Source organism: Castor canadensis, chromosome 1 (assembly GCF_047511655.1).
Source record: "Castor canadensis chromosome 1, mCasCan1.hap1v2, whole genome shotgun sequence".
NCBI classification, from domain to species: domain Eukaryota; kingdom Metazoa; phylum Chordata; class Mammalia; order Rodentia; family Castoridae; genus Castor; species Castor canadensis.
This window is the reverse complement of record NC_133386.1, coordinates 105554927-105627015: the sequence shown is the minus strand read 5'-3', so window position 1 is coordinate 105627015 and position 72089 is coordinate 105554927. Positions and strand designations below refer to the sequence as shown.

Genomic DNA, 72089 nt, shown 5'->3' with positions numbered 1-72089 from the left:
CTTTGCTTAGCCAATAACTGAGAACTCTTGCAGTGTCATTAGTAATAATTTCAACAACAGCCTCTAAATTGATGACATGGTTCAACATACAGATGGGAGTATGGTATCCCAAGATCCATCTTGTGCCCAAGCAGCTAGGCTATAATAATGGATTATACGCTCAGGGGGCCATTCATCATCCTTCCAGTTGTCAATTTCTAAGGCACACTATTTTCTTTGGGCTTCCTAACTTTCATATACTGGAACTCCTAAGAGATCCCCCCTGGCAAGTGGGACCAGGAAGAAAAACAGACAGATTGACCAACACACAGGATCCTGACAAGTTTAGTGGAAGTACAGCATAAGCTGTTTTCCCACATATCCAGTAAGGTCCACATGGGGCTCGCCACTTGATGTCTGTGTTGACATCTTTCCAGGCCAGTTGGAAATGAGAGAAATTGGACAAAGAATGGGGGTTTGGTTCAATATGACTGGGAGATCCCCACCATTTGGTTTTCTGGGTGGTTATATTAAGAGTCTTTGGTCCAGGCACGTCAGGCTTCTGAAGGAAGTGTTAAATTGTCCTCCCCATCAGGTAAGACAGTTCTTTTTAACTGAGGTTTTGAGAAACCAAACTGCAGTGACTGGCTCGGGTATCTTGTCTCATTATAGGGCTTGTGGGGATCCAATACTCTAGCCTCCCAGGGCCATTTATCCCCCAAATTATTTCCCCCACATACATAGCAGGAATTGATTTTTAAAAATTGAGCTATAGCTTCTGCTAGCTATAGAAACAGATTTCTTGTAGTAGTGGATATGGGGGACATTGTTCTTTCCATTTCTTCATAGAAGGAGTGAAAAACCTGGTGGGACAAGACTTTATGGCAGAATATAAGTCTTTTAAAGAACAATGTAGTTCCAGGGTCATTGCCCCACTCGTAGATAGATATACATAGCAATCTGCCGATAATTTTTCCACCTAAGGTTTCCTGGATAAAGGATGGTAACATTAACTGTATTAGAGGCCCCTAAGTGATACCCTGAGGTAGTGACACACTTTTGAAGGAGCACTATCTTATGTTTACTTTGCCAGGTGGATGGAGACACATTTCCAGCTGGGGCAGGGAAAAGCACATTGATAAGTCTTGGTTATCTCATACATATACTTATCATTGAATCTGTACTCCTGTTCCTAAGATAGGCCTCCACATGGACTGCGATAGCTGGTCCCTATTATTGATCTCTTACTTACTGCATGCAGGTGAGGTGACTCATCTTGTTCTAGGGCCCCACACACATCAAATTGTATTTCCACTGGCTGTTTTGGATTGGTGATCTGGATCCTTTGAATTATGCAACATTTCTTGTCACGGCTCCTGACTTCTAGCCATCTGTCATTCGGGGAACACTGTGGGTTGAAATAAGTATATTGGCCCTCTTGCAATAGAATAGGTGCTTTTGTTATGCCTGCAGGTCCCTGAGACTGTTCCTTGGAAGGAGAAATGAGTGTGATAAAGCAGGGTCCAAGTAGCCCCTTGATCTGATCAAACTATGAGAATACATGGGTCACAGGATGAGGGTTCTGGGACCACAAAGGGAAACCACATCAGTAACAATAAACGATAATTATGCATCTTGCCCAAAAGAGGTAGAAGAGAGCTAATAAAAACTTTTCACCATGAGTCCAGTCAATGGGGGAGATTTCCACCAAACCCATGGTGAAGATTAGGGTGAGAATAACGGCAATGGATTCAGACAAGGGTGACAATGCATTACAGTAAAATAACTGACATAGAAAACAGTTTGTCTATCCTGTTAGACAGCTGATTACTCACACTTCTGCCAGGCATAGACTAGTCAGTTTCCGGAGTGACTAGCTGTACCACCTCTGCCACAAATGCAGGCCCATTATCCAACCCAATAAACACAGGTATTCCAAACTAAGGAATAATTTCCTTTAACAGACTTCTGGCCACCTCCCAGGCCTTTTCAGTCCATTTAGGGAAGGTTTCCACCCATCCTGAGAAGATACAAACAAACACCAACAGATATTTGCATCCTTGAGCTTGTGGCATTTCAGTGAAGTCCACAATCAAGTTGTCAAGAGGAGTTGTACCAACACTGTGCATCTGGGGAGGTGTCCTTAGCCCTTAGGGTTATTTTTGGCACATAAGATAGGCTACACCTCTCACATACTGCCTTATTTATGCTGGAGAGCTTGGGGACATAAAAATGCCGAGACAGGGTGGTCTCTAGGGCTGTTTGCCCTGAATGAGTTCCTTCATGGAATTTATTGACAAATGTAGGGACTAGTGACTCAGGTATAGCAAGGTGGCCATCAGGAAACCATCACCATCTATTTGGTAGAAAATTTCCCTCCTCAGGCTTAAACCAAGCCTGTTATTGTGGTGTGTATCATGGGACCGATTAAGCTGAAGGACATGGGAACAAGGCAGCCATCAGAACAGTTGGAGGTGGTCCCCTCATAAGGGCCACTTGTTTGGCCTCTTTTTCAGCTTTCTGATTTTACCAGGTAATTGTTGAATCACCCTTCTGGTGCCTCAGCAGTATATAACTGCAACCCATTTAGGGCCCTGTACAGTTTCCAGCAACTTGAGGAGTTCTTGCCCATATTTCATAATTTTTCCTTCCAAGTTAATGAGTCTCTACTCTTTATACAAGGCCCTATGGATATGAATGGTTGTGAAGGCATATTTAGAGCCAGTGTAGATGTTTACTCATATATCTCATTTCCTGCAGTGAGTTGGAGGGCCTGCATGAAAGCAACAAGTTCAGCCTTTTGCATGGAAGACCCTCATGGCTTTGGGTTAGCCTCAGTGCCTGAATCCAAAGTCACCATCACATACCCAGAAAAGCATGTGCCATCCCAGACAAAGCTGCTGCCATCTATGAAATATTCAACGTTTGGATTGCTGATAGGCTGATTGGTTAGATCTGGCCAGATTGAGAAAACCTCATCCTTAACCTCTAAACAGTCATGTGTCAGGGACCCCCAGTCAATGGGCAATAGAGTAGCTGGGCTTAGAGTCTTAACAACCTCCAACCAGATTCATGGGCTTCAAAGAGTTAGTCAGCCAATAATTTCCCTTTATACTCCATGAGTGTCAGGACAGAGTGAGGAACCAGACAGTAATTTCTTACCCTAGAGTGAACTTGTCTGCTTCTGTCATTGGGGCAGTGATGGCTGCTATGGTACACAGGCAAGGTAGCCAGCTTTGGGAAATGGCATCAAGTTGTTTGGACAAATAAGCCTCCGGACAGTCCCAGAAGTTTAGTTACTGAGTCAGGACTCCAAAAGTTGCTCCCTTTCACTCATAGACATACGGAAAAAAGGATCCATCACATCTGGCAGGCCTAGAGCAGGGGCATTTTTGAGAGCCTTCTTATATATTTAAAGGCTTTATCTTGATCTCTTCCCCATACTAAAGGCTCCCATTCTCTCCACTTTTGGCTTCATGGAGGGGTTTGGCCAAGAGGGAGTATTTAGGGATCCAGATTCAACAGAAGCCTGCAACTACCCAAAACTCTCTAATTTGCTGGCAGGTCTTAAAGGCTAGGATGGAACATACAGCCTGCTTCCTCTCAAGAGTGAGCCTGCATTGCCCCAGGGACAGGGGAAAGCCAAGTTATTTCACAGTGTTTTGGCAAATCTGGGCTTTTTTCCTAGAGACTTTTTATCCTGCCTCCCATAAAAGAGAAAGGAGAAGGCACATCCCTTCTATATGTCCTCCTGAGTTTGTCCAGCAAGCAGGAGATCATGTACATGCTGGAGGACTGTGCAGCCATTCTGGTCAGCTGAAAGGCTTTTAGGTCAGATGCCAAGGCAGTTCCAAACATAGTGGGCAAATTTTTGAAAATTTGTGGCACCTGAGTCCAAGTGAGTTGCCCCTTTTCCCCAGTGTTGGGATTTTTCCATTGGAAGGCAAAAATAGGCTGGCTCTGTGCAGCCAGGAGGATGCAAAGGAATGCATATTTAAGATCTAGGCAGGTAAAAAACTTTGCCACAGCTGTGACAAGACCTAAAAGTGTGTATGGTTTGGGGACTACTCAGTGCAAAGTACCAGTTGCTAAATTTACTGTCCAGAGGTTCTGAGCTGGCCTGAAATCCTCAGTCCACAGATTCTGGTTTGGTAATAATGGGGTATTCCAGGATGACTGACAAGGTCAGAGGATCCCATATTTTAAGAGTCTGTCAAAGCGTTTTCTGAATTCTGACCTGGGCCTTGCAAAGAATGAAGTACTGTTTCTAACTGATGGGAGTCACACTAACTTTCATTCCACTACTACTGGGGGCACATTTTAGGCCAGAACCAGAGAGTTCTCTTCAGTCTATATAACTGGAATCTTGAAGGGAAGCTTAAGAATCTCAAAAGGCGTCCCTCCAAGGCCATAGAGCTGTCATCCTTCTTCTTGTGCAGCCATGAGGATTAGAGTATTTGCCTCAGGTCCTCTCAACTTTAAGGCTGCTTTGCCATCAAAATCAAAAGGTATCTGTGCCCTCAGTTTGCCTAACAAAGTCCCTTCCCATCAGGCACACAGGGCAATCAGGGAGATAAAGGAATTCATGACTTACTTCATGACTTCTAAGATTGCATCATCTAGCAATCTTAGAATTCTGGGGTGCCTATTGTGAGTCTCTGACCCATTGGGGACATTCATTCTTCCAGTTTCCTGGAACAGTAGGCACACTGGTTTTGCCCTAGTTTATCCCTAGGGAACATTTGTTGTCATTCTCAGGAATTGCCTCTGCCTCTGCCTCTGCCTGTATTAGCTCACTGGGCATCATCTAACTATCCAGCAAGAGTTGTTGCAAGGACGTAAACTTTCTGTTTCATCTTCCTGTCAGCCTCCCATCTATCCTTCTGATCTGGACTGACAAAAACCTTTGTGTCCACCTCCATAAGCTGGCTAGCATTCATTCCTGCAAATTCCTCCAGTCTCTGCAATTATTGCCTTATGTCTCCCTGGGACTGGCCAGCAAAAGAGGCATTAATCATCTTCTGGTTTTCCATGGCTTCCAGGTCAAAGTAGGTGTACAAACAGAAGGTCTCACATGAATGCTCATAAAACTTTCTGGGATTCTCATATGGTCCTTGGAGGATTTCTGTTTTGTTCATATTTATGGCCTTTTCCCCACTTCCTAATGCCTGCTATTATTGTTCATGTTGATAGCAATCTTGGCTATTATTGGGTTCCCAGTAGGGGTCTTCCATGTGAAATGGGCCTGAGCATATGCTTGGAAATTTAGGGTTCCCTAAGGGCCCTGATCTTCTAACCACTTTAGAGCTGCCAACATTATACAGAGCTGCTCTCCAGTATTAAATAGAGTCAAAAGAACCTGTTGACAGTCTGTCCAGGTGGGTTTGTGATGATAGACTGCATCAAATCAATCAGGCCCTGAGACTTTTCCATGAAGAAGGGGGTATGCTGCTTTCAGTTGAGGAGGTCTGTGGTGGTAAAGGGCTGGTAGACAAAGGTCCATCCTTCTCCTTGTACTTGGCCTTACTGGTCAGAATACATGGTGCTCTGGGCTTCCATCAGGGTCATCTGTAGGGCAGTGGGAGTCTGAGGAGAAGAGATGTCATCTGGGAGACTGGTTAGATGTTCCCAATCAAGTGGGGAATGTGGGCACACTCAGGGTGGGTATGGGATGCACAGAACTCAGGAAGGTCAGAGGAGTTGAGGCCCCTGATGCTTCCACAGCAGATTTTACAGGTCTGATTGTCCCTCAAGCTTCCCCATCCAATGTAGGAGGTGGGGGTGTGGAACTTGGTAATGGGGGCAGAGGTTGACAAAGTGACAATAGGACAAGGTTTTTTCCTCAGGTTCCTCATACAGTATGGGCTCCTTTATTTCCCCTGTACACTTGGAAGTTGTGGCCACCCTTGTTACCATAATTCTACAGGCCTCTTTCAGACAGGGCTTTAGCCATATTGGCCAGCTGAGGACAGCATTCTGCCAGCAGTCAATATAGGGAAATTGCTTTAGGTGCCCAGGCCTTCCTACAATTACCCTATAAACTTCATTAACCACAGTTTTATCTAATGACACTTCTAGGGGCCACCCTACACCAACAGCTGGCCAATTTGCTTCACAAAGGACATTAAGTTTATTAACAGTTAATTTAACTCCATACTGTCCCTAAAATCACCTTTTAAAATTTTTAACCATACTCTTCAAGGGAATGTTTTTACTCTGATTTCCACCCATCTCCTCCCATTACTAGAAGGCAAAACAGACTCAGAGGGGTAGGGGATTTGGAGGAGAGGTAAAGAGGGCCTCTTCTCCTATACACAAGTGAGAACAATATGTGCCCCTTATCAGTGACATGGGCACAGTCACCCAGTCAGGGTCCTCACTTGCTTTGTCTGTTTCTAGCCACTCCCCTCATGGGGATCTAGGTCTCTCTTTGGCCATAGTGAGTCTGTATAAACCCCAGACCAGAGGCCCTTTTAGGGCTCACCCTTGACCATAGGAGCTCACCACAGACCCACAGATTGAGCCTCCACAATTAATTCAGGCTCTCATTTTAACACACTCTCCCCAAGCACAGTACTTGAACACCATTCCAGGAACCAGAGAGACATGGTTTTACCCCAAAAGGCAATTACTAGGAAATCTCATTGGTAGTTCATGAAACTCCTCTTCTGCCTCCTGAGGCCGAACTGAATTTTGAACCTGGGTTCTTATCTCTCCCCTCACTGTTTCCTGTGCCTCACAGGGTTCCATTGTGCATCTGAGTCACCCACCCTAACTCACCAAGAAGATGAATTCCTCCATCTGATCAAACCATCCATTGGCACTGGGAGTGATCACTTACCCCTTCAGTCTGTGGGATGCCACCTGGCAACAAGGGAGGTGAAAAAAACCACAGTATTCACAATCCTGGCAGTGAGCTCCCAAGAAATATTATAGAAAACTCAAATAGAGACACGGGACTCTGAGGCAAGGAAGAAACACTTTAGTGTGCTGGCACAGACTCAGAGGACTCGTTTCTAAAGGATGAACCTTGAGAACAAAGGGTTCTCATCTTATATACACTTGCAAGCAAGTTACAGAGGCAGTAAAATTAAAACAAATAGGTCTAACCCATATATGGTTATATGTAATTCTATAGGCTACTTTACCCCAATGCTAAGTGCTCTTCTACCACAATTGCTACGTGTTTGTTTTGTATTTGGATTCCTTAAGTTTTATCTCTCTGCTATGCTATCCCTTCCCCCATTCTACTTTATCAGAACACAGTCCTGTCTGTTTCTCTTCTGGTCCTCCTCCCTACTACACTTGAACACAATTTTAATCTCCTCCTGAGATCTTTGTTGTATTTTAAGGTACATGTTATGGAAATTTTGAAATGCTGAGGCATCTGAGGATTGGGTCAGCTCTCCCAAAGGCTATCCTAGTGAAGGATGCCAGGCCTATCATTGAAAGCCAGAGACCAAGCTCTGGGAACAAAGCACCATTCAGGCTGCCACTCTCTTATGGTAATTGAACCCAAATTCTGCCTGGTGTCAGTTCCTGATTGAAGTGAGTTGCTCAACCCCTTTGCCTACTTTCCACAAAACAGGGATGAGATATGTCATCTGGAAATCTGGAATTACAAGAGTTCTGTACATTATGTTTGACATGAAATCAAAGGTGCAAGATGTGGGGGACATATATGTGTGTGTGTGTGTGTTTTTTTTTTTTGAGACAGGGTCTTGCTCTGCAGCCCAGGCTGACCTTGAGCTCTAGATTCTCCAGCCCCTACTTCTTAGTATTGAGATTATAGATATGTAGCACCATGGCTGTCTTTAGTACAAATATTGACTGGTAGGACAATTAGGGGGAATAACACCAAGAGTTTGGTATCCACTGACACAACCTAGAAAAATAGAACTCTTTTACAGACCTTTGTGGTAGTCAGCCCAGGGTGATGAATCACAAACTCAACAACTGCCAGTCTGGGGAGGCCAATCACTTCTAAAGCATTTTGTTCAAATTAGTCAGAAAGTGGTCAGTGTCTGCCATCTTTCCAAGTTTTTATATCTGCTTACATCCTAAAATCAGCTAGAGAAAGCCAAATACAATACCATAAATAGTAACACAAGATGCCATTGTAGCCAGTCACCTCCAGCAACCCATGACACAACCCATTCAGGGCTGTCCTGAATCTGACCCTTTCCTCATGAGAAAGCTCTCCTGCTCCTCTGGTCACCTATGAGGCTCTGATAGTGCCAAGTACACTGCTTTTCTTAGTGAAATAAGCTTTGCTTTCTCATTAGGGTTCCCTTCACTTATTTATATACCAACAAAATATTATCAAAATAACAGTTAAATAGATATGGTAAGAAAGGCCAGGAGTGGTGGCACACACTATTGGAATAGGTAATTAGAAACTGTATTTGCTAAACAGCACTGACTCCTTCCTTGGGCCAACACATTAACAGGAAGCAGAATAAAGAGCTTGGCCTCCTGCCTCCATTTACATCTGTCTTTGTTCTGAACAGTCACCATGCAACTACATTGGAGTCCAGGAAGGACAAGACTGATTGGTAACATCTATGGAAAGAGTTGAAGCTTCCCCACAGGCACCAGTGACTTCCTTATCCTCACCAATCCTGAGATGATGAGCAACTGAACCATACCTCAGGTAAAGCTAGGGTCTATACCCTGAAAATTGGGTGAAATGCTTTCTGCACATTTCTCACACCCTCTGAGTGAGGTGTATTAAACTTCCTTTCTCTGCCTTCTACCAATATCAGGCTCTTTATTTGGTACATTGGAGCAAGTGGCCAAACTTGATGTGCTGAAATTCCTGGAGTTCAGCCTCTGTCATATAACTCCAGTTATACTACAATCCCAGCATACAAGATGTTGAGATGGAATCACTGAGAGTTTAAGATCAGCCTGGGCTTTGCAGGGAGAACCTTTCTTACAATGTATACACATATGAATGAATAATAAAAAAATGGAACAAAGAAGCAAGCAAAAAGTAGCAATAAATATCATTATAAAATATTAGTAGAAAGACAAAAAGGGAAGAATAAAGAAGCAAATAATGTGTACCTGAAATATTACAACACAAAACATTGTATTTAAAAGTCAAAGCCTTTGTCAAAGAGGACTAAAAAAGGAGGACTCACAAAATGCTAATTAAAAAAGAATACACTTTAATATAATGGGACAAATTTGTTGAATATAAAAAGGTAGAAAAATGTAAGAATATGGCATGACTAAAGTAAGAGCAGGTGAAATAGAATGTGTGTTTAATAGAACTAAAATGCAGCTGGAAATAAAGAATTACAATCCATAATGATGAAAGAATCAGTTCAACATAAAGACATAGTAGTCCAAATTTTGTATGAATCTTATAATGTATCCTCAATTACATGAAGCCAAAGTTGTCAGAAAAGAAGGAAGAAAGATGGAAACATTTGGAGTTTTTAACAAACCTGTCTTCTGAAACTGATTTAACAGGCAGTGAACAATATCTATAAGACTATAAGAGTATTGAGCAATGTGATGAACTGACTTGGTCTAAGTGATATGGTATAGTTGTCATCTATGCACTACAGAATGCACATTTATTTCAAACACAAGTGGACAATTTACCTGACCACCAAACAAGTAACATATTCAGATGATTTAATTATAGGCAGATGTTCCTTGATCACAATGTCATCAAACTAGAAAATAACAGAAAGAAAACTAATGCATGTCTAAATTTGAAAAATAAGCAAAATAATTTTTTAAAAATTATAGATAGCAAAGAGATCATAACAAAAATTAGAGAACTTTTGAATAGAAGTACAAAAGGATATATACCAAGACAATTAAAGCAAAGATTAGAGGGAGTTTATTCTTTTAAATACACATATTGAACAAAAAATATTGTAAACTTCATGCCAAAAAGCAAGGAAAAGAAGAATAAAACTCATTCAAAGAATATAGGAGAAAGGGAAAATACAATCATGAGATCATAAATAAAAGAAACATAAAATGAACATGTAAATAGAGACAATAAAATAGCAAAAGGTTTATTTTCTTGAATTTACTAATAACATTATTAAGCATTCTCTCCCTCCCCCTGTCCCCCAAGACAGGTAGGAGGGAGAGGATATGGAAGAAGGGAAAGAGAGCAAGACAAAACTCTCTCAGGAAAGTAATTCAGTACATAAGATCATGGCATCATCTCAAGAATTGCAGAAAATCTTTTGCTGTATATAATACCCATTCATGACAAAATCTTAATATTCGAGGAAGTTAAAGGAATTTTCTTAATCTAAGTGTAAATATCCTTCAGCATGTTGGCAACGACTTTACAGCAAACACTGGTAATGGTTGCAGTAGAACCTGTGGACTTTCTTCATTTCCAGCAGAGGGAAGATCTTCCATGTAGAGAGTGGTTTGTTACTTCTCTGATAGTCATGAGTTGACACTTTTTTTTCCATACAGATTGTATGAAAACATTTTGATTTTAGTATTTCTCAAATGTCATTAGCTTGTCATTAAGGCAATTTAGCTCTATCTGAATCCATGCAATTTCTGACTGAAAGCAAGCCTCCTTTTAGCAGGGAGAGAAGACTTTGGCACATATTCTATTAAGAGTCCTGTGATAATGACCAGGTGCGAGAGTTTGATTTTTTTTTCCCCTTTGGAAGAAGGAATGTGAGCTTGTTAATGAAGGGCAGTGCAAGCAATGCTTTCACTCAGTTAATCTGATGATATCCATAATTCAAATCTAATATTATTATCAATTTCCAATCTCCACTTCTACCATAGCATAAAGTGTCATTATTAATTGTTTTCAGTCAGTCAATTTCCTCTGATGGTTTATGAAGATTTTGATAGCAGTTTTCCTTCACAGCAAGTATTCAGTGCTTGGCAAAGATTACACACTTAGTGAAGTTTGCTAATTAATTGCAAACCTGCTGTTATTTTGAGTCACTCTAAAGAGATCTCTTTTCAACAGTAGGAATCATTTCTATCAAACAACTCAAACATGGTAAAAGTATATTATCCAGGGTATGTGTCATTTGTCCCAAGTTACAGAATTTTTAGAGAATTTATTGCACACTTTAAATATATAAGAGGGTGATATAATGCCACATTTTGCCCTTAGGCTTGCCTAATGTGCCAATGATATTCCCCTCATTCCAAAGAGATGTATTTCACCATGTAGAATTTCAAAGTGTAGGGAAACAAAATGAGATATGCATATTTAGTCCAGCACAAGAAGGGAAAGTTTGAGGTAAGAAGAGAATGCTAGGTTTTCTTTGGTTCCATATACAGCAGGCAGAGGGATGGGCCACCCATGAGAACATCTGAGGGTTAGAAGGGGTTCCAGTTGGCCCCCCTTTGGGAGTTTGCATACAGTGGATACCATGAAGAGATCCCCAACCACCAAATGATCACTAAGCTCTGTTTGTCATAGAGCTAGGAGAGGACATTATGATTGGAACAATTATTCTGTTCCCAAGATTGTGGGGCAAAGAATCCATGAGATGGTCTGCTTATATAACAGGGCTGAATGGCATCATCTCACATCCTGTCCACAATTCTACCCAGCTGTGGAGAACTGCAGGGTCACAGGGAGTGAAGCAGGAGCCTAATAACATGTTTGGCATGCTTTTTTATTTTCTTCCTCGAAACAGAAAATTACTGCCCTTCATTGAATGTTTGTATGTTGCAAATGTGTATGATTTCAAAATATATTTTTTATTATCTATATCTAAGGTGTGCACATGATTTGTAAACATGTTATTTACTGACTTTTGTCAGTAATTAACCCATCCATTACTAATCCATTACCTTTCTCTTTTAATTTCTATTATACAATGAAAATTTATCAACTATAGTTTTCATTGTAAATTTAATCTCTAATCTAAATTTAATTTTTACAAACATTTAAAACTATATATTTAGAAAGTACATGTAAAAGTTGTTGTTTTCTTTGGCAAAATTACTATGTGGCATCATCTAGCTAAGCAACAAGGGCTTTGGAGGTCCCTTACTGTGGCTCTGTAGGCAGTTTCTATTTAGTTTTTCTTAGGTTTCAGTTAGTGCAAAGCCATGACCATGACCAGACCTGCAGACAGCATGCAGTCCCCATCTTGCATTGACCAGGGCTCATGAGTCCAGGCCTACTTACTTCATGCCTCCACCTCAGGTCTCACTTGAATGTACTCAGGGGTTTCCAGGTTGCATCTCATCCACAGGCTGCATTGGGGAAGTATCTGCTTTATCACCTTTGTGTTGTGTGTAACATTCTTTCGCTGCAGCTGGGTAACCACAGAATATAGCTCTTGCTCAGATGTAAGCCACTCTCAAGAGGTCACTTGTCGTTCTTTGTGTTGTGGGATTCTCCGACATCAGCCAGCAAAGAAAGTCTCTAGGGTCATGTGCAAAGATGGAGTATTGCATAATAACATAATTGTGGAAGTGACATTCCATTATTTTTTGCCACATTATTGATTGAAAGAAAATCAGAAATCCTAACCACATTAAAGGAGAGATTAAGGAAACATGAGTGTGAATACCAGGAGGGCATGACCCACCTTCAGAATGATAAGCAAAAAATACTGTTCAGAACTTGAATTGATTTGCATGCATCCCGGGTCCCTTTTGCTATTCTCATGTTACAAGTAACACTGAAGACCCAGAGAGGTTAAATAAACTTGCACAAGGTCAGAGCCAATAAAGGGTGAGTCTAGAAATTGAATGAGATTTTATATGCTTGTGTGCTAGGAATTAAACCCTGGGCCTCACGCCACCACAAGGACACATTTCCAGCCCTGAATTTAAAATGAAGTAATATTACTGAAATGTTTTTGCCAATTCTTTGAGGACATAGATATAAATCAATAAATGTCTCATTTTTTAAAGTTTTTATCTGTTTATCCAAATAAGATATTTGATTTTTGTTATTTCTATAAAATAAAGACGAGAAGCAGAATCTTTAAAAATTTGTAGAATGTAAGTTTTCTTTGAAAAATGCACTGCAGAAAGATCAACATCCTGAACACATTTGCAAGACTTCTATCAGGCTTTATGAGAAAGAATTTGTAGAAAATTCCTTCTGTTGACACATTGGAGAAACTGAGGAAGGGATGAAAAGACCTGGTGGTCCTGCAATTGGAGTATTTTATGTTCTCTCTCTACACTGTGAAGCACATGTGTCTTTGGTGTCATAAAGTGGGGAAATATTCTATGCAAACACTTTTGTTATCTTTTTTGAAAATAAACCTATTTTCTAGGATGTACAGGAATCTGACTTTAGTTTAAAATGTTGCCTATAAGCAAAAAATAATCCATATACTTGCACTTGCAATGTGCATCTTATGGAACTTGATCCCCTTCACACTGGCACTATGTATTTGTTATTAATTGCTATTTGACAAACGACTTCAAGACATGGCTTAAGAGACTTTTTTATTTAACAGTGTCTATTGGTAAAGATTCTGTCTAGCTGTGTGGCTCTTGATCAAGGTATTTCATAAGACTCCAGAAAAGGTAGAAGAGTGGCCGCAGGACCATAAAGCTGACAGAGCTGATAGATCTGCTTCCAAGCTCAGCCACGAGGCTGCTGCCAGACTCAGATCCTCACTGGTTGTTGGCTGGAGCTGCTGTTTCCTTCCCACCTGAGCCTCTCTATCAGGTGGCTCTCATGGCAGCCTGTTTCCCCCATGGAAATACATATAAGAGAATACAGATGAAGGGTGGAAAGAGTCCCAAGGCATAAGCCTTTTGATAACTAATTGAATCAGTGGCAACTCAGAATCTTTGACATTTTGTATTCTTTAGCAGTGAGTGCTCAAGTGCTGCCTTCCCTCAAGTGGAAGGGACAGCACAATGGCATGAATTCCAAGAGACAGGCCACTGAGGCCACCACAAAGACTGCCTTCCCAGGCATTGGGCTTGTGAGAAAAACATAACAATCACAGATGAAATGACAGCTTCTACAAGTGGCCAGTGTGCTAGGTCACTCTTATGGGGCCAGTTTCCCTTCATACAAATGTTGGAAGTGAACTTTTGGGTGTTATGGAAGCTGACTGAGACTACCAGGCTCACAGCAGGGGTGAAATAAGGTCCTATTGGCTCTGAAGCCCCGTGCCCATCAGGACTGCCCTTTGGGTGGATGATGGAGAGCTTCAGCCCCCTCTCCTTAAAGCTGCCTGGCACTGTCCCTACCTTAGCTTCTGACAGTTCTGGTATCTTATCTTTAAACATACTGTGTGTGAAACTCCTGAGGGCAAGAGATCCCTCTTAAAATTCTGAATTTCTTTTCCTTTTCCACAGAGACAGCCAATACATGGTTGTTTAAATGTGTTAAATTTAGTATTTTATCTGCTTTTCTGACACTTGACGTGGGTGACATTGTGTCTGTGGTCGATGTATGACTGACCTACTTACACAGTAAGTATCCAAGCAGTCATCAGTCTCTCTCTGTCTCTGTCCCCTTCCCCCATCACTCTATCTCTATCTCTTTCTGTCACCTTATGCACACACTTACCCTGGATATTCAGAAACCAGAGTCAAAGATCCATGTAGTCTGACCTTGGCTCCTCAATACATTCTACACATAACTCTCCCCTTCAATTCCTTCTTTCCTAAGACTAATAAATCACTAGTCCCTTCAGACTGTTCATAGCCTCTCCCTCTACCCAATCAACTATCTTGAGTATATAAGTCCAATTATTTAATACTATATATTGAATCTCCCTTCCCTGTCCCTAAATTACATCCTATGAAATTTCCATACATTTTCAGTAGTCACATTCAATTATTCAGAGTCTAATCCAGTTCAAAAATTCAACCTCTAACTTGATACAATGCATCTCCTTTATTTCTCCTGAAACAGGCTTGATCTGTGTTAGGGAAATTGGAGTGAAGAGATGGGGTGGGGTTTCCTTCCCTCTTGCTCTGATTCCATTCTATCTTGGCTCTGTTCATGCATTCATCCTCCCCCATTATACAAGATGCACTGGGTTTACAAGTAATCATAAGATCAGGCTTAAAATTTTCAATGCAATTCTCAAGATCAAGCCTCCAAAAAAAAAAAATTACCTGTTCTCACTTGCTGCACACCAAAACTGAATCAACTCCTTATGTGGGTCCCAGAATCCCAATAATTATATTACTATTATTTCTGGAAACTTCCTTGAACCAAATTTGCTACTCTCTCACTTGGTAAGGGTAATAAACACTTTGCTTTTATTATTTTCCTAGAAGCCTATGATTGATTCTTTTCTATGAAAAGAAAAACATGACTCTGTAGCAAGCTAAAGTCTTCCATTATTTAAACTATGTCCAGTGGTACAATTATCTTTCTTCCCACAGATTTTCACTCTGGGGAATTAATGCTGCATCTGCATAGAAGGAGGACTGATGGACCCTAAAGATGCCCTTACTGAGGATGCTACAAATGGAACATTGACCTGGATGGGGCCAAAGTAGCCACAGATGTCCTAGAACCAGAAGAGGAAGGCAGAGTGAATCCAAGCACCAGGAGAATAAATTAAGTTAATAAATGTAGTATTTCTCAGATACTAAGTATGTAACAATTTGTTAGGGCAGCAATAGAAAAGGGATGCAGTATTCTTGTGTTTGTTTTGTTTTAATTTGATCCACAGGCATACTTTGTAATAGAATATGCAGAAATTAGAGCATATAGACTTATTGCCATTATTGCAGGGAGTATTCTTAAGGGAATACTACCTTGGCTGTGGGCATGCATCAACACCTACGCAAACACAAGAATTGTAATCACTTTTTTATCAGTTCTGCATTAATTGATCTGCTACATAGGCAGCCATGAACTTGGTATAATGACCATTTCATGAAGAAGAGGAATGATCTCAGTTTTAGTCCATATTTTAACCTATTACCACATGGCCTGCCTAGTATGCTATAAACCCCCATCCTATAATATCATGTGTGGGGTTAATCATTGAACACAGTTTACTGTTTCCATATTTATCCCTACATGGTCTAAAACCTTCCAGCTATAAGATCCTTGAATGTTAATAGATGTGTTTCTTACTTAAATTGATACCAGTCCTTTGCATGGGTAACTGACCTGTTTTCAATGTTTATTTAATGATTGCTTCATGTAAAGAACAGCTGCATCTTCTATGTCATTAGCTATTAGTGTGTCTACCTGTTCTTTAATTTGTTAACTCTCTTTTCTCTCTTAACAATTTATTTTGAGGGAAGAAATACTGGGTGTTTGAAATCAGGGAATTTTACTTGATAGGCAAGTGCTATACCACTTAATCAACACCTGTAACATTTTTGCATTAAATATTCTTCAAATAGGGTATCCCTTTTTGCCTGGGCCAGCCTGACCCTCCTACATATACCTACTACCCAAACAAGCCCGGGAAAGCTCCAGATTCCTGATCCCACTGGAGCCCGCTCCGGAAAAGCGAGGACCTTTTCAGAGCAAGGGAGATGTGGCTTGACAGTGTCGCCGCTGTTTCCTCGTTTTTTCTTTCTTTTTTGGGGGGTGTGGGGGAGCGGAGACAGACTTGCTGGGTAGCCCAGACTGGCCTCAGCCTCCCGACTGTTGAGATCACAGGTGTACACCACCACGCCAGGCTTGCAGGTATTTCTTGTCAAGGCAGTTTGAGAAATCAGGAGACGATTACTAAACCACCCTCAACCTGGCTGTTCTGGCATGGAAATGTCCTCTGATTCCTGAACGCACCTCAGTCCATGCCGCTCCTCTGGCACCTTCCAGGGGCTCCTGGACTTCCTACTGGAGCTTCATCCTGCTGTTGTGTTCTTCAGAAATCTGGCTCCAACATTCCTTTCCACTAACTCTTTTGGAGATCCCAGAACCCAGCCAGCAGCAACCCCTTTGCTATAAAGCACTCACCACACTCTTAGAATACTTGGATCTCACCGTGGTCTTATGACTTCGAGCTTCAGTTCTTTCAGCCTCAAAATGGAGCTAGTGATGTGCCTACCACAGTCATATGTTGTGGAGCTCCAATGAAATACACAGTGTATGGAAATTCTTCTGTACTGTACAGCCAAAGAGATAGTGCTGGCTTCAGTACTTACTACTTTATGACCTTGTACTAATCACTTCTCTGCTTTAGTCTACAAAGTAGGAGTAATCACAGTACTTGTCCTTCCTTTCAGCATGGCCAAAGGTAGACTAATCCTGTATTGTGAAAGGAGTTGTTTCCTGGCATCTTTTTAGAACATTTGTCACCTTTAAGCAGCATTTCTGATGCAAAAGAGTCAGACTAAGAATGGTTTGCCATGTTAGAACATTCAGAGCTGGAACTTTTAAGTGTGGGAACCATTTTCCCCAGGACCTGGATTGTATGCTGGGGCCTCATGCCTCCCAGCAGCCTGGTGAAGGAAGAACTCCAGTCTTTAAGCCTCTGGCCTCACCTACCCCACCCTCACTCTCAACTGTCAGCTTTGCTGCCCATTTCACTGAGAGCATCAGTGCAGCCAGATGAGAACTTCCACTCCCTCTGTTACTTGTCCTCCCCACAGGTGAGCCTTCATCATCTACATTACAAGGGATGAATTCCCCATTCTCATAAAGGCCAATCTGGTTATTGCCCACCATCCTTCTCCCAAGTCAAGGGAAATTCCTTCCTTTCTGATCTACATCAGTTGTTTCTTCTACTGTATTTTGAACTCATTGATCAGGCTCTCTCCCTAACAGTCATGAAAGCTAGTAATCATCTTGGTGTTGGTCAAATGTAAGAGGTCTCTTTCTCAGTCCTCCTATTTGACCCATCAGTGAGTCAGCACTGCAGGCTCTTTAACACATTTTAGTCACATGGTCTCTGAAAAACCATTCCCTCTTAGTCCCCTTTGCTGATTCCTTCTTAGCTTATTGACCTCTAGACATTGACCAGCATTTCTCACTAGTTCAGTTGGAGAACAGGTGTTTTGTTTTTGTTTCAAGACAGGGTCTTGCTCTGTAGCCCAGGTTGACCTAGAACTTGTGACCCTCCTGCCTCAGTGCTGAGATTTCAGGCCTGTGCCACCACACTATCTACCTTTCTGCTTATAAGCTTCACTTAGATGTCTAATAGGCATTTCTAATTAGCACATCTGGAAATTTGCTTCTGGTCTCTACCCAATCCTTCCCACAACCTTCTTTAAGTAATGGTAGCCATGTGGTTTTACTTGTTTAGCCCAGTCTCCTGGTATCACCTTTGATTCCTCTTTTTCTTATAGTCCATGTTTAATCCAACAGAAAAGCCACTGTTCTCTGCCTTAAGGTTATATTGGAAATCTTAACCACCTTTAGGCAGCTTCACTGCTACTACTCTAGATCGGGCTAATACCAGCTCTCAAAGCATTTCCGGTCTTGAGCAGTACTCTGGCAGTGATACTTGGAATCTTAAAATAGAAAGAGAACTTCAGGTTATCAAAGCCAGTGGTTGATAAATTGTCTACATCTGCACCTGAGCTGTTCATGGGAGTGCCCCTGAGACTGCTACTGGGACATGTTAGAGGTTGATTGGGGTGAGTTACATCAGTAGCTTTAATCAATGCCAGAATGTCTCTTTGTCTGGCCTACCCACTGGTACCAGAATCCCCTTCCTCTCACACAGCCCATTCATTGCCCAAGGTCAAGGGACCAATGAGACTATGGAGGCGATTGTGCTAGGCTAGGTTGAGCCTTTATGTATTCAAGGAGGAGGGTGCCATTGTTCTAAGGGGATCGTTGTGTTTCTTTCTAGACTACCTGACAATAGGGTGCGGATGGTTGGAAGCAGATTCCTTTAGGTCTGCTATCTCTTAGATAAAGACCCACCTATCAGCCTGTAGTCCTGGGGCCAGAGAGAAGCAAACAGATCTGGACATATTACTGGAGTGGGGAGATCAAGTGGCTGGGTAAAGGCACAAAAGCTGGGGGAAGGTTGAGGCGTCCTCTGAAGACCTTCCTGTGACTTTTGTGAGAAGGGCAAAGGGGAGAGGCGGGGCTCCTGGGGCTGGAAGCTTGTGACCCATTGTGCTCAGCAACCTTGTTTCCAAAGCCACCCATGACCCTACTCCCTCATATGCTCAGCACAGGGAGCTGATATCAGTATCAGAGGGACATTGGTGACCCTGTCCTTCATATGATCAGCACATGGAGCTGATGTTGATGACAAAAGAGACAGTGGTGTCCCATCCCTCACATGCTTAGCACAGGGAGCCAGTGTCAACAGCTTGAGGGGACAGACTTGGTGACCATAGTCTGCCTTCATCATTGGCAGCATTTTGAACTCAACACAGTACCTAATACAGAGTTACCCATTTAAGTGAAGAGCTTTCACACCCACTGTCCTCCATGGTTCTCACAAGGAACCGAAGTAAATGTGACCTTTTGTATTGTGGGTAAGAAAATGAAGTGCTAAGAGGTGATGGGATTTGCTGATGGCCTCAAATTAGTAAACAGCAAACAAGGACTAGACCCAGAGTGTCTAAATGTGAGTTCTGGCCTTCCTGCTGATGGGACTGTCCTTGTCACTTATTGATAAAGAAGCTGGTAAAAATAAGGAATCAACTTGTCTGCATAGGAGTACGATGGATACAGGAGATGGTGTCCCACACCTGAGTCCTGTATCTGAAGCATCTGAAAGGTTTGCCTTTCCTTCTCCTGGGGGTGACATCTTGCTGGCTAGATTAGCACATCTTTTTCCTTCTCTTTTGACCAGTATTATGATGAGAGGTTGCTTGAATTTTAATTTTTTCTAAATGTTTGTCATTTTTAGAAAGGCATTTTCCCGTTTCCAGAGGTTAGCCAAGATGAACTTAATGAAATCAATCAGTTTGTGGGACCCATGGAAAAATTCTTCACTGAAGAGGGTATGTATAGTTTTCTTTGTCATTGCCCATTTCCACTGTAACTGTGATTACAGTGATATTTATATTACAACCAGTATATATAGAAAATCATTAATGAGGTAAAAATAGTTTATATTTATAATATTAATCTTCAGGGATCATCCCAATTACTACTTAATTTAAAAACATCTAGTTCAGTGCTTCTTCATGTCCCCATGGTGAAAAATCACTTTTGAATGTTTTCAAGCTGTTGCAGACCAACACTTGAGTAAAATACAATAAAAATAAATAACTGTGTCTGGGTGTGATTACACACATCTGAAATCCCAGCTACTCAGGAAGTGGAGATTGGGAGGATTGCAATTCCACCAAGCCCAGGCAAAAAGTTACCAAGAACCCATCTCAACAAACAAGCTGTGTGTGATGGTGTGTGCCCAAGGTATAACTAAGATTGTGGTCTTTGCCCAGCCCAGGGGAAAAATATGCAAGACTCTATCCAAAAACTAAAGCAAAAAAGGGCTGAGGCATGGCTCAAGTGATAGATACCCACAGGGCCCTAAATTAAAATGCCAATATTCAAGGAAGGAAAACACAGAGTAGAAAAATTAGATGAAAGAAGCCAAGGACATAGGCAGTCCAAGCCCTATAGCTGCATAAGATGCTGTACATATTTCGAAGGTTGAGTGTGGATCTGTGTACTAAGTGTTTTAGGAAATAGACACAGTCTTTGGACCAGCAGCATCTCAGCCCACAGTTGGAAGAACTGCCCTTGCTACAAGGGGCCCAATGGAGGGTCCACAATACTAGACAGATAGCTGTCCTCCAACACTGAGGGTCTCAGAGAGTGTTTGTTTATATGGGTATGTGTTGTCTATTATTATTTACCCTGTCAAAAATTAAACTAAAAAAAATCTAAAAAGCATTTATTCATTTATTACTTTATTTAAAAATAATGTAAACCTGTTACATCTTAAACTATATTTTAATGAAACTATTTTAAAATAAATTAATGAGAGTGGCTCATTTTTTAGTTTTGCAAATCTTTTAAAAGATAGCTGATTCTCCTATCCATTTCTGCATTTAATGTTTGATTTATATCGAGTAGCTTTCAGAAAAGTCCCACTGCACACTCTTGAGAGAATTAGAATTAGAAAGACAGATAGCATCTTACCATTAATATAAAATAACCTTGACCTTGTGGACCCCTAGAAGCTACTCCAGTGTCCCAAGACACACTCTGAAAATGGCTGCTGTAAGTCATTAAGTATTACTATGTTGCTAGTTTTCAAAGTGGCTTAGTTGTACATAAGTATATTTTGTTATTTATAAATAATGTATCTGTTTTTGTTTTGGTTATCTTACTGCTCTAATCTGTTTTATTTCCTTAGTGCCTTGGTCTTTTATTTAAACCTGTACTATGTGATTTGTCAGCTTTTCTTCCCCTAAGCTTTCTGCAGGTTTAATTGATTTACAGTAAATTGTAATAGAATTGTAATACTATAATTGTACACTTGTAACCTGAAAAACCATCAACACAACCAGAAGTTTCCTTCCCCCATTTTCACTCCCTCCCTGCTCCAGGCAACTGCTCGTATGCTTTCTTCCATTTACAGTAGTTTGAATTTCCTGAATTTTATTTAAACAGAGCCATACATTATATGTGCTTTTGTCCAGCTTTGGCATAATTTTGAGTTTCTATGTACCAATAGTCCCTTCCTTTTTAGTGCTGAGTAGTAGTTCTTTGTGTAAACATACTAAAACTTTTGTATCCTTGTGGAACTCATGGTCATCCTGTCTTAACCACTAAGTACTGGGATTGCAGGTGTGTGCTACCATTTGCAGCTAAGAATGTTTATTGCATGTGGTTGAGGGGGTGGTACTGGTACTTCAGCTTAGGGCCTTGCTCTTTCTAGGCAGGTGCAATACTACTTGAGCTGTGTTTCTGGGCCTCATATGCAAACTTTTAATTAGCTCTTTTCACACAGCATCATTCTCCATACCTGTTGCTACATGCATCAGTACTTTTTTTGCTTTTTATTTTCCAGCAGCATTCTATGGTATGGGTGTGCCACACTTTGTTGGCTATACATTAAAGTATTTTGAAGTTATTTCCAGTTTGGAGGCACTTATAAAACTGTTATGCTTATTTGTGTACAGATTTTTATGTGAATTTATGTTTTCATTCCTCTTGTATTTTTTTTCATTCCTCTTGTATAAATGCCCAAGTGTGCCACTGGTGAGTTCTATGATAGTTTTGATTAACTTTTTTAAGAAAGTATCACCCATAGTAAATAAGTAACCTGATTTCCCACCAGTATTAGATAAGTAACCCGATTTCTTTGCCTTTGCACTAGGATTTGGTGTTGCTACTATTTTTATTTAAGCCATTCTGAAAGATGTGGATTGATGTGTCATTGATGTTTTAAATTGCATTTCCCTAATGGCTAATAATGTTGAAGACTTTTAATGTATTTATTTTCCCTCTTTATATCCTGTTCAATGAATATAGTTAATTTTTGTTATAGACCTTGTATCCTATAGCCTCATTAAACTCATTTATTACTTTTAGGAGCTTATTTTTCCTAGATCCCGTGGGATTTTCCACATGGTGTTGGTGATAGGCAGAGTTCTAGTTCTTTCTTTCCAGTCTGACATCTTTTATCTTTGCTGTATTGCACTGGGTAGAATTTCCAGAATAATGTTGAGTAGACCTTGTTTTCTTCTTTGTCTTAGTACACATTCATTCAGTCTTTTACCATTCTATTTGATGTTAACTGTAGGGTTTTTGTAGATTTATACATGCTCTTTGTCAGGGTATTAGAATTATTTCTTGTGTGCTGAGTTTTTGTTGTAAATGGTAACAAATTTTGTCTGATGCTTTTTCCACATCTATTAAGATAACTGTTTTTTTCCTTTGTTGACACAGCGAACATGTGGTTTTTATTTTTTTGTTTCTTTTTTAATTTTTAATTTAATTAATTTATTTATTTTTGGAGACAGGGTCTTGCCTATGTAGTCCAAACTGGAGACAAACTTAGCATCCTCTTGAGAGCACTGGGTTTGCAGACTTGTGCCACCATACCCAGATTTTGATTGGTTTTTAAGCACTGATCTGCCCTTAGATTCCCAGGATAATTCCTACATGGTCATTGTGGGTTTTTTTTATATTGTTGGATTCAACTGATTAAAGTTTTAAGAATTTTCACATCTGTGGTCCTAAGGAATATTGCTCTGTAGTTTCATTTTCTGATGTTTTTCTTTATTTGGTTTGGGCTTTTTGGTTGTTGTTGTTCTTTTGTTTTGTGTTGAGACATGGTCTCAACATACCACCCAGGCTAGCCTCAAACTCTCATCCTCCTGCCTCAGCCTTGCAAGTACTAGAATTCTAAGTATGCACTGCCATACCACGCCCAGTGTTCTTCTTCATCTTTTGACTATTTTGTACTGTAATGTTCAAAGAGAATTTCCTGTCTACTTAGTAAGTATGGAAAAAATTCGTAGAAATAAAAAGTTACTATTAAGCAAGCACTACAATAAAAATCATTACAGGCAGATTTCCTCTATTGGGTGCCAACTTAGAAGAGTGAAAGTTTGAAGAAAAACAATTAATTTAGGTAGTCTCCAAGTAACTCCCTATATATTTGCTAGTTACAGAGGGGGAAATAGTAACCTATTGTGGAAAATCCCAGCAAATACCACCATAAACAAGAGATGAAGAGTAACATCACTGGTAGTAGTACTAAGTGACATCATGATACCTCCTAATGTGAAACCTGGGGAAGGGCACATTGTCTCCATGGTGTTGTTGCCAAAAAATGAATCATATCAACCTAATCATAAGAGATCATAAGACAGACCCAATTTGAGGAGCCTTGCACAAAGGAACTAACCAGGGCTTCCAAAGGGTCAGTCATGAAAGACAAAGAAAAACTGAAGAACAGTCACAGACAACTAAATATGATGTGTGGTCCTGGAATGGATCCCGGCACAGAAAAGGGCATTAATGGACAAATGGATAAGTTCAAGTGTATTTTGCAGTGTAGTTAGCATTGCTGTATGAATGTTCATTATTTAGATAATTTTACCATGGCTCTGTGAGGTTCTGTCAGTTGAAGCCAGGTATGTTAGTCAGACTTTTCATTGCCTTGACATATCCCAGAAAAACAGTTTTAAAGGAAGAAGTATTTATTTTGGCTCAATGCAAGATTTGCTGCATCCATTGCTTCAAGATTGAGAGAAGTAGAATATCATGGTGGCAGAAGCTTGTGGCTCACCTCATGGAAGCCAAGAAGCAGAAAGAGAAAGAAGGGGACAGGGACAAGATAGGCCCTTCCAGATCACACCCCTAGGGACCTACTTCCTCCAACTATGTCCTACCTTTTACTTTTTACCACCCTCCAGTAATGCCATCAAACTATTTATTCATCCATTGATAAAGGCATTGCCCTCATGATCCAATCACTTTCCCAAAGCCCAGCTCTGAACATCGCTACATTGGAAGTCATGCCTTCAACACCTACCTGAGCCTTTGGGGGGACTCATTCAATCAGTAATGAAAGGTGAAGGGTTTATAGGAACTTTATAATTTTTTTTGCACCTTTTCTTGTACAGAAAGGTATTTCAAAATAAAAGGTTTAAAATAAAAGTAATAAATTGGGTTTTTTGTAGGTGGCATACTTGAAGTATTGTCCCCACCCCTTTTGTTTTTGCAGTATTGGGGATTGAACACAGGGTCTTGTGCATGCTAGGAAACACTGTGGCACTTGAGCTATGCCCCCAGCCCTTTTGTTTTCAGACTGGGGCTTACTATTCCCTTTGCCCAGGCTAGCCTTGAATTCAAGATCCTCCTGCCTCACCTCCTAAATAGCTGAGATTATAGATGTGTACCACCATACCCAGCTGAATGTTGTCTCTTTTTAATTCCATCTAAGAGACTGCATTTTAATTGATTGTTATGGTCAGTTTAATATGACTATTGATTTAATTGCATTTAAGTCAGTCTTCTAATTTGTTTTGTCTTGTCTGTTCTTTGTGCACTCTTGCTTGTTTTTCTTTTTGAAGTATTTTATTATTGCATTTTATCACTTTTGTTGGCTTATTGTAGTTCTGTCTCTTTTGTTTTTTAAGTGGTTGGAGTTTATAGTGTAAGTTGTATCAAATCCTACCTTTACATGAGAACACTATATGTCTGCCTTTACAGCCTGTGTGCTGCTGTTTCATGTATTTTATTTCATTATAAACCCAACAATATCTTGCCATTGTTTTTCTTTTTTATTATGATAAAATATGCATAATAAAATTTTCCATTAGAGCTCTTTAAGTGTATAATTTCATGCCATTAAATATATTCACAGTGTTATGCAACCATCCCTACCATCCATTTCCAGAACATTTTTCTCATGACATTATTTGTCCTTAAATTTGAGAAATAAGAAACAGTGGTTTTATGGTTACCCATCTAGCTACTGTTTCTAGTGATCTTCATTCTCATGTAGAATCAGGTTTTCTTTTGGTACCATCACTCTTCCATGAGGAAAACTTCCTTTCACATTACATGTCCTATAGCTTTGTAGGGAAGGAACATCTCACTGGCTGGGAATGTCTTCCATCAGAAAAGGTTTATATTGAAAACATTTTCGTCTCTGCCCTTTAGTGATGTTGCTCCATGCTCTCCCAGCTTCACATGGCTTCTTATAAGATATCTGCTGCCATTTTTGTCTTTGTTCCTTTGTACATCATGTTTCTTCATCCCCAACTGCTTTTAAGTGGTTTTAGAGGAACTGATTAGTGTGTGTATTGATGTGGTTTCTTGCACATTGCTTTTGCTTGAACTTGTTTGAGTTTCCAGGCTCTGTGGGTTTATAATGTATATGAAATTTGAATAAACATTTGTATGGCTATGTACTGAAATAGTGAACAACACTGAGGAATGAAGTATATATGCAAAAACATGGATGAATCTCAGAATCATTACAGTGAGCAAAAGAAGCCAGACAAGAGAAAAACATGGTCTATGAATCTATTTATCTAAAACCAAATGCAAATAAATCTAAAGATTAAAGAGAGACTCATGGGTACCTGGAGATGGAAGTGGACAGAAAGTTGATAACAGAGAGGCAGGAGAGATCTTTGGGGGAAAAGGAAGTGTTTTCTTCACAATCATGATGGTTTCACAGATGACACATCAGAATTACATGCTATAAATATGTGCAAGATTATTGTGTGCCAATTATATACATCAATAAATTTGTAAAAGAATTTAAAATGAGGGGTTTGGGTTGCATTTGGGGAACCCATAGTTCTCCCTAGTGACTTGTATATTCCCAAGTGTATGCTACAAAGATTTTCATACTTTATAATAATGATGATGTTTCTTAGCATTCAAAAGTGGTTTTAATTACCTTAATGCATAGGAACTGTACAGTTACCAACCTGATGCTAGTGTTTGTTCAGTTTCACTCTAGTAAGCATGAATGTTGAATGAATGAATGAGTTGTTGAGTAAATTGTTCTCAGAACCTGTAGACTGTGGTGAAGGTGTATGGCTTCTGAACTCTAGATAGATCTAGGCCCAGACACTGTCTGATACTGGGATTTTATGCTATATGAAAATCATTCTGTATGCTTTTATTTGTATGAATATAGCTTACTTATATTTTTGTTTAATCAAAATATTCCTCTTTTCAGTGGACTCTCGAAAAATTGACCAGGAAGGAAAAATTCCAGATGACACTTTAGAGAAGCTGAAGAACCTGGGACTTTTGGGATACAGGTCCCAGAAGACTATGGTAGGTCAGGGCAACAGCCCACCTGGTCTGGCTCGTTAGCAAGCTTTACATATTTATGCTGTTCAGGGAGGGTGGCCTTTAAATGCAGTATATCTACAGTCTAGGTGCAAAACCTAGATAAAAATTTTTGTGGCTGTAGGCAAAACAACCTTAACCTGCCTGTCCTCTGAGTGTTTGCAGGGGCTGCCTCCAGGTAAGATCAGCTAAGGATCTTGAGGTGAAGGGGAATTAGCAGTTGGTAGCCCTGTGAGGGTTGGGCATATTTCCTGGCTGTGAGCTGGTTGTTTGAAGATGTATTTGTTCTGAGCATTTTTCAAACCATAGCAGTCAGATCTTCTTGATGTTCTGTCCCTGCCTGGCTTGTCTCCAGAGATTAAAGTATGTACTTCCTTCCTTCTGCAATGAAAGATGAACCCTCAAGTTTGTAGAATAAATTCCTTCTAATACCTATCCTAGAGCTGGCCCAAGCTGAGACAGAGATGAAAATGAAGGACAAATTAGCATGATGCCCGGTTTCATTTGGATGTTTGTTTCTTGTAGTGTTTTACGGTGTTAAATCATGTAACTTCCTTGTCATCCTATGAAATTCCTCTTATCACATTACCAAGTATTAGAACGAATTTACCCTATCTTTACAGAAGACCTGAAGTAATGCTGCCGGCCCAGTGGTGGGAAGCACGAGTCATCAGACACCCTCTATTTCTTAACAAAAGTAGCCCACTCTGCCTCCGTGTGAGGCTGTAAGAGAGACTGGGCTCCCCCAGCTATCCCTGGAATCAGGGTTGTGACTCCCAAGCAACACATGTTGCTATCACATGCAGCTGGCCACAGTGAATGCCAAATATTAGAGTAGAAAGCAAGTGAGGAAAGATTGGGAGAGTGGTGGTTGGTTTGTTTCTCATCAGTTTAAAAAAAATAAGGCAACAGGCACTCTCATTTTCATTCTTTCTTTCTGAGGTGACCCCCTTTCAATCTATTAAAAAAAGTAAGAAATAAGATAACAGCAACCTTATGTTCATGCCTACAAGGTTATGGGAAAATTTTCCATGCTAGAGAATTCTAAAGGCAAAGTGGAGACTATTGTGCTGGAAAGCCAAGGTGTTTCTGCAGACCAGGCCTGGATCTCCTCCCTTAGTCCCTGCCTGCTGTCCAAGGCCTGCCATGTGTGGCTCCTCCCTGCTTTTGAGTCCCTCCACCACCAACACTCCTTTGCACATGCTAGCTGTCCCCGTGAGATTGCTGTCCAAACTCCCCCAAGCATGACTTTTTCTCTTGGTATGTATGTGGATGGCACACTCTGCAAGTGGGCTGTGCACCTGCACCCTGAGGTCATGGCCAACTGATATTTGTTGGCCTGATTACCTTAAACCTCAATTTATGATCTGTAAAGTGAACTTTAATAAAGCCACCCTGCTACTTTTGGAAGTTGAAGATTAAATGCCCACTACTTAAGTTCAATGGAATTTTAATTTTTCTGTTTTTAATCCTTTTGTCTTTTACTCCTAGAGCAGTGATGATTCCCAGTGAGGAGCAATTTTGCCCCTTAGGGATTACATGGCAATGCTAGAGATACTTTTGATTGTGAAAACTGTGGAGATGGGGAGGTTTGCTGCTGGCATCTACTGGATAGAGGCCGTGAAGGCTGCTAAATTTCCTACAGTGCATAGGACAACCCCAGGGCAGAGAATGATCCATCCCAAAGTGTTAGAGTGTTGCAGCAGATAAGGCCTGTCCTGGAGTCCAGCAGATGATAGGCAGTGGAACACTAAACATCCACATCTGGTAGAAGGCAGTCACACAATCTTCAGTGATTCATTATGTGTATAGGTGTCTACATTAAAAATACAGAGCTGCAAATGTTTCTATGTGCAAAATAGGTCTGAAAAGATATACACAGAAATGCTCATTCTGAGTGATAATAAATAAATAAAATATGGACAATTTTTGTTTTCCTTGTACCTTTCCATATTATGAGTTTTTTAAAAATGGTGATCAGTTCTTACTTTATATTTAGGGAAAAAGAAAAAACAGTGAAGTCATTTGCCTCAATGGGAGGAATCAGGCTGGACTGTGACTAATGCTGATCTGTCTCTCCTAGGCGGCCTGGGCCTCTCCAACACCATGTATGCTTGGCTAGGGGAGATCATCAGCCTGGATGGGTCTATCACTGTGACCCTGGCAGCACATCAGGCTATTGGTCTCAAGGTCAAGTATCTGGGATTCCTATTCGGGGCTTTCTGGAGGAGGCAGGGGCTTGCTTACTTCTATCAGAAATGAGTTGGTTTTGATAGCTCAGGGTCTTGAAGGAGAACAAGCCCTCTGTTCTTGCCACCTTGCCCTCCATTTCACTCACTGGCTACAACATGTGACTTGTAGTCCCTGCATATATGGCCTCCATTTAGCCAACATGAGGCCCTTGGCTCATGCCTTCCCATTGAATCTACTATCTCTATCACCTTCAACCCATCTTTCAAGACCCAGGTCAGATGCCACTCCTGGATGTGAGCCTCCTCCTGAGCTGTCCCCTGCTGTTTGTACACATGCCTTCATCACCCCACTGGACTCATAGCATGGTGGGACAGGTCCAAGGGGACACAGTTCTCAGTGGAATCACATTACTCAGATCATAGCTGCTCACTGTAGACAACAAAAAGCTGAATGAGTCCTGTGCCTAGCTCCCAACCCTTAAGCAGGAGTCCACACTGCAGTCATTTAGCAAAGCATGGGGGGACAGCTTAGACACTGACTGCACACCTTCTCTGTGCTGGGCATGTTTTCAGCATTTCCATGTCTTCACATCATCCAGACCACTCTGCCAGTGGGAAAAGGGGGGAGTCTCTGGCTTACAAATCACAAGTTGAAGACTCAGAGAAGGGACAGTTCTGGCCCAAGGCTACCCAGCCAGACAGTGGAGGAGTCGGGATTAAAATCTCAGGTGCTGATTTCACAGCTCTGCTGGTTATATTGCTACCACATTGGTGCATGTGCCATAGGGTGCTCCCCTTAGCAGCCTGGCTCCCATGTCAGCTCTGGGCTTGTGTTGTCTCCTCTTGAAGGAAGTAAATATTGTTCTCAGAAGGGGATGTCTCACAAGTACATCTCACACTCTTCTTGCAGCTTAACTTGGTTTGTGTGTGTTTCATTTAGGGAATCATCTTGTTTGGTAATGAGGAGCAGAAATCCAAATACCTGCCCAAACTGGCATCTGGGGAACACATTGCAGCCTTCTGCCTCACAGAGCCAGCCAGGTCTGCCCCTCCCCTCTAAATGTCATCTTCCAAGCTGTTGTCTGTGCAGAGTATCTGGCTTGTATTTCCTCCCTACCTAAAACCTTCCAGAGAATCAACTCAATAATCATTCTTGCCAGTTCTCTTCTCTCAGTCTTAATTCTCTATCCCAGTGAGACTTACAGATGAAATAACATACCTGACAGCATCTACTAAGTCAATGTTTTGTGGTTCAACCCCCTTGACATCAGGGATTGCATTCAGAGGATAGGGTGTAGGAGCTGCTCATCTCCAGATTGGGAGCAAAGGTTCCATGAGGTGTGATTATTAGCCAGAGGTCACACAGCTAGAAGGAGCAGAGCCAGTCAGAGCTTGGGGCTTCTGATGACAAGTCTGTCCCTGGAACCTCACTTAATCCTGTTTCCCTTCACTCTGCAATCTGGAATAGTCACCATCCTGGTGTGGCCCAACCTACTCACAGCAGCCCACATTCTCATGTTGAAACCTAAGCCCAACTTGTTTTTATTGCCACTTTTTTACCTGCTGTGTTGAAGCAGGATGAGCCAAATCCAGCCTGCCATCAGAAATTTGTATTGGAACTTGCCCATCTGTTTACAGACTGCAGCTGCTTTTATGTTCTATTGGCAGAGTTGAGGTGGGACAGACATCATGTAACTCAGAAAGCTGAATATTGTCTATTGTCTGACACTGTATTTTAAAAGTTTGCTAACTCCTGTATCCAAATATAAAAACTTCCATTTCCAGCCCCTCAAGTCCACTCTTACTTATTCCCAATATTATTGTTCCTCAACTACATCTCTCTATCTCTGCAGAGGGAGTGATGCTGCCTCCATCCAGACCAAAGCCACGTTAAGTGAAGATAAGAAGCACTACATCCTCAATGGCTCCAAGGTATAGCCACGTCCTCATTGCCCTGCCGTCTCAGTCACAATCTATAGCCACTATGCAACCACTTTCCACACACTGGGAATTGTAAAGGGTCTGCACATCATTCCCTAACCCAGGCAGAGCATGGATGCTGCTCCTTTATCAGAAAAAGAATCTGGGGCTCAGGCTGAGTAACTGGTCCATGGCCTGTGTACCTTCAGTGGCAGAAACAGAACTGGAGCAAGGTGTTCTGGCTTCAGAGTCTCCAACTTTTCCTTAGTCCCAGCTGCCTCCTTGAACTGCTTTTAGGGTTTTGTTTAAATTTCATTGCCCAAAGTCACAAAGGTACACAAGTGTGGTGTGATACACTTCCACAGACCTGACACCTAGCTTCAGCAGTTAGCACACTCATGGCCCACCATGTTTCTTATGTCAACATTGCCATCTCTAGATAGCACTTATGAAAGATTCAGCATGGAGCTCTGAGAGAAAGCTGTAATACCATTAGCATATGAAAAAACAGATAAGTTTCTTACTACCTGGTCAATGTTCAGATTTCCTCAATTGTCTTTTTTCCTTTAACAGTTTTCTTGAATCAACATTGAAAGAAGTCCTAATCATTGCAATTGTAGAGCAGTCTGTTTTCCCCCTCCCTCTCCACTTCCTTCTGCCTTTCACTCCTCCTTTCCCTTCCTCATTTTCACTTTTAAATTGACAAGTAAACATTGTATATATGTGTTTGTATATATGTGTACCTTGTGAGGTGATGGATTCCCTTCTTTCTTGAAAGTCCTCAGTTGTCTGGTGGTGGATGGAACCTGAGCTATCTTAGTGCCACTGGCTGCCTCCACCCCCACCCCAGCTACCTATTTCTGGGGAACATCTCTGCTCTAAAGAGACCGGGGTTGAGTCCCCATGCTCAGTTCATATAGGCTTGGCTTCTACAGAGCCAAACATTTTATGTGGCTGGCCTGAAGTTTGACAGGTGACAGACAAAGATGGAGTTGAGAGGTGTGTCCAAAGATGTTTTGCTTTCTTTCTTTAGGTCTGGATCACCAATGGATGTCTGGCCAGTATTTTTACTGTGTTTGTAAAGACTGAAGTGGCTGATTCTGATGGCTTGGTGAAAGACAAAATCACAGCATTCGTAGTAGAAAGAGACTTTGGTGGAGTCACTAATGGGAAACCTAAAGATAAGTTAGGCATTCGGGGCTCCAACAGTAAGTAGCTTGCACATACACAGGTGCATGTGTGACAGAGAGCATAAGAGAAACCAATCCTTCATTGTGTCCAAATATCAAGGTAAAATGAGATTTACATATTTGTGGCTTTAGTTAAGCATTTTAGCAAAATCAAGTTGAGATTTCATGGCAATGCAGATGAACTCCTGGAAACTGGATTGCTAATTTAGCAGTTATAGACTGTGCTCCTCTCTAAGCCTTCAGCTTTGCTCATTCAAGGGGAGCAAGGCCAGAAGAGCTCTCAACCTTGCTGGGGTAATGGACACCAGGAAGGCAGGACAGGTGTCCCATGTAAACATGCTATGTCTTTCCTGCCTGGAATGTCCTTCTTCTTGCTTCCTCTTCTAACTGCCCAGGCCCCTTGCCATCCTTGATAGCCATCCATTCACTGGAGGCTGGTGACACTGGTATCCTGTTTGTTGCTCTTAGCCCACCTAGTGTGGCCATGGGGTCCTTCAGACATTCTGCCTCTTGAATATCTGTTCAGATCTTGGAGTGGCTAGCCCAGAGAAGACCACATAACACCAGCCCTTGGCATATCTGTGGGCCATGTGCCTTTTGGGACCCCGCCTTCTGGATGGTGATATTTGCCACCCCAACTGCTTGGACTTGGGGGTCAGGAGTCCTGAGCCCTACCACTTGGAAGCTGTGAGGCCTTGAACAAGCTCATTTCCTTTGTTGCACTGTAGTTTCCCAGGTACAGGAAATGGGGGGGAGGGGGTGAAGCCCATCCTGTGGAGGTACCAGGAGCAAGAAGTGCAGAGGGTGAAGTGTTTAGTGGGGGATGGGGGGAGGGGCAATACCCCATCATCAGCTCCTGCTGAGTCTGAATACTCTGACCAGTGCTGCTGCCTGAGAACCCTGAGTATGCCAGCAGATGAAGGTGCTGCTCAGAGGCCTCCAGCTAAGGAAAGTTTGGCATGTACACAGGAGAGAGGTGGAGGGAGCTGCCAAGCTAGTGCTAAACAGCTCTGCAGGGTTTGATCTGTGCTGGAGTATGGGTGTGTGGTGTCCCCTAGCATCATGCAGGCACCATGCAGGACCCCAAGAGAGTCAAGAAACACAAGGTGAGGTGAGAGAGGAAAGCACATTTTTTCCCACACCCAGCAGCTTTTAGCAGGAGGTCCTGGTTCTACAATTCTTGTCCGTCATCCTTAAATAGGACCTAGAAGTTAATGTCATCACATTTCACCCTTGAGCTCTTGCAGCAGAATGAAGATCAGCAGACCCAGTTTGCCACACCTGGCCTGGCTTCTCTTGAGTCCCTACCTTCCTGATTCTGAGTATCCTTTCCTCTGGTACAAATTGCTGTGTTTATGTAGCAGAACATGCAAACGTGTTTTATAGAAATGTGATATAGAAGGCACTATGCCTTCCCAACCTCTTCCCTAACCCCACAGCATCTCCTTCTCTGGCTGTATCTCACCCACATTGACCTCCCCTTTGGAGCACGTCTCACTTTAAGGGAAGCTAATGATCCCTGACTGCAGTATAGCCCTGTTTGAGACACCTCAGAACTCATCTCAGAACAAAACATTTCTTTTCTTATAGTCCTGGTACAATGCCTCAGCCCATAACTTGGGTTCAGATCACCTATGTGCTTTTTTACCACCCCAGGGCATATGCACTCAAAGGCTTCTGTTCACATTGGGTCAGCTACATATCACTGGCCAGCACTGGCCTCAGTGGCAGGAAAAGGGAGGTCCACCCTCCAGTAGCTGGTAGGGCATTGCCTCTGTAGTGCAAGGCTGTGGCTGTGTTATATGAAGACCTAGGACCAAGAATCCCATCTTCCTTATGGCCTTCGGAAATGCTGACGCTCCTCACTTGATGTTCTGACTCTGGCTCTTCTATCCTTTCAACTTCTGCTAAATATTACCTTAGAAAAGTCTGAGTTAGCCTTTATAAGAATGTTACCCATTCCCTGCAGCCCCCATGTCTCTCTTTAGTGTCCTATTTATTTCATCAATAACATTGATGGTAATATCTATCATCCTCTTTATAGTTTGTCTCCCTGGCCAAAGAATGATCTCCACAAAGACAGGAGCTTGGCCTTTGTGTCCTGTACTTCCAGATAATGAATGAACACTTGCCTAGGGTCAAATGCAGAGTGGTTTGCATTTGTCAAATAAGTTCTTAAATTTCATGTGTTTCAGCTTGTGAAGTCCATTTTGAAAACACCAGGGTACCCCTGGAAAATGTCCTTGGAGAAGTTGGAGGTGGCTTTAAGGTGAGGTGCTATGCAGTTTCTTTCACCTGTATAGCATGTGAGTCCTACTTTCTGTTTGGTCCATGCTTGACCTGTGACAATGTGTGACTTTGATGGGATATTGGCAATGGAGACTGGAAAATTGGCTCATTCCTAAAGGAGGGGGTCTATGGTTAGGATGAGGGATCTTCATTCATCTTTGAGGTATGCCTTGCCTTAAGTAAGGGATGGGATTCCCCTCCCCAGCAGGTATAAGAGACAGGCCAGTGGGAAGAATCTTAGGTTCTAAGAATACAACAGAGGTCTTGAGTCCCTGCCCTAATGTTTTGTGTTTTCTTCTCCTCTTCTTCCTCCTCCTTTAAGTCAGATTTATTTTTTCTATTGAAAAATAGTCCGCATATGGTTTACTATCTTAAAATATACATGTCTATCATTTTTAGTGTATTCACTGTGCTGTGTAACCATCACCTCAAAAGAACATTTCTATCACTCTGAAAGGAAATGCCATACCTTCCAGCCCCACCTTACCCCCATCCTTTGGCAACTGTTATCTTACTTTGTGCCTTAGTGGATTTGTGGATTCTGAATATTTCATATAAATGGAATCATATAATATGAAGCCATTTGTGATTTCTTTCACATCATATACTTTTCAAGTTTTATCCACATTGTAGCATGAATCAGTACATTTTGTGGCTGGATTTTATTTATCCATCAGGTGATGGATACTTGGATTGTTTCCACTTTATCTGTGTGAATATTAACATTCAGGTGTTTCTATGGAAAATATGTTTTCAAATCATTTGCATATACATCTAGTAGTAGAATTGCTGGTTATATGGAGACCATACGTGTAACAAACTATTTTCCATTTTTACCGTGTACAGAGGTTCCATTTTTCCACATTTTCATCTACACTTGTTACCATCCATGTTTTTAAACTGTACACATCCTACAAGGTATGAAGTAGAATCTCTGTGGGTTTAATTTGAACATGATTAATCATATTCAGCATCTTTCCATGTGCTTATTGGCATTGTCTTTGAAGAAATACCTTTTCAAATCCTTTGCCCATTTTTAAATGAGACTCCTTATTTTGTTGTTGTTGTTGCCCTACCCTAATTTACTGGGTGACCTGGGCAAGTGTGTTCACCCTGGGCAACCCTACCCACCTCAGCCATGAAGCAAAGATCAAAGTCATCCTTTCCCTCCTCCCCTAGGGTCAGGGAATCAGATGAGATACCATTAGCCAAAGTTTCTGTGGCACAAGGGTGTGCATTGAGTGTAGAGGAAGGATGGACAGATGAAGGGACAAATAAGGGAATAGGTTGTGCAGCCATAGGCTTCTGTATTACAAAGGTGGTCCAGATGGTACATGCAAATAGAGGAGACAGAATTAAATCACCCAAAGCCCATCCCAAAAGAGATTGTATTGCTCATACCCTTGTTGCTTTCTGGGTATTTTAAATAATACACATCACTTTGTGTGTGTGTGACATTTTGTAGCTTGTGTTTCACTTATCAATAAATTCTAACAATCTTTTTGTGCTGGTAAATATAAATGTTTGATGCTGCACTGCATTCTTCATATGCACACTGTGTTTAATGGCATCAGGTTCCTGGTAACATATCCTCCCACACTTGTCTAATTCTTTCCTGAGTTTAAACACCACCAGTAAAATTACTGAGTCAGAGGATGTGAACTTTTTTCTGGCAGTGCTGAGAACTGAACTCACATCCTTGTGCATGCTAAGCAAATGCTCTACCACTGACCTACATCCCCATCCCTTGGTTTTTTGAGACAGGGATCTGCTATGTAACCCAGGCTATCCTCAAACTCACAATCCTCCTGCCTCCATCTCTCAAGTTCTACAATTATACGCATGTACCACCATGCCTAGCTAACATTTTTATAGTCTTGATCCATGTTGCCAAGTGTCTCCTGGAAAGGGACAAGTATGTGTCCTTTCCAATTGTGAGTAAAGAAGCCTTGTTCCTCAGTCCTTCAGACACTGGAGGTTTGGGGGGGTTTTTTGGTGCTAAGAACCAAACCCAGGTTCTCACGTGAGCTAGGCAAATACTCCATCTTGGAACTACATCCCCAGCCCCAACACTGTATTTAATTTTTTTTTGCTACTGTGATTGGTGGAAAATGATTGTTTAGATAGGCAAATGGAAATCAATCTCTAAAGTTCTTTTGTTGTTACTAGTAGAATTCCTGCCAGTTAGCCTAAATTTTTAAAAGAATGTTATACTTGGAATACAGAGACAATAAATAAATAAATAAATAAATAGCCAGCTGAAAAATTGAATGGACTGGTATGAGATAAAAATGAGGACTTTTACCTCTGAGATGGTAGTAAGATTTTATTAACAGTCAGAAATATAGAGGCTGACAAGTAGGAACTGTTGAAAGAAAGTTCTGAATCTTGCTTTGGGGGAAATTAGGATATACAATGTAGCTGGTAACATAGAAGGAGACTCTTGGTGGTAGTGAGGGTGATGAAGCTTGAAGACGCTAAAACTGGTGAACTGTGGAAATCAGTATGGAGGTTCCTCAAAAAGTTAAAAATAGAATGACTATATGATCCAGATCTCCCACTTCTGGACACATACCCAAGAGAGCTAAGTCCACATACAATAGAGAAGACTGCACACCTATGTCTGTTGTGGCACTGTTCACAATAGTTAACATGGAATCCACTCAAGTGTCTGCAGATAAATGGACCAAGAAAATGTAGTATACATACACACTTTATTCAGCCATAAAGAATAATTAAATCTGGTCATGTGCAGGAAAATGGGTTGAACTGAGGGCATCCTGTTAAGTGAAATAGACACAGAAAGAGAAGGTTCATGTGTTATCTCATATATGTGGAAACTTAAAAAAAAAACCCTGAAAGTATCAGAATTATTAGACACTGGGAAGGGATTTGGGTGGGGAATAGAAGGGTAGATGATAGACATGATATATATGGATGGAAATATCACAGTGAATCATGTCAATTTGTTCAATTAAAATGTATTATAATAGTAAAAGGCTGGCCAGAGGTCTCCAAGTACAGAACAAAGACTGAACACATGGCCCTCTTCAAATAAGACTCTACCTATTGGGTATTGATCCACTGGGGAATAAGACCCTGCTTTTTTCATTCCATTTTTTTTATTTGATGAGGTTAACAGTAAACTCTGAGGGGGCTATGGAGTTTTATTCATGAAATTATGAGCTGGCTTTTAAAAGAGAAGAAATAAGGGCAAAAGAATTTAGTTTCCTGGCAGATCGAACAAGGCCAGTATCATCCTGTGTCCTGAAATGCAGGAGTCTGAAGCTTGGGAAGTCAGAGGTGATGGGGCACTCAGCTGTTTCTCAGACCATCCAGAAAAAGCAGGGATGGAAGCTTTGGGATCTGTTTCTAGAAGTGGAATTTGAATCTCACACTGTGGTATGACTTAACCAAGACAGATTTCCCACTCGTGTGTGGGGGCTGGCTATTTCTAGGAGTTTTGAACAATTGTTTCCAGCTTCTCCCAGCCCTGAGGGTCTGATGGTTTCCCCACAGGATCTGTTTTGAGAGGTTCTCCCTTCAGGTTATTTAGCAGGTAATCAAAAATTCAAAGACTACCGCATGCTTTCTGGGTCACACATAACCAATTGAGCAAAAAGCAATACAATTGAAGTTGTGCTTTGGGGAAAACCATAGAACTCACAGCCTTCTTTTCTGTCCTCAGATCCCCACTCTACCTTTGGGGACTCTGATTTCGTGTCTCAGGCTTGTCAGGGGCCTCTGTCCATCCTCTGCCTGGAGGGCTTTTCCTCCCTGCTGGTACAGTAAACCCAGGTCCACCATCTCCTCCAAGAAGCCAGCCCCACCCTCAATTTTGCTGTTTCCACAGGGCTGGGACCCTCTCCTTCAGTCTGCCGTCATTGGCTACCTATGGCTTCACTGGCTGTTTGCAACTGAGGCCTCCGTGGTAGGTCAGGGACACCTCCATTACTCATAACAGGGTGTGCATCTGTCCCTCTCCCAGCTGCTCACTGTACACATGGGTCAGAATAAAGGATGAAGAAAGAGTAGGGATGCTGACAAAGCCACCAGATCACTGTTGCAGGCATCTGGCTGATGTCATGGGGTCATCTCAGTGCACAGCTTTCCTGCCAGAATGTGAGGTGTAGGGAGAGTCATGTCACCATTCTGATCTTCAGCATCTTCATCTGTGAATTGTGGTGCCTCATCCTGAAGCTTTGCTGGGAATATTCAGGCAGCTTGCAATGTGTTCCCTATTGGTCCAAGTTTCTGCTACCTCTCCAGAGGGTGAAAAGCAATAGCAGATGATTTGGGAGTATTGTGCAGTGGCCTTATGTGTGGTGGTAGTGATGCCATGGGTATTAGAGCTGCAGCAGTGACAGAGCCACCCTGTTGGAGGGTCAGAACTGTGCTCTCTCCCAGCCCAAAGGCAGATGCTTGCCTCTATTTTCAAGAACTCTTCTGGGGAAAATAAACGAGTGTTCTGTGTCTCTTTTCTCTGCCTCTTTCAATGTGCTTGCTTGGCCTTTCTCGCCCTCTCTGCAGGTGGCCATGAATATCCTCAATAGCGGGCAATTCAGCATGGGCAACATTGTGGCTGGGATGCTTAAGAAACTGATCGGTAGGTCATTCGGGTCTGCAGTGCCCTGTTGCCCCTGCCGCCCCCACCACAGCCTGGGAGGGTCTGTTTGCCATTTCCCCCCTGGATGGACTGGTGACGAGCCAGGCCACCTGGGGAAATTGTTGGCTCAAGTTTAGCCTCTGAGCTTTGGTTTAGAGCAAAGAATATACTCACCTCCCCCAGAAGTTAGTCTTTGTATTTCAACATTGCTCAGTTTTATCTACACACAAGGGTAAGGAGAGAAGCAGGCATTCTGTTAGAGGCAGACCACTAAGAACAGAGCTACTTGGTAAACTTCCACCCATGAGTTAGGGACCAAGAAAACATTAGTTCTCATCCTCACAAGATCCCTTCATGTGGGTGTCTCTACACAGAGTGAAGAGTGGGGTTGGACCTAGAACCCAAGTCCCTCAGCCCCTGATTCCTCCCTTGTTCTTCTCCATCAGGATACTAGACTTTCCTTTATGAACTTAAAACATCCTGTAACTATTCTTGCTATGTGGATGTGACTTGGAAAGGGTGTGCCCAGGGAGAACATACCCTGAGGGCTTTATGACTCTCAGAGTCCACTGCAAGGTAGACATACAGGGGCTCTGGTTTGGGTTCTTCCATCCATTTGATTGATGAGGAAACTGAGGCCAAGAGAGTACAGGTGATTTGCCCAAGACCATGAACCTTGACCAAGGTCCAAAGCTGTCAGCCCTCAAGCTCAGGACTCTTCTCAATTTGCTGTGCTGCTTGCATGGCCTCCACTTCCCCATCTAGAAAACTCAGTGCAAAAGCTTCATGGATCTTTATCATCAGCCTCCCCTCTCCCAAAGAGACAGAACCTCTGATGAGAGCCCATAACCCAGAAATGTGGATAAGGGGACTCACTCTAGGGACCAGTTAGTGATGGTCACACTGGTGGAAACATTTGGAAAACAGGCTTCAGGCAAAGCTAGGGGAGCTGATGCCAGAGTGGGAGTCTGACATGTTCCCAGGGGCTCTCAAAACTGTCCACAACTATGCACCTTGAGGCCCCAGGCCTGAGCTTTGAAATCAGGCTGCCCCTCCTGCTTTGGTTGAGTATCTGTGATGGAGGTGGGTCCACTCCCACCTTTGTCTAGGATGCTCTGTGCACCTAGCTTTGTGCTAGGCGCCTTCCAGCTTCCATCTCCTTGTATGTTTGCAGCAACTCTGTGAGGTGTACCACCAGGGAGGTGGAGCTCTTGGCTCAGGCCCCCCACTGGTAAGAACAGGACCAGAACTCAGAACTGTGTCTAACTCAGAACTCTGTGCTTTTGCTCCTGCTCGCTGCCTGCAGGCCCCCTGAGGAACAGGTATCCTGCCTCTGACCCAAGGGTGCTAGAAAAGTTGGGGCTCTGGCATTCTGATCTCAGCAGCCATGGTCCTCAGTGTTTTCTGCAGGCATTTAAAGGATAATAGTTAAGGCCTTAGAAAATCATTTTCAGATAATCTGAAATGTTCTGGTTCTTTTTAACAACTCTGCTCTTCTTCAGAATTGACCACTGAATATGCCTGCATGAGGAAGCAGTTCAGTAGGAATCTCAGTGAATTTGGGTTAATTCAGGTACTGACAGCTGTGATTTCACTGTGTGGACATGAAAAGTGTTCTCTGTTGCTGATCTCTACTCGTGCCTCCTGCTTGGTGATGTGGGAAGAACACTGTTGCTATAGGTCCCTTTTATTAAGGCTGGATTTGGTTCTTTGGGGCAGCCAGGCTTCTAATTTAATTAGCTTCTCTCTTGGTTGGCAGATTTGGGACTCAGCACATACAAATTGCTTGTTGATTGTGTTTTCCCAAATACTCCAGGAAAAGTTTGCTCTGATGGCTCAGAAAGCTTATGTGATGGAAAGTATGTCCTACCTCACTGCAGGGATGCTGGACCAACCTGGGTTTCCCGATTGCTCCATTGAGGCAGCCATGGTGAAGGTAATCCCAGCACAACCAGAGCTGGCACAGGGGGCAGAAGCAGAAAAGCTTTCTCTGCAGCCTTTTTGACCCACACCTTCTACCTGCCATCTTCCTCTTCCCGTTTGTTTATAGGTCAGCTGTTTTGGTCCAGGATTTATGCTGAACCCCCTGGTGTGCAGCTCTGTAGGGTAGGCAGGGTCCTAAGAGTTGGGGAGCAGCAGCATAGAGCAGGGCCCAAGAGCATCAGTTTGTAGGATAGCTCACCACTTACACTAAGTTTCTACTGGCTGATTTGTGGCCTACAGCAGCAGGAGAAAACACAGATATTGTAACTCCACATCAATGTAAAATATAAAATGTAAAAAATATCTTTTTTCTACTTTGGTGACCTTTTTACTTTTTGATATCAGAATGCCCTCTGGAAATTGTTTGAGATAAAAGGTTACTTACCCAGTCTGTATCCTGGTTTCCTGTTTGAGTATGGGCAGACCACAGGGCTGGAAACAGTGCTTCTGTCCTCAGAGATTCTGAAACATTACAAGTAGGAAACATTATGAAAAAAACTTTTGAGCCAAGAGCAAGCCTAAAGTGTACATTCCTGTTCCTGAGGTTTTCTCAAATGATCCCCATGTGACATGAGCTGCTTCCTTTACTGAAAGAAGGATTCTCCTTACTTAACTTCTTTGAGGCCATTGACTAGTGCCTGCGAGCTTAGGCTGAACCTACAACTAACCATGACAGTGTCTCGACCCCCCAGGATGCTGACAGAGTGCACAGAGAGAGATAAATCATGCTCATACATGGCAGGATATTCAGACATCTTGTTCAAGTGCAGAGAAGTGAGTGGCAGGTGGATTGGGCCAGGCAAAAGTGGATCACACTTCCTGGAGTAGGTAAAATCTAGGTGGGTTTTAAATAAGGTGTGGAAGGAATGGAGGAGGGCCTAGAAGCATGAAAAGGGTATTGTGGAGATAGGAGCCACTGCTGGTCATTGTGGTCCAGAAAACCAAAGGCCTTGCCCATGGTCACCTAGTAAATTCCTCTTGGGGTCAGTCTCATCTCAAAGCTCAAGTTCTGCACACACACAGCCTCCCACTCTTCTCTTGGAAGGGATTTGGCACCATCACCCTGTGCTGACCTTTCCCTGGGTCTTTGGCAGGTGTTCAGTTCTAAGGGTGCCTGGCAGTGTGTGAGTGAGGCACTGCAGATCCTCGGGGGCTCGGGCTACATGAAGGACTACCCCTATGAGCGCATGCTGCGTGATGCCCGCATCCTCCTTATCTTTGAGGTGAGTGGCCCTGCTACCATGTTCCCTGCTGATGTCCCCAAACTCCCCTCTCTGTTCTTGGATCTAGGAAATGCTACAAAGGGCCCCAGCAGTGGCCTACTACAACCTACTCATGCTCCTGAGCCCACTGCTTCCTGGAGACCTACTGTGGATCTGTGCCAAGTAGTTTCTGGCTGGACAGAGTGGGACCTGAATTCCAGTCCTGGCTCAGGCTCTGCCTCCATTTCACACTTCTGGGTCTTAGTTTCCTTCTTGGTAATTTGAGGCAGGTGAACAGGGTCCTTTCTGAAGACTCACCCAGTGTTGACACTCTTTCTTTAATTGCTGCACTCCATGAATTCACAATCCTAAAGGGTCAGCTCAGTCAGCATGTGCCAGGCAGAAAAGGGTATCAGGGCCACAGAGACAGCCTTGTGATGTTGTGATCTTATGGTAGAGCCTGACTGACTAAGAAGGATGCTGTGATATGTCTCATAAGAGACAGAATTAAGTGTTCTGGAGGAAGCTGTAGTCTCTTGAAGCACATGCACTTGACCCTTGAGGGCAAAAAGGACTGTGGAGGGGAAATTTGAATGAAAGGCAGGAAAATGACGCACACAAAGCCAAGACAGGACTTAATGAACAGCATGAGATGAACACACAGAGTAAGAAAGTCTTTCTGGGTGTTTTGATCAGTCTTGCTTAATGGGCTGGTACAGGTAGTGGAACAGGGAAGAGAGTTGGAATGCAAAGGATGGATGGGAAAGATAGAAAAGGAGCTGGATTGTGGAAGACTTTGACTAACAATCAGGACTTGGAAAGCCATAGGAAGTTTCCAAGCAGGGAGTGATTTGGTTATATTTGTGTTCTAGGAAATTCTTCCATGGCTGGTGAGACCCAAGCCCAGAGGTGCTCCCACTGGAAGGGAGGGTAGACTTAGGGGGACTAAGGCAAAAATATGGATGGGTCCTGCTGGTGGCCATGGGGGCATGCAAGAGGCAGACCTTTAGACAGGGAGAGGGTTTGAGCTGTGCCACTGATCAAGTAATGAGGATCATCCTGACTGTCACTTTGATCCTGGGTTATCACACCCAGTGAAAGTCCTCATTGATTGCTTTTGTTCCCAAGCATGCCCAACATGCCAGTCAGCATTTCTTCTCCCTTAGCTCAGTCATTCAGTCCAAGGCCTGCCTAAAGGCAGAAAGGGACATAGTGTGGCTGATGATACAGTGTGTCTCAGCCTTTCTGGCTGAGGCTGCCTCTCCAAAGGCCCGTCTCTCAGCCTGGGAGGCCTGGGTTCCTCTATGACTGGGTGGAGTGGTCAGCTGGGGTTAAAAAACCCTCAAGGCTATAATTCTTAAAAGGATGCGAAGTCTCTGAGGTGAGGCAGGTACCTCTGTAGACTCTTAGACTCTGCAGCTTAGAGCTGGGCAATATTGTGGAAGCCTCTGCGCCCAACTTCCCTTCCCATGGGAGCCCCCTCTATAGTGCCAGCCCAGCTGCAGGGCAGTACTGGACATGAAGCCTGGGTCATGGCCATTCAGCTCCCTGGCACCCACAGCACTATTGTGTGTACTAGGCAGAAGCGTAGCATCCTCACAAGGAACAGACAGAATCAGGTGGGGAGGAGCAGCATGTGGCAATCCCGACACACACCTTCAGTATTGTGCATGTACTGAGGAGTTCCCAGCTTCTATTGCTCAACCATTGGTGGCTTCCCTAAGGAATCTGGCCACAGTTGCTGTGCTCTGAGCATCAGTGGCCCTCACCACCCAGGGAAAACTGGTGTTTGTTTTAATGAGGATTCTGGGGCTTAGAAGAGTGATCCATGTGAAGCTGGCCATGAGAGATAGAAGGTCCTAGTCAGAAGCCATGCATCTGGTCAGGTCCCCAACCCATAACTGTGTATTCCCTGACACCTGGTCATAGCCCTGCTCCCTGTGCTTCTAAAGTGTCAGCCATTTGGGCAGAGTGTGGTGGCTCAGCCTGCCCAGTCACAGACAGTATTGCTGGGGCTGCCTATTGATGTTGACCTCCACATTGCTGGCCGCAGGGAACCAATGAGATTCTCCGGATGTTCATTGCCTTGATGGGCCTACAGCATGCCGGCTGCATCCTGACTTCAAGATTCAAGTACGTACTATTCCCATGGTCTGCTCCTTAGGCCTGCCTGCCCAGCAGAGGCCAGAGGACAGGGCTGCTCCATCCTAGGACAGTATAGGACAGTGGGGGAACAGTGCAGCCTCACATACAGGCTCCCTCCAGAGCTGGCAGGAGGGAGGAGGAGCAGCAGCAACATTGGCTGTTCCCTCACCTGGAGATTACAGGAAGGGCCAGCTGCCCAGGGAGCCCTTTCACTCCCTCCAGCCACACTTGAACTTCATCTTCCCCTTCCTTTGATGGCTCCCAGCTCCCACAGTGGGGGTGGCTGGTGTTTGCAGACTCTTACCAACAGCCAGCCACTGGCCACATAACCATCTGCTCCCTAATAAGCTGTAAGCACCCCTTCCACCCCCCCACCCTCCTTCTAGGAGCCCAAATGCCAGGCTGAGGGAGGGCATAGAGCTCCAGGGGTCCATGGACAACTGCAGCCAGCCATTTGGCCTCAAGTCACAAGACTCTGGACTTCCTGCAGTGAACTTAAACAAGGCAATGTGACCGTAGTCATGGAGACCATTGGCCGGAAGCTTCGGGACTCTCTGGGCTGATCCATTGATCTGGGTCTGACAGGCAATCTTGGAGTTGTACACCCCAGTCTTGGGGTAAGTAGGCTCAACAAGTGTACTCTGGGTGCCCTCCTGCATGATAGTCCCATTCCAGAGGGAAAAGACTAGAGGTATAGGCTCCTCCAGGAAAGTTGGGGAGGCACCTGGATGCCCTGGGCTGAGGCTGTCAAGTGGGACAGGATGGGCAGGCATGGTGGGGAAAGAGTGCTGAGCCCAGTTTGTCTTTTGCCGTAATAGGATAGTGCCAACAAGCTCGAGGAGAATGTGTATTACTTTGGCTGGACAGTTGAGACATTGCTGCTCCACTTTGGAAAGGTAAGTGGGCTCTGCCAAGCCTGGGGCACAGCCTACATGGCCAGCAGTCATGAGATTATTTTGTGCTGTGCCCCACCTAGAAGTCTTGATTGCCATGGGTCTGGGACATTCTGCCGGATGCATTTTCTGCAGTGTTCTCCTGGGCACTTTCTGGTGAAGAGAGGCTCCCTGGAGTGCAGGAAGAGGCTACACATGTGAGGCCTAATCCAGGACATTAATCTGTGAGGCACTTGCTGCTAAAGGTGACATTTCACATAATAAATGCAGGCCTCTGGTCTTACCTTAACACCTGTCCAAGAATAGAGAAGGGAAAACAAAAGGCAGCTGAGAACCAGCCTCCCATAACCTGAAGGAAAAGGCATCACTGGCCTACATTACCCAGGAGCAAAGGGAGACAGGGATGGTTTGAGAGAGATCATGGAGCTGGTTGGGCTATGTAGGAAGTCTTCACTCTGGGCCTCTGTCTTCAGACCATTGTGGATGAACAGCTGGTGCTGAAGCGGGTGGCCAACATCCTCATCAACCTGTATGGTATGATGGCCGTGCTGTCACAGGCCAGCCGCTCTATACTCATTGGACTTCGGAACCATGACCATGAGGTGAGTTGCATCCAGCCCCACACAGGAATCAGTCACAGAGACAGTAGCTTACTGTTGGATAGACCAAGTTTGGATCAAGGAAGGAATAACCTGAGGCTGTGAATACTGAGCCAAGCCTTTCATCATGTTGCACTTTAATGAAGCTAGTGACTAGGCAAGTGGGGAGTTGGGTGATGTGGCCCAGTCAGGGAGCCACGGGAGAGAGGGGCTGAATAAGCCAGGGGGTAGTCACTGACAGTGAGTGAATACTGAGGATGCACAGAGGTGCTGCCCAAGAGGCTGGATAGGTTTGCTGGGCTGTGGGTAGGTCCATGCTGCTCAGAAGACTGGGCTAGTACCTCTGTTCTCCTACCTGAGAGAAGAGAAAGGGATGAGTGACAGGGGTCCACAAACCATTGCCTGTACCCAATCTACCTGCCCTGTACATTCTTCCCCTGGTAGGAGGCAGACACAGTTACTAGTACCTACATGCATCATTACAGAGGAGCCCACACATATTAGGATTGTGACATTCAATATACAGAGGAGGAAAGTCAGTCTTAAGAGATGCTGAGAACAAGCTTGCTCTTGGGGACGGAGGGAGTTTGAGTTAGGGCTGGAATTAGAGCCCAAGACTGTGACTTCTGAGCCAGGCCTTTTGATCTCAGCCACCCTGCCCAGTTAAACCAGCTGGGTTCCTTGGAGTTTAGAGGTCAACTCCAGAGCTCTCAGCAGCCATCCTTTCTGACTTCTATTCTGGCAGGTTCTGTTGGCCAACATGTTCTGTGTAGAAGCTTATTTCCAGAATCTCTTCAGCCTGTCACAGCTGGACAAGTGTAAGTGGGTTGGTTTGCAGGAGGCAAGAGGTCCCAAGTCCAGGCATTTGTTGATGGAGACCTGTTTCTAGACCTTGTTTGCTTTCAGAGCCTGCTGGCTCACAACCTTCTGCCTGAAGAGAGGGCCTACATAGGAGCACACACTAAGTAGAGCATGCCTCTGCAGATGACATGCCTTTAGATGGCCCCCTGTATAGGCACTGCTAGTGTCTGCCAGTGTGTCTGGTCATATCCTTGTTACCTACCCAGGAAAGGTCCCAGAGGAAGGGAACAGACATTATACCTGATTCCAGAGACAGGATTTTTACCTGCCCCTTGAACTCAAATCACATGCCTTGGCCCTGGAAAATATGGGACTTTGCATCTGCCTTTCAGTTTGCCTGGAATTCTCTTCCTTTTCCATAGCTATTTGGCCATATCTTGGAACTTGTAGGTCAGGATCTTCTCTGACCCTGACAATCCTGGCATCCTGCAGAGCTCAGCCCAGTTGCCAAGTGATGAAATGGTTTCTTCTTTAGGGAGGCTGTTTATGGATCAGGACCTTCTCCTTACGCCTAAACCCTGGGGTTTTAGAGAATCAGACAAGCCCTTTGTTATTTAGGATGAGGCCACTCTCCTGTTCTCTCCCTGTAGCCCAAAATCATTCCTGGGGGTTTGGAGGAGAAGGTCCAGCTTTGTGTTGTCACAGTGCAGTAACATCACTCACTCCCTCTCTTTTCCCTCCCAGATGCTCCAGAGAACCAGGATGAGCAGATTAAGAAAGTGTCCCAGCAGATCCTCGAGAAGCGAACCTACATATGTGCTCACCCTCTGGACAGGACATCCTGAGGCAGGGGCCATATTCCTGTACCACATATCCCAAGCTACAACCAACCCAAGACAGCCTCTTTAGAAGATGGAGACCTTGGGTTATGCAAGTGGATCATTTGTCCCCTGTGTGCAGCTGAAGGCCTTTCTCCATCTCCTAAGAAGCTTCAGCTAGGTTTGGACCTGCCCCTGTATCTAATGAGATCATAGCTTCTAAAAAAATGTAGAAAGAGAATGGAATAGCTGGCACTTGGCACTTGAAGCTATGCTGGTGGTTTAGAAGGTACCACAGTGGAAACTGGGGTTTATGCTGCCACCTTGGTGGCATGAGGTTTACAGGAACTGTTTGGGGCACGGACAACCATTTCTAGTAGACTATACATTCAAGAAATAGCTGGACACTGTGTCCATGTCTCTCATTGAAACTAGGAGTAAAATGCACTTACAGCCTGTGTTAGGAACCATTTAACAAAAAAAGAAAAAGTCATAATTTGTCCTTTCTAGCCTTGCTATGCTGTTCATGTTATTCCTCAGAACCAGCCTTTAGTGGATATTGGCATGACACTGAGGAACCCTTTGATATGACTGGTATTTTTTTCAGTAGTAAGGTTTGGACTCCAAGCCTTGTGCTTGCTGAGCAAGCACTCTGCCACTTGAGCCATACCTCCATCACTATGGCATCTGGTCTCCCTTGTTTTCACTCTGTGAAGAGAGTCTAAACGCCAAGAGGCAGTGCCTAATTCCATGATCAGTGTTCACAAAGGCTCATGACTTAGCCCTACCTTCAGTCCTTCTCGGGTAATAGGCAAACTGCATTGCCTGGAGTATAACAGTGTATGCTTATTCCCACGTGTCACTTTTTGTTTCTCTGCAAGGATTGGCTCCATCTTAAAGAGAGGGTGAGAGGATGTTTTTAGGTGGGACTAACAGTCCTTGTATTTCACCAGGCTCCTGTCTACCATTGCTTGCAAGATCTCTGCCAGGGTTTTGGTAACTAGTCTTACAAAGGCAAAACTTTACAAATATGGTGCTTTGGAAATAACTTTCTAGTGAAATCCAAAGTTGTTACTTTACTGGCTAGTAATTGATGGCACAGGCACTTTATACAATGTGGAGTGGATGCCTATGCAGAGTGCCAGGGACAGGAGGCTGCACAGAGATCCCTTCATTGGGAAAGCTTATTACTGGTGGCACACAGGCATTTCAGCAGCAGGTTTTCTAGTCCACCATCTGGGTTTCAGAGCCCTCACCCTCAGTTCTCTCCTACTGATTCTAGTTTTTTGTCTTTTTTTTTTTTTTACATTGGTGGTACTGAGGTTTGAACTTAGGACCTTGCATTTGCCAGGCATCACCTGACTCATGATCCCAGCCCTTTTTGCTTCAGGTATTTTTTGAAAAGGGTCTCACATGTATACCCAAGCCAACATGGAGCACAGCATCTTATTTATGCTTCCTGCATAGCTGGGATGATAGTCGCATACCACCATACCCAGTTTTCCTTGGTTGAGGTGGAGTCTTGTGAATTTTTTGCCTGGGGTAGCCTCAAACTCTGATCCTCCCAAACTCTGCCTCCCAAGTAACTGGGAGCCACCACACCTGGCCCTCTAGTTTTTCTTAAACATGAGCAGGGCAAGGGAAAACCCCAGCCTGTATTTATTACACATTTTCACCAACAAAGTAGCCAGGCAACTTGAGCTGGGAAGATTGGTAGCTTTCAGCTATCAGCTAACACCTCCTCCAGAACCACCACTCAGCCTGGGATAGGCCAGGAGATTGGATCTCTTCCTTTGGAGTCTCAGAAGGCCCAGGTCCTGTCTGGGAGGGAAGGAACAACTTCCAGGAATACAGAGAAAGTGACATTCTAGCAAACATGTTACATTTCCTCCTGTTTCATGGAGCTGTTCCCATGTTACCAGCTGTCCTCAGGAGTCAGGAGAGAGAAGAATCTCCCTTGTTTATTGCATCTAGATTTCTGGGAAAGTTTTTCTGGCAAACCTTGTTGCTAAAGAAACTCTTGTCTCCCCCAGAACAAAGTTTCTGGCTATGTTAACCAACAAATGTGGGTTCCATACCAACCTGTACATGATCTTGAAGTCAGTCTTCATAAATGGGGATAAAGAGGAAAACAGAAAGACTTGGGGGTATTAGTGTAGCAAGACCCATGCTTCCGGTCTCCCTCCCCCTAGAAGGCCTACATATGGCCCCAGGCCTCTGCCCTGAGCTTGTCAGGATTCAGAGACCAGTCATGGCTAACAGCATTGAAGCACCAGAAGCCCTTAAACCTACCTTCCAACTCTCCCTTGTTTATAGCTGAGAAACCGGGCTCAGAGCAGGAAAGGGATTTGCTCAAAATTACGAAACTAGCATGACACATGGCACTAAAACCCAGGCCTCCTGTGTTCCAGTCCATTTTAACAGACCAATTCTGAATCCTGATTTCCTAGCCTAGAAATTTTGGATGCATTCTAAAACCAAGCAGACAGTGCTAAAGATGCAAAGATGCAGAGCTCTGCCTGCCAATACATCAGGAGACTTAGCTCAGAAAGCTGTTGTCTTACCTGTCACAGCCTTTGGAGCTGCAGGAGGGACCAGCTCAAAGAAAGGTGGTGGCTTCTTGTACAAATCAAAATCCAGGTGACGCCAGTCCCAGCTCCACCTCTCTCGATCCAACACAGGTTTCAGCACATTGGCAAACAGTGCATTTTCCTTCCACTCCTAAATTAGAGGAGCAAGTAAGTTAGGAGGAAAAAGGTTTGTAAGGACCCTCCACTTGAGGCCCTCCTCCTCCCTGTGGACCTCATTCAGCCCTCCAATGGCTGGCAGTCTGAGATCCTGATGTTGGTTTTCAATGTTGCTGTGAAGACCCGATACTTGGAACCCATTGGCTGTGATCCAGGCCTGATGGGACTTCTTCTGGGCTTTCTTCTCCTCTTCCTTTGAATCCTGGGGCTCCACCATGGCTGAGAGATAATTCTGTGAGTATGTGAATCTCTTTCCTGGCTCCTAGAAATGAGGGCAAATAGATCTAGAGAACATTTGGGAATAGTCTTGGATAGGGTTTAGTGGGCATCAGGATACCAAGAACGTGTCAGAAACAGCTGGAGGCATAATGATAGCTCCTGACATTGTAAGTAGCACATTCAGATTAACTGAACTATATGGCAACCCTGTGAAGGTCACATTATTACCCCCTCTGACAAGTTTTCTACATGTAATGGGTGCTGAAAACACCAAGGTTTTGTGTTCGGGGTGACAGCTGCCTTTCATAAGCAGCAACAACAGAGTTGTTTTCAGTCATGTGTATCTGAGCATATGTTAAAGGTCTTTGGCTCACCCCTGAACATATATGGAGGATTCACATTTAGTGTAGAACAAGACTTCTTTCTTAGCACCTGATCCCTTGTCTACTGTCCCTAGTTGATAGGCTTTCATCTGCTCCCCAGATGTCCCCTGCTGACCTGTGGTCAGAGAGGAAAGATTAGCCAACTGTCATTATCCTGTTTGGACCTGTCACTCACCTTGGCCATCTCTTGATACATCTCCTTCTTGGCAAGCTCTGTGGAATTCAGGGCCTGAATACTATAGTTGTAGACAGCCTTGTTGAGAGGGGGTAAAATTCTAATCACATTCACCATGGACTTACGAGGCTTCTTGATGACCTGATAGGCTTCTGTGATATTTTTCTGAAGAAAGAAACATCAGTCATTACCCACATCAGCCCCTCACCAGAAGCTGCTAAGCTTGTGTGCCATGAGACAGACTCTGGCACCAAGCTGTGGTATAGGTATTGACTAAAGATTCCTCAATACTGTTGCTGTGTTTCCATCATGGAACCTTGACCAGTAGCCATTTAGTCCAACATGTCACTATCCAAAATGGAATTCAGAGGACCAGAAATTGCCCAAGGTCACTGTAACTGGAACACATCACATAGCCACTGTTTTTCCATCCAGTTTGTAATAGTGAGACAGGTTCCAATGGTCGGAAGTAAGAGAGGCTTTCGTGGTGTGGAGGGGAACACTGTAACTTAAAGCAGCAAGGATTGCCATCCCTGGCCATGGCTAGGTCTGGGTACTGAGTATGTAGGGAGTCTGGTCCTCTTTCTCTCCAACAGAGAAAAGTAGGAAACAAGGATTATTCCCTCATCAGAGAAAATGCTGAAGAAATAAGATGGCCTGTGGACTTCCTTTGTGAATAAAAATAAAAATGAGCTGGGTATGGTGGCTCACACATGTAATCCTAGTACTTGAGAGGCTGAGGCAGGATGATTGAGTTTGAAGCCAGCCTGGACTACATAGTAAAACCCTGCTTCAAAAAACCAAGGGCTGCAGTTGTAGCTCAGTGGTAGAGCACTTACCTAGCAGTCACAAGGCTCTGGATTCGATCCCAATACTGTATACACAAGGTGGGGGAAGGTCCCAAAACAGAAGAGTTGACAATCCAAACTGTCACCATGTAGTATAGTCATTTGCCTACAAACCTTAGGCAAAATAACCATCTTTTGCTTTAAAAGAAGCAAGTGGGGTTTTTGTTATTTGGGGGTGAGGGTTTTATGGGATTTGGGGGGGCTGTTAGCTGAAGATGGTGACCTTAATATAAACCCCATTGACATGGCTTTGGAATCTTTGAGGAGTACTGCACAGTAATCAGAAGAATTTCACTAATCTGAATTATTTGGCCTTGTCATGACAAGAAGTACAAGTGCTCTGCTCCTTCCAAACCCTAGAGATGGTGGATTACAACCAGGGAGACATCCATCCATGCTATTTCTTACAGTTTAAAGTCAAAGATCTGACTAGAGTTATTTGGTGGAAGAAAAGCAAGAAGTGGTCAACACATGTTCTGGGTACCTGAGATTCTCTGCCTAGAGGCTGAAACCTGCAGGGGAATTTAGACTCATTGCCACAGTACCTAGATGCCTGGGAAGTACATAGGTATAAAAGAAAGGACACAAAATGAACAAGTGAAGCCAAGTTATTGAAAGAGATGAGCTAAGAATTTAACAATTTAAGAATTACAGGCATCATTCTTAAAAGATGCCTGTAAAAGGCCTGGGGGTGGATCAATTAGTAGAGTGCCTGCAAGCATGAAATCCCAAGTTCAAACTCCAGTACTGCCAAAAAATAAATGCATGTAACAATATTCACAATATGAAACAAGTAAAACAAATACTGCATATAAAACATCTGAAATTAGCAAATGGGGTGTACTGCAGAAGTGATACAGCTGCAGAATGGACTAATGGGAAATCAGTTTGTGATGTGTTCCCAAAAAGCAGCTGTGGATAGAAGACAAAACTTTTTTTCCCTTTATTATTCATGTGTGCATATAAGCTTGGGTCATTTCTTCCCCCTGCACCCACCCCCTCCCTTAGCACCCACTCTGCCCCTCCCTCTCCCCCCCACCCCCTCAATACCCAGCAGAAACTATTTTGCCCTTATTTCTAATTTTGTTGTAGAGAGAGTATAAGCAATAATAGGAAGGAACAAGGGTTTTTTCTGGTTGAGATAAGGATAGCTATACAGGGCATTGACTCACATTGATTTCCTGTGTGTGTGTGTTACCTTCTAGGTTAATTCTTTTTGATCTCACCTTTTCTCTAGTTCCTGGTCCCCTTTTCCTATTGGCCTCAGTTGCTTTTAAGGTATTTGCTTTAGTTTCTCTGTGTTAAGGCAACAAATGCTAGCTAATTTTTTAGGTGTCTTACCTATCCTCACCCCTCCCTTGAGCACTTTTATCATGTGCTCAAAGTCCAATCCCCTTGTTGTGTTTGCCCTTGATCTAATGTCCACATATGAGGGAAAACATACGATTTTTGATCTTTTGGGCCAGGCTAACCTCACTCAGAATGATGTTCTCCAATTCCATCCATTTACCAGTGAATGATAACATTTTGTTCTTCTTCATGGCTGCATGAAATTCCATTGTGTATAGATACCACATTTTCTTAATCCATTCGTCAGTGGTGGGGCATCTTGGCTGTTTCCATAACTTGGCTATTGTGAATACTGCCGCAATAAACATGGGTGTGCAGGTACCTCTGGAGTAACCTGTGTCACAGTCTTTTGTGTATATCCCCAAGAGTGGTATTGCTGGATCAAATGGTAGGTCGATGTCCAGCTTTTTAAGTAGCCTCCAAAGTTTTTCCAGAGTGGTTGTACTAGTCTACATTCCCACCAACAGTGTAAGAGGGTTCCTTTTTCCCCGCATCCTTGCCAACATCTGTTGGTGGTGGTGTTGCTAATGATGGCTATTCTAACAGGGGTGAGGTGGAATCTTAGCGTGGTTTTAATTTGCATTTCCTTTATTGCTAGAGATGGTGAGCATTTTTTCATGTGTTTTTTGACCATTTGAATTTCTTCTTTTGAGAAAGTTCTGTTTAGTTCACTTGCCCATTTCTTTATTGGTTCATTAGTTTTGGGAGAATTTAGTTTTTTAAGTTCCCTATCTATTCTGGTTATCAGTCCTTTGCCTGATGTATAGTTGGCAAATATTTTCTCCAACTCTGTGGGTGTTCTCTTCAGTTTAGAGACCATTTCTTTTGATGAACAGAAGCTTTTTAGCTTTATGAAGTCCCATTTATCTATGCTACCTCTTAGTTGCTGTGCTGCTGGGGTTTTGTTGAGAAAGTTCTTACCTATACCTACTAACTCCAGAGTATTTCCTACTCTTTCCTGTGTCAACTTTAGAGTTTGTGGTCTGATATTAAGATCCTTGATCCATTTTGAGTTAATATTGGTATAGGGTGATATACATGGATCTAGTTTCAGTTTTTTGTAGAAGACAAAACTTAACCTGGATACAGAAGATGGAAAAACAGACTAAATCATGGAAATCCCAAGTGTGAGTACACTATTACTAGTGATAGTTAAGAAAACAAACAAATTTTCCAAACTTCCACAAAGAATCAGACTAATATCACATTCAGCATCAGCACTACTATAAACAAAATAAAAATTTCAACCTAGAATTCCAGGTCTAGGTAAACTGTTCATTTAGTTGTGGGAACATACACTCAGGCTTACAAGACTTGGAGGTTTTACACAAAGACCTTCTTGGAAGAAAATTCAAAATGAGGAAAATCCAGAAGGATTCAAGTTAGCAAGCAATGGTGTCCAATATCCTAGGACAGTTTTCCTATATGAAAAGGTAAAGTTTCATAACAGCCTAAAACTGGAATTCTAGAGACTATAAAAGAGTGGTGGTATGTGAAGTATGAGAGATGTACTGTTTGCCTTGTAAAGGGAGCTAATATAAATTGTGAGCAACAATTTGATAGGAATATATATAAATGAATCTAGTCTTCAGGATAATCATCTTAGAACACAAAATAGAATGTATAACTTCTAAATGAACAGAAGAAAACATCTCTTCACAAAACACTGGAAAGAAATGTTTAAAAGAAAATTAGGTGGCAAAACAATGTCTAATCTAACAACATTTACCATAAATGTGTTTTAAGCTTGCCAGTTAACTAATCTCAGATTGGTTTTTTAAACCTTACAATATACTGTCTTCAAAACTGCTTTAGACAATGTACCTTTAAAATTAAAAGAGATATATAATACACACTAGGCAAAAAGACACCAGAAAGCAAAGACAAAAATCTAGAGTGGCAGATATTCTGACAAAATGATTCAAAATAAGCCTATCAAAAGGAGGGAAAGGCTATTATATAGTGAGAGCAAAAATATACAACTTGTGAACATATGTGCACCTGCCATAGTCTTAAAATACACTAAACCACAGCAACATCTCTGTGAGGAGATGCATACACTTGACATCACTGGAGAGCAATCAAAGCACCTGGGGTCAGCAAGGCCAAGAATCTGGAGACACAGAAGTACATGAAGTCTGTTTTTGTTGTTGTTGTTTTTTGTGGTACTGGGGTTTGAACTCACGAATGCTAGGCAGGAACTCTATGGCTTAAGCCACCCCCATCCCCTAGAGAGAAAGTTTTTCTCTCAAGGCATTTGCTAATTCCTAAGTTACCCCTGAATGAGGCAGATAAAAACCCAAACAAAATAAAGTAGTTAAGTGAACCAAAAGCTAAGCAGATATTTTTTAAAGTGTCACAGTCTAAAAACAGAAAATTTAAAGTGTGTCAAGGAGAAGGATCCTAAGGGCCAGAGGCTTTTGGTTCAGAACTAGAAAGTCTATGCATTAGGAGTAAGGGCAGTCTAGAAAAACGCCTCAACCTGAGTAAGGGTATTTGTTCTCTGCTTGGCTGCTAAAAGCTCTCCAGCATTAGGCAGGCACAGTGGCTCAAGCCTGTAATCACAGCTGTGGGGGTGAAGGAAATCAGGAGGATCACAGTTTAAGACTAGCTGAGGCCAAAAGTTCACAAGACCCCATCTCAATCCATGGCAGGGTGCAGTGGTACGTGCTTGTCCTCAGCTATGCAGGGAAGCACAAATAGGATTGTGGTCCAGGCATAAAGTGAGACTCTATTAAAAATAACCAATGGAAAAAAAAACCCTGGGACTGTAGCTCAAGTAGTAGAGCAACTGCTTAGCAAGCATAAGGCCCTGAGTTCAAATCCCAGTACTGGAAGAAAAAGAAAGTCCTCTGGCATTAGACATCAAGGACCTCTACAACTCTGACAACACTACTTATACAGTTAATCAAGAAAATAAGTGAAGCCAGGTGTGCACACCTGTAACCCAAGCACTCAGAAGGCTGAGGCAGGAAGATCACAGCCTGGGCTGGGTAGTGAGACACTGCCAAGAAAGAAGGAGAAGAGAGAGAAAAGAAATTGAATGGAAATCAGAATTGAAAAAGTTACAACTCACTGGATGGTTTTAGTAGCAGACTACATATGGCACATTATTCAGTCAGAAGATAAATTGGTTGAAGATACTCAGATTGAAGAAAAAGAAGAAGAAAGGCTGGAAAATAAGTGTGAGATGTGCAAAACTACCTGTCACTGAATCCCATAACAGGGAGAATATGACTAGAAGTAATATCAGAAGATAAACACTGTTCTAGAATATTTTCAACTTAAAGGGTATCAAACCAAAGGTTCAACAACTTGTATAAACCCATACATAGCAGGATAAATCCAAAGAAAAACACCCCTATATTGGTGTTTTTCTGAAACCAAATAAATGAGAAAAAATTAAAGCAACCAGAGGGAAGCATGTTATCTTCAAAAGAACAGCTGGAACAATGGAAGCCAAAAGACATGGGATGAAAAGAAAACTGGAATTCTAAGTAATAAAAAATTCTAGCTAGAGAAAAATGTAAATTGATATTCATGAATATTAAGTACTTCTCATCAAAGTGCAGCTCTAAAACAAAAGTCAAGCCACAGCCTGGGAAAAGATATTTGTAATACATTGGACAACTCTGTCTAACTCTGACAAATACTAAGAAAACACTACTAATCAGTGAGAAAAACAAAGTTTCTCTTACATAGAGGGAAAATATAAATTTGAACAAACACTTCACAAGACGATTCCAAATAGCTGATAATAAGTAAAAAGGTGCTCAAATCATTACTCATCAGGGAAAGGCACAAACAAGAATGTAATACCAGACATTTCACCAGCATGGCTGATATTATAGACTAAAAAGTCCAAGTGTTTGCAAGTTGCAAGGAAAATGGGACTCCCATGTATTTACTTATAAGAGTGCAGAATAGTATAACCACTTCAGAAAGACAGCTAAAGTTAAAAGCTTAAACATATGCCTATCCTATGACCCAATAACTTTACTCCTAGGTACATGCCAAAGAGGAATGTACATGTGTGTGTGTGAAGAGGATCTGTACAAAAATGTTCATAGTGGTTTTATCCACAATAGTGCCACCCCCAAAAAAGCCACTTGGGTCAGTCTAAATATAAATCAGTAGAAAATGGATAAATTAACTGTGGTATACAATTGAAAACTCAGGAATAAATATATATACACTATCATGGAAAAACTTAAAATGTATGTGGAGCAAATGCCAGACAGGTATAAGAATACATGTGTATGGTAAAGAATTAAGCATAGTGGCTAACTGGTAAGGCACATAATGTTTTGGGGTAATGGAATATTTTATAACTGATTTCAATAATGTTTTCACATATACATAGATATGAACAAGGCTATACATTTGAGATTTGTGTACTTTACTATGTTTAATGTATACATATAAAAAGTATAATCTAAGAAAAAAAGGGTTACCAGAGCTATAAAGTAATCAAATCAAGATGAAATAGTCTGACATTATAAAACTAAAGAAGCACAAACTCATAGTCATATTTAGAGATTTTAACAGACTTGCCTTAGTAACTGATAGAAGAAAAAGATTTTCTTCTAAGATCACTAAGGCTATAAATGACTTGGAAAAATAGTCAAGTCAACATAACTGGCATAAATACAACATATCAGCAACTATAGAATACACATTTTTTTGAGTACACTGGAACATTTACCAAAGTTTCCAGGCTGGGTCATGAAGTAAATCTCAGCAAAAGGCAGGATATCAGTGAAATTAGGATAAAACTGAATAACCAAAGTATTTGGAAATTAAACAATACATTCATCATATAATCTGTATATCAAAGAAGAAATTTAAAATATAACTTAACAGGTAGCATAAAATATATATAAAGCTTGTGGGATGCACTTGATATTCATAGGGAGTCTATAGCTAGATTGTATATATTAAGATGAATTCCCAAAAAAATCAATTATCTAAACTTCCATCTGAAGTTAGAAAAAGAACTTCAAATTAAATCCAAAATAAGAGCAGAAATCAAGGAGATAGAAAGTACACAATATGGAAATCAAAAAAGCAATCTGTTAGTTCTTTGAAGGGAACAGTAATAAAGTCAGATGCAATCTCAATGAGGACCCCAACCACTCATACACATGCATAAATTACAACCTGACCTGCAGTATAATCATTGGGGGGAAGGGAGGCTATTTAAGGTTGCTGGAGCTAGGCATGGGTGGCTTATGCCTATAATCCTAGCTACTCAAGAAGCAGAGAGCAGAAGGATTACAGTAAGATTTCTGGCACCACTGATCATCTATATGGAAGAAATGAAATTAAATTCCCACCCTCATACAAAAATAAATCTCAGCTGAATTCAGAGTTGAAATATGATGAACAAATATTTAAAACTGTTAGAAGAAAACAGAATGGTTTTATGATCTTAGGGTAAAAAAATATTTCTGAAAAGCAGGAAAAATGTGATGAGAAAATACAAAAAAAATTACCAAGTTTTAAAATAACTTATACTGAAAGACACCATTGAGAGTGAGAAAACAAGTCAGAAACAAGAAGATACTTGCCACATATACAAATGCTATTCAGTTGGCATCAAGAATGTTTTAACATTTAAGTGATGTTTTAACATTACCTAAAAGTCAGGAAAAGCAATCAAAATCCTCAGGAAATGTATGAAAAGATATTTACCTTTATTGGTAAACAATACACATTAAAACCTCTGTGAGATACTGTTAGTAATAAGTTTAAGTCTGCCTATAATGCATTAGCATGGGAAGTAGGATGGCAGGATCTCTAATGCATAGTGGAGTAGTTTATGTTGGTTTATAATCATTTTGGAAAATAAGGGATTATCTAGACAAATGAAAGTGCCACTCAGCAATTCTAATCCTAAGTGTACATCCTAGGAAAAATAAAAAGTATTTTTTCAAATCCAAGTGCCACCAAAAAAACGTTTTTAGCAGAAGACTGTTAGCATATAGTTATATATTTAAGTAGCAAGAGATAAGAATATAAATGTAACCCAATAAGTAAATTATGATATATTCCTACAGCTACACATCTACATGATTGGATCTCATTAATACTGAGCAAAAATTCAAACTGGAAAGTACATGTGGTATCATTACATTTCAAATATAGGCAAATCTAGTGAGATGTTTATGAATATACACATATGCAATAAAACTATGGAGAAGTCAAGCGTGGTGGTACACACAGTAATCCCAGCACTCAGGAAGCTGAGGCAGGAGAATCTGGAGTTTAAGGCCAACCTTGCCTACAGAGTGAAACTCTGTCTCAAATTAAAAAAAAAAAGAAAAATAACTGGACAGGTGGAGAGTAAAGATGTCAGGGGAGGCTTCCTGCAGACAGATCATGGGCAGACAACTTCAAGTCACACCTTAGTTGTTTCTGTTTTCAAATCTTTTTGGCTGCCATGGGTGAGTAAGGGTCTCCTGGGCCATCCAGACCACATACCACCAATCATCTATGCCTCACAGCTTCTCTGTCTCCTATTTTCTCTCAGATTTTTCCATACAGGTCAGTTATTTTCTAAAAGACAATTTATGACATCCATGCCTTTAGGTAGCTTAAGCAAGAAGTTACACACACACATCTTAAAGTTTTCTAACTTGAACTCTGAACCCATGGTGAATGCTACATGCCTTAAAAGCTTTCCTTCTTACCTTCAGGAACTGCAGCCAAGGTGAGCCAGGACTGGGAGTGAATACTCTGGTGTGGCTTAGCCCCACATCCTGCTCAGCTGGCCCACCCATCCCACTGTCCCAGGCCAGAAGAGCAAACACAGGCCAGAGGCACCTACCTGCATCTGTCAACAGTGGTGGACAAATGAGGCAGGGGTTGGAACCCTGATGTGGATGGAGGGGAGAACACCCACCTGGATCAGCCTGGCTTTCTGGACTTTGTTTTTCAGCAGCATGGCATTACGCCACTGCAGGTACTTCTCCTGGTGAGTACGGATCTCCAAAGTGAGGATGGAAGCCCGGCTTTGGAAGTCTTCAACATAGAGAGAGGGCGGAGGTGATATGACTAGCAGTTTTGCATCTGTGAGATCCTCTTGTGAAATGGGCATCCCAAACTCTTGACTCAGGTCTTTGATCATAGCAGAGGAAGGCAGTAGTCCTCTTACAATCACCTCCTTGAGCCTGGTGCTATTGTAGCAGATGTCATAGACTCTGGAACAAAGACCGGCCACCCACTCAGTCTCACTTGCAAGGTAGGTATAACCACCCCCATTTTACAGTAGGAATGAAAACTCAGAGAGATGGACTAGCTGGCATCAGGTCACAGGATTCCATTCTATGAGCTGGCCTTCTTCCCACTTCATTGGAACTCCCAGAAATGAAGGGCTCTACTCTGAGTGCTTCCTTCATCAATCCACTCCCCACCGTGGAGAAACCCTGACATGCTGGACATCAGTAGGGTAGATCTCAGGATCCTCCCGTACTGGAGTGGGCCACATGCACACAGCCTTACTTCTGAGCTAAGCTCAAGGCCTCCATGATCATCTTGCCTCCCCACCAGGACCCCCGTCTCCAGGCCTAGTCTGCAGTGGGCCTTTGGTCCACAATGCTGCTGACCAAAAGACATGTCCTGAAACTGCTGTGTGCTGCTCACTGTTTCCCAAGGCTGGCAAGGTGGGTGCCAAGGGTGGTGGACTCTGCCTCTCATTTGGCCTTTCTGAACTGCTTCCTTAACTAGCAGAGAGGAATAAAGCTATTGTGGATGTAGCTACCAAATGCAGAATGCACTTAATAAACAGCAGCTTTCTTTCCTTTCCCTAATAGAACCCTAGCTGTTTTCCATCATGAACCGGGCAGGACAGCATCCAGCCTCTCCAGCTGATGACAGTCAAGTCTCAGGATGTCCAGTGTCTCAGCACCTCCACATGCCCCTCCCTGACTGAGAGCTTCATTACTCCTCTACACCTGGACCAGAGATAGTGGTGAGGGTAAGGAATAAATGAAAAGCCTTCTCAGTAATGGAGCTCTTTCTCCATTACTCTCCATCCTGAAGTTCTGTTTCCTCAACTCCTTTATTCTCTTTCTCCTTTATTAATACATTTGACAAGCTATAGCTGAGGCCAGCAACCCAGATCTGCAGCTGGCTCTATAAAGAGGAAGATGGGAGTTGCACCCTGCGGGAACTGGCAAGAAATTCTCAGATGAACAAGCTGCTGGTTCCCCAGTGTCAGCCTTTTCTGCCCTCCCTAGGCTACTCCTACCCCCCCCCACCCCCCGCCAGGGACTGTACACAGACTTGCTACCCTTGCACCCCTTCCTTGTGTCCTCTGCACCTGAACTGTGGCTTCTGGAGAGGGGACTGGTTCCTCCAAGAGCCACCACTGGTCAGAAGCTGTTCCATAAAGAGGTGGTGAGACCCCAGGTCACCTGGGACAAAGGCACCACTTACAAGAAGAGCCAGACCTTTGTGCATTCACTTACTGAGGAGCGGAGAGGATGGGTGGCACTAAGCTTAGGGAGGAGACAGAGGCAAAGTATCAGCTCTGGAAGGGAAGCCATGTCTGCGGATGATGCAGAAACTCATGGTTTCCCCAGGAAAATGGATTTTAGCCAGCCCTTCTTCCTCAGGTGCTTCTAGGCTATTCTGAGGGGTAGCAAACATAGCAACATCACAGGCCACAAAACTGGTGGGTCCTTCTTCTGCCAGAACATCCTGGCATTGTCTTAGAAGAGCCTACACTGCTATCTAAGGAGGTAGAGGCCCGCCTGCTATCCCTCTCACCCCACGCCCACCTCGCCAGCGCGTGGAAGGCCCTGCGCGGCATGATGCCATGCACATAGAGCCCGCGTGCCGCGTGAGCAGCAACAGGGGCCTGAACAGGTGCACGCGGTACAGGATGGTCTCCAGGTTGGTGTAGAGCCGGTGGCGGAACAGCAGCCGCGAGTCATACAGCACCTTGCATGCTCCGTGCTCGGAGGGGAGTATCCTGCAAGAGAAGGTGGTAGGCAAGGTACTGGAAACATTTGGTGGCTTTGTTCTGGCAGAGATTTGGTTTTATTTTGACTTGTCTAAAACAAAAGAAAGGAACAAATTGTTGGCAAATGCATTTAGTAAATTCACAACCTGAGGCCCTGACAGGGAATTGACAGTAATAACACTGAAGTCAGCTGGTCCCTCTGCCTCCTCCCTGCTGCTTGCCACCCCTGTAAGCCCAGCACCTCCTGCCACCACCCCCTGCCCCGGCACTACTCACACTTTGCCTTCTGGCAATAGCCACCCACCTGCTCTGTCACTACCTGTGTGCCATTCCTCACTTGGACATCTGTGCCCACCCGCCTATCCCTTTCCAGAAAGCTGTGTGCAGTCACTAGCAGTTCCTCTTTTGTGAAGTGATTTGCCTGTTCTTCCAGGAGATGTTTTTATTGTTGTCTTATTGATTCAAAGAACTTTTTTTTTGAAGACAGAGTCTTGTGATGTATCCCAGTCTGACCTGGACCTAGGATCCTCCTGCCTCAGTCTCCTCAATGCTGGGGTTACAGGTGTGCGCCACCCTGTCTGGCATGGTACTAACTCTGTTCAACACATTGCAAAATTTTTTTTCTGTTTGTGGCTTATGTTTTTGCAACGTATATGAGTTCTTGTTGAACAGAAGGTATTGATTTTAAATAGCCAAATTACCAGTCTTTTCCCTTATTCTTTGTACTCCTTCTTCTTCAAGAAGTCTTTATTCTGCTGTCATAAATATATTCTCCTATATTTTCATCTAAAAGTTTTAGTTTTGCTTTTCAAAAATAGGTTTTTCTGGTGAAATTTGAGTAAGTTTAGATCATTGTAGTCTAGTTAGTTGTAATGAAGCACTGTAGTTATAGAAGATGTCACCATTGGGGGAGCTGGGTAATGGGGACATGAAATCTATTATTTTTGCAACATGTGAGTGTATAACTACCAAAGTTCAACGTTTAAAAGCAGAGTTTTGGTCTACCTGGAATTGATATTCATGAATTCTGTGAGCCAGCTTATTAGAAAGCTCTCAGCAAATCAGAAACAGAGTGAAGTCTCTCAAACTGATAAAGCACCATCTACAAAACCTTTCCACTGAGGTCGCATGTGGTAGGGAATAATCAAAACAAGTCAAGAACATCAGCTCTTACCACTTATAGAAAATAGTATTGCAAGTCTTAGCCAGCACAACAAGGAAGTAAAAGCCTACAGACTAGAGAGGGAGAAATTTAATCATCCCTAGTTGTACATGACATCATGGTCTGTGAAGAAAATCCCAAGGAAATACACACACACACAAAAAGAAGAAGACAAAGAAGAAGAAGAAAGAGGAGAAGGAGGAAGAGGAGGAGGAATTTCCAAAAAATGTTGCCAGAGCATTTGGATGTCTATATGCCAAAAAAAGGACCAAACTCAAACTTTTTATACCAATTAATTGAAGCTAGATCATTCATTTAAATGTCAACCATAAAACTAGCACTTTTAGAAGAGCACATAGGAGGGATACTCAGAATTCTTAAACTTGACATCAAAATGACCCATAAGATAAGAAAACCATGAAATCAGACTACATGTAAAACTTTTCCTTTGAAAAAAAACTCTTTAGGATGCTGGCCAGAGTCAGATTGGAGATGCCCAGGAAGAAGTTTTACCTCCATTTTGAGCCTCTAAGTAATATTTTTACACCATGCCACAGATAGATATTATAGATTTTTACTATTGTTCAGTTTTAAAATGTCTCTTTCCATTGTGATTTCTTTTGGGCCCACACATTATTTGGAAATATGTTTATTAATTTCCAAGCATATGAATTTTTTAGTTGTTTGTGGTAGTGCTGGATGTCAAAGCAAGGACCTCATACTTCCTATATATAACTCCAGCCCACATGTATGTGTATATATATATATATATATATATACACACATATATATATATATCATATTGATATATATATGATATATATATATACACATATATATATATATCATATTATTCTTGCCACTGAAAAGCTTCTAGATAGCATTCATATATTATATGCTCAGAGTTAGTCAAACTGCAAACTAAAAGCACAGCCCCCCCCAAGACTACCCTTTCTTCTAACATTAACTTCAAGTTCAGGAGGTTCCTAAGACCACCCTCAAGTTTAACTCACTAAAAGGAATCAGAGTTCATTAAAGCTGTTATCCTCACAGTTAAGGTTCATTACAGAGAAAGGTTATAGATTAAAATCAGCCAAGGCTAAGTCAGGGATGGCTCCAAATACCAGATGCCTCTGCTGCCCTTTCCTCATGGAGTCAGGAGATGCTGCCATGTTGGCATTGATGGGGGACAACATTCAAGAACACTGCCACACAGGGATGTTCACCCAAGTCTTAAGGCTGTAGTTCTTACTATGCTCCACTTCATGGACATGGCTGGTTGGGTGACTGGCTGTCCAAGTTGCTGAACCAGTGTCTAGATCAACTGACACTGCATGACCCAAAGCCCCCACCTTAATCATACTGCTGGGATTTCTGCCACAGCCAGCCTTCAGGTGTGACATAGATCACATAAGCATAAGCCAGACCTGTTCTGGACAAGGCCAAACTCCTTACTGCACACCATAAAATTCAATCTTTTAAAGTGCACAATGGAGTCTTTCTTAGTATATTCACCATGTTGTGCAACTATAAGCACTATCTAGACCACGTTCATCACTCCAAGAAGAAACTGTACCCATGACCCATCATTTTCCCTCCCTTGAGTCCTTGGCAACTATGTCTCTATGGATTTGCCTAGTCTGGACATTTCTTATAAATGGAATCATACTGTAACAGTGCAGGCAGAAGCCATATTTATACTATGAATGTTAAACTATATAAAAGTGTCCAGAGCAACAAACTCACTAAGTTTATTATTTTGGAGGAGGAAAACTGGGGTGTGAGGTGATGAACTGGGGACCTTAGTTGCATTTCCCTCCCAGTCTTTCCCCTTCCATTTTAGTGACCCATTCTTTCCTCGTGTTCATATGAACTGGTTTTTCTAAAAAGAAAATGCAGACACACAGAAGGCCTGAGATCCAGACAATTTCAGGAAGAGGGGAAGGAGAAGGTGCTCTGAAGAGAAAGACTCCACCCGCGCATGGTTTCCTGCCAATTGTCTCATTGTAACCTTTTGTGTCCCTTTGCACTCTGCATTTCCTGAGCTCTTAAAGATGGAGGTTTGAGAGGAAGAGGTCTCCTCCATCAACCTCAGGGCCAGCCTAGAATAAACCTGTTTCCTTCCACCAGCTTCTATCTCCTGGGTTTTTGGTAGAGTGGGGAGCAATATGGATCTCAGATTCTAGTAACAGTTTAACAGATGGCTTCTTTTCGTTAGCATAATGTGTTCAAGGTTTGTACATGCTGAAGTAAGTGTATCAGTACTTCAGTTCTTTTTTCACTGAATAATATGGATATACCACATGCTGCAATCAGATGGGGACTGGGTCAGTTCTACTTTTTTTGATGATTATGTATAACGCTACTGTGGACATTTATGTACACATGTTTATATGGATGTGTGTTTTTGGTCATTCCGTACATTGCCTTGACATGGGCCAGCTTGTCTCTGGGTCTCTTGGCTTATCAGTACATCAGGACAGACCCCCACAATGTTGCAGCCCCTCTCGAGGTAGACACACTAAGCTTCTGGACTCCTTGCTGTCAGCATATGGAGTTTGGGGCATGTGAACTCTGAGGACAGATGGAGGCCCTCCCACTAAAGAATAAGACCCTATTTACTCAAACAAGGATACTTGAAAATTATGAAAGGAAGACAATTGTCATGTCAACAAAACTAAGGGATAGAACTATGAAATGCCAGCTGCTCCAGCCCAGAATCAGACCCTCTATTGTGTCCTCCGAGTGGGCATCTCAGTGTCCCAGAGGCCTCCAGAGAAGAGCAAATTCCTGCAGCTATATCCCCACCAGGTTCAGTCAGATTGGTCTTCCTTGGGTTGAACTAAAACCTAATACAGTACATTCTGCTCCTGGGCAGCCAGCATAGCCTTCATTCCAAAGTCTTAGGGGAGGATTCATTTTTTGGACCACCAGGTCTTCTGTGTGCCCCTAAATACTTCACCTCCACCAAAGGCAAAAATTGTGCCTGTTCTCAAGTCCCATTACTGACCTTTGATGAGTAGCTGACAATAAACCCTGAGGGGAACTGAATCAGTATCTCCCTCTCAAAGACCAGGACACTGACCCTCCTCACCTTGGCTTGAAAGACTATTCCACTCCCTCCATATCCAGAATGTCATGTCATCTACTCACCTGCTCTGGTGACTTTCCCACAGCTGCCTCGAGCCTTGGTCTACCAAGCCTTCCAGAATGAAGAGGTGGATCTTCTCATCCACCAGGTGGAAGCCAGTGAGCACGTCCAGGTCCTCCTGGTCCTGAATCTTCACCCTCATCTTGAAGGCTGACAGGATCTGTTGGATGTTCTTGGTGGGGTAGGAATCCAGTTTCAAGGCCTTTGCATTGATTCTAGTGATGTCCTGCAGCAGGCTACGTAGGAGGAACAGCTTCTTGGAATCAAACACAAAAATTATGCGGCCAAACTGGGTACCCACGAGGTCTATATCAGGGGATTTGGCCCCAGCACCAAGGGGCACCGCAATGTCCACTCTCAGCTTGAGCTGAGAGTTAGCCTCCAGATAGTTGCCCATGGGCATTGGGCTGAGCTGTAGGACATCTGTAGGGTCCTGAAATCCCACAGCCTTCTTGTTCCTGGTGTCCTGGCTGTGGCGTGCAGAGTTGGGCTCACAGCTGTGGATGGGGACAGCCAGATTCAAGTACTTGTGGCCAAGGAGGAAGTCAGCAAAACTGACCCGGGCAACCCCATAGGGGTCCCAAGTCTTGTTCTGGGACTCAAAGGGGTTCTTTTCTGTTTCTTTGAGAGAGATGAGGGCCTGGAGGTTAAAGTATGGATCCAGGGGGTCCTTCCCAAATGGGGTGGGCTTACGGAAAACTCTTCTGATTTGCAGTCCCAGTCATGGACTTCCACCACCATGGGGGGTCCCTCTAGGTATTCCCTCAGGTCACTGAGGTGCATGGCCCCAAGGAAGATGACATTGATGTCCTGGAAGTATACATGTGTCCCATGGGGCTCCCCCTTGGTCTTGTGAACTGGAGTCTTATCAAACTGGTACCTGCAGTATATAGGTGCACATAGCCTCTAGGAGAGAGCAGATGACAGCAAGTCACACTCAGGAGGGAGACGCCCAGCACAGGGGGCTCACATTCAGTATGCTTGCTACCTGCATCCCCAGAGCCTAAGTGTCCTCCACAAGAAAGAGCACACTGCAAGGTCATCGCAGGCCTGTGTGCATCATGTACATGAATGCGGCTGACAGAAGACAAGGTTTGATGATGGCTAATCATTATTTTCTTCCTCCCAGACTGCAAGTGCCAAGAACATAGGTTGTGTGTCTTGTTCAGACTTGTGTTTCTAGTTCCAATGCCAAGCTGGTACAGAAAAGTAGATAAGCAGGTTTTTAGCAAAGGTAATCCCAGTGGGATGTGGCTTAGCAAGAAAGTGCTTGCCTAGCATGCCTGAGGCCCTGGGTTCTATCCCCAGCACCACCAATGGAAGGCAGTACTCCTGGCTACCTGGAAGAGATTAAAAAATATCTCTGGAGAAATCCGCTTTTAGCCAAGGCCTCAAAGAATTCCTATCATGAAAGTCCTATTGAACATGAAATCATAGTTAAAAAAAAATCACAAAACTCCTAAGGAAAAGGAGCCACCAGAAAAAATCAAATACACAGAGGCAGAAGAGATTGGGATGATCCAACATAAAAAATAAGTTTAAGAAAATAAAAGATCATCAAGGAAGTACACTATTGTATTTCCACTTACTAGCAAAGACTAGTTTTAAATACAATTTTAAAAACTTCTACTTAGACTAGCATAAAAACACAATAGAAATTAAAGGAAAGCTGACAACTATAAAACATTCCAGAAATAAATCAAAGAAGATTTTCATGGTCAGGAAAATACACCTAAACATAAAAGCTAAAATATAGATCTTCTGGAAGGAAACAAAGCCAAATGTCCTCCTGAATTTGGGGTAGAAAAAAATTTAACAAGACACAAAATCATCAAGGATGGTAGAAAAAGTTGATAAATTAGACTTCATCAAAGACACTATTAAAAAAATTAAAGGCAAGCCTCAGATTGGCAGAAAGTATTTATAATACATATATGTGCTATGGCCTGAATGTTTTCTGTTTTGTTCTTAGGATAAAACCCAGGGCCTTGCACATACTAGGCAAGTGCCCTATCCCTGAGCTCTACTCCAGTCCACATGGTCAGAATGCTTGTGTCCCCACCAGAGCCACATGTTAAGCCAAATCCCAATGTGACAGTTGTAGAAGGTGGAACCTTCGGGAGGCATTTAAGCTATGAGGAGTCACAATCAAGATTGGGGTTAGTCCCCTTATAAAAGGCCCAAGAGCCAGCTCAGCTTCCTGCCATGTGAGAACATAGGGAGAAGGCGTTATCCAGGAGGACACTGGGTCTGCTGGCACTTGACCTTGGACTTCCCAACTCCAGAACTACAAGAAGTAAATTTCTGTAATTTATGAGGCACCCAACTTATGGCATTTTTGTTATAGCAGCCTTGACTAAGACAGTATCTGCAAAGGACTTATATCCAGAATATTAAAAGTATATTTATAAATTGATAATAAAAACAATTAAAAATAGCATATTTTTAATATTCAATGGTTCAATGAAGTAAACACAGCCCACCCTGCTTCTCCAGTGACTACAGCCTAGAACTCATGGGGCAGCCTCCTGAAGACTCTGAGCAAAAAAGCCAGCGAGAAGTTTGGAGAAGCATCAAACCTGAAGTACAACAAACACAGAGTTTCTTAGGCTTGTTTTCTCCTTTTTGTCTCAGACTGGATTCAAAGGAAGCCTAAATTCCAAAAATGGTACTGGGCATGGACAGAGTTCCAAGGAGTAGAAGATGTCTCTTGGGGGGGGGGACAGAGAGAGTAGGGGATGTCCCCTGTTGCCCTGTTGTCCTCCTCTGGCCTGCCCTAGAAAAGTTCAAGTTTTGAAGCTGCCATCTAGTGACAACATCATCAACTGGGGAGGCACCTAAAACTCTTAAGAGGGGAATTCTGACAGACTATGGAGAACCCACTGCTCCTTCTCTGTCTTCCAGCCCTGTGTCCTCAGAGGCCACCAGGGCACATGGTCAGAGTGGACCTCACACTGCAGCTTTCTAGCCAGAGGACTAGGAAGGGGACTGAGCTGGAGAACATGCTGGAAAAGGAAATCCATAAAGCTATGATAATTGCATGGACTTGTCCCTGAGCCGTGGGTTTGTTCTTATGGCAGCCTGCCAGAGTAAATGCAGAGCAGAGCACCACCCAGGTCCCAGGCTGGCCCAGAACAGCACACACACAGCAGATCCGAATTCCATTGTGAAATCTTTAGAACTGGACAGTCCACAGAAGGGGAATGAGAATTCTCTGCTTGACCCTAACCAGGAATGCTATCAAGTAAAACAGTAAAAATTATCAGAATCTCTAAGGGCTAGACAAGACCCAGAGTCTCATAACACAATATTTAAAATGCCTGAGATACAATCCAAAATTACTTGACACACAAAGAACCAGGAAGTCTGACTGATCATCAGGAGAGAGAATCAAGAGATGCTGAGTCTAACATGACCCAGATGTTGGAATTATCAGACTTCAAACTTCTGTTACAGCCATGCTCCAGGAAGCAACAGCAAATACTGACAGAAATATCCAGAAAGAAAGTCTGTCTCAGAAAATAGGAAGTACAATGAAGAAACAAACAGAAACTTTAGAACTGAAAAATATAATAGCTAAATTAAAAATTCACGGAATGGTCCTAAGAACAAAATGGAGATGACAGAGGAAAGAGTAAGTGAACCTGAAGACAGAATAGAAAATACATAGTCTGAGAACAGAAAGAAAAAGTAAACAGAGTTCTAGGAACCTGTGAGACAGTATCAAAGAATATCATATATGTATCATCAGATCCCAGAAAGAGAAGAAGAAAAATGTGGTATTGAAAAAATATTTGAAGAAATAATGACTGAAAATCTAATTTTGGCAAAAGACATAAATTACAGATTCCAATTAAGAATAAACTCAAAGAAATACATGCCCAGACACTATATGCTTTTCCAATCATGTGATACTCAGGAAAAGGAAAACTATGGATACAAGAACAGGATCAGAGGGTTCCAGGAGCTAGGGGAGAGGGAGTGTCCAGTAGGCAGAACATAAGGGATTTTTAGGGTGTGAAAACTACTCCCTATGTTACAGGTGATCACTCTACATTGGTCAAACTCATAGAATGCAGAGCACCGAAGGAAGCCTCATGTAAAGTATGGACTTTAACAACAATGTATCAGTATTGGTTCATTAATTCTAACTTGTATCATACTACTGCAAGTTGCTAATAATAAGGAAACAGTGCCATGGTGAGATGCCAGTGTGGGTAGATAGAATTCTCTGTACCATGTGAATCCATTTTTTATAAATCTTAAGTTGCATAAATATTAGTCTATCTTTTCAAAAGATAATAGACTTCTAGCAATAGCAGGACAGTTAAGACTTGTGAAAAGTAATCAGGAAAAAAAAATAAAGATCGCCACCATCTTTTCCAAAAGTCATTGAAAGACATAAATGACATAGAAAAATTAAATTCCTGAGCCAAGACCTAAGAAGAAAGAAATCCAGAGATGTGAGTCTATCATTTAATACTGTGTCTTGCAGTTTCAGAATAGACTTCTGCGAGGGTGAACATGGTTTCTGGTTCCAAAGATAAAAACATAGGGATAGAGACTGCCAGAGGTGAGTATCAGAGCTACTAGAGATAGAGCAGAAGTAAAGCAGCCTTCTAACAGAGTATAACCCTCCTTATCAGGCAGTGGATGGCCTAGAAAATGCAAATTACTGAAGTTAAATTAAGGAGGTCCTGAATTATTAACACCTCGATACCTGTCAGAAGAAAAATCCTCTTTGAAGAAAGATAACAAATCCTGGGCCTCAAATTACTTCTTCAAGGTATGTTTTTTCTAATACAATGTAAAGTTCACAAAGAGAAATAGATATACTGAACAAGATACCATGAATGGGAACCCGCAGAAACAACAAAACATATAAACAGATATTGGAATTATCAGACACAGACTTAAATTAACTGTGCTCACTATTGTGGGTAGAATAATTACCTCCAAAGATGCCTACGTCCTAATCCCCAGAACCCACGAGTATGTTTTGGGACATAACAACAGGGAGCTGCCATAGGTTGAATTGGATTCCCTCAAAGGATATGTTGAAATCCCAACCCTGATTCCTCAGAGTGTGACCTTAGCTTGACACAGAGTTCTTACAGACATAATCAAATCATGGTAGGCCCTCATCCCATATGATGTGATGAATTACATTAATTTATCTTAAATACTGAGCTGGCCTTGCATACCTGGAATAAATTCCACTTGGTCATGATTTATAATTCATTTTTAAAGACTGCTAGCTGCACCATTTTGCACTCCCAACAGCAATGAGCAGGAGTCCCTGCTGCTTCACATCTTTGCCGGTATTTATAGTTGTTAGCATTTTGGATTTTGGGATTTTAATAGGTGTCCAGCAGTATCTATACCACTACAGATTGTAAATAATAAATAAATGCCTCTTTTTAAGTTGCAATTCACTAGTGTAGGTTTGTGAACTAACTTTGTAATTTCCTAATGACATGATCCGAGCATCTTTAATGTGCTTGCTTATCATTGATACATCTTTTCCTTTTTTATTAGCAAATATTAATTGCTTAAAGGAGGTTCATTGTGTTATGTCCATACATACATATAATGTGCTTTGATCAAATTAACCCTTTCTATTACCTTTTTATTCTTATTCCCCTCCATACTCCTTTATATTTTTTACACTTTTTAACAGGGTTCATTAGTATATTTTCATACATGCATGTAAAGTACTTCAGTCATATCCAACATGCCGCTGTTGGAATCTTGATGGAGATTGCATTGAACCTGTAGACTGCATTCAGTAGTACAGCCATTTTCACAATATTGCTTCTGCCAAATGAACATGAGGGGTCTTTCCATCTTCTAGT

The 72089-nt window shown here is 42.6% G+C and overlaps 1 protein-coding gene and 1 long non-coding RNA gene across 2 annotated transcripts; both read left to right on the top strand.

Moving 5' to 3' along the window:
• The first annotated feature begins 17331 nt into the window (after positions 1 to 17331).
• Positions 17332 to 47588, top strand: LOC141422399 (complex I assembly factor ACAD9, mitochondrial-like). Its single transcript, XM_074069571.1, is given in 19 exon segments — positions 17332 to 17496; positions 19719 to 19812; positions 26478 to 26546; positions 26549 to 26578; positions 28677 to 28783; positions 29726 to 29826; positions 30639 to 30717; positions 31739 to 31913; positions 34091 to 34164; positions 38715 to 38790; positions 40293 to 40363; positions 40607 to 40726; positions 41868 to 41996; positions 44029 to 44108; positions 44611 to 44737; positions 44939 to 45016; positions 45487 to 45615; positions 46358 to 46430; positions 47158 to 47588. Coding segments are annotated over 19 exon segments (1878 nt in total). The 3' UTR covers positions 47259 to 47588.
• A 12551-nt stretch (positions 47589 to 60139) lies between these two features.
• Positions 60140 to 61102, top strand: LOC141424979 (uncharacterized). Its single transcript, XR_012449972.1, has 3 exons — positions 60140 to 60196; positions 60505 to 60617; positions 60768 to 61102. It is a non-coding gene; the product is annotated as an uncharacterized lncRNA (long non-coding RNA).
• The last annotated feature ends 10987 nt before the right edge of the window (positions 61103 to 72089 follow it).